At 32.2% G+C, this 72,089-nt stretch overlaps 4 protein-coding genes and 1 long non-coding RNA gene across 52 annotated transcripts in view; 3 read left to right on the forward strand and 2 right to left on the reverse strand.

The window, feature by feature from the left end:
• Positions 1 to 13,478: 13,478 nt before the first annotated feature.
• On the forward strand, positions 13,479 to 17,765 carry LOC102613407 (serine/arginine-rich splicing factor SC35). 5 transcript variants are annotated; one of them, XM_025102044.2, is made up of 11 exons: positions 13,479 to 13,670; positions 13,791 to 13,869; positions 14,119 to 14,198; positions 14,309 to 14,375; positions 14,975 to 15,046; positions 15,851 to 16,057; positions 16,156 to 16,342; positions 16,430 to 16,551; positions 16,781 to 16,941; positions 17,044 to 17,303; positions 17,406 to 17,765. In XM_025102044.2, exons 1-8 carry the CDS (start codon positions 13,595 to 13,597, stop codon positions 16,433 to 16,435), a joined length of 774 nt encoding a protein of 257 aa, XP_024957812.2. In that variant the 5' UTR covers positions 13,479 to 13,594; the 3' UTR covers positions 16,436 to 16,551; positions 16,781 to 16,941; positions 17,044 to 17,303; positions 17,406 to 17,765. The 5 variants fall into 5 exon arrangements, with proteins under 5 accessions (XP_024957812.2, XP_024957813.2, XP_006487650.2 ...); XM_025102045.2 differs by having other exon boundaries at positions 16,430 to 16,518; XM_006487587.4 differs by having other exon boundaries at positions 16,430 to 16,941.
• A 4,980-nt stretch (positions 17,766 to 22,745) lies between these two features.
• LOC127899199 (uncharacterized) lies at positions 22,746 to 25,247 on the forward strand. Its single transcript, XM_052432490.1, has 3 exons — positions 22,746 to 23,099; positions 24,043 to 24,518; positions 24,597 to 25,247. Exons 2-3 carry the CDS (start codon positions 24,210 to 24,212, stop codon positions 25,131 to 25,133), a joined length of 846 nt encoding a protein of 281 aa, XP_052288450.1. The 5' UTR covers positions 22,746 to 23,099; positions 24,043 to 24,209; the 3' UTR covers positions 25,134 to 25,247.
• Positions 25,248 to 39,649: 14,402 nt separating this feature from the next.
• Positions 39,650 to 43,357, forward strand: LOC102611274 (uncharacterized). Of its 3 annotated transcripts, none has more exons than XR_008051315.1 (3): positions 39,650 to 39,965; positions 40,545 to 41,879; positions 42,293 to 43,357. It is a non-coding gene; the product is annotated as an uncharacterized LOC102611274 (long non-coding RNA). The 3 variants fall into 3 exon arrangements; XR_008051313.1 differs by having other exon boundaries at positions 40,545 to 42,826; positions 43,202 to 43,350; XR_008051314.1 differs by having other exon boundaries at positions 40,545 to 42,740; positions 43,202 to 43,350.
• A 4,670-nt stretch (positions 43,358 to 48,027) lies between these two features.
• LOC102614097 (uncharacterized) lies at positions 48,028 to 52,202 on the reverse strand. 40 transcript variants are annotated; one of them, XR_008051077.1, is made up of 5 exons: positions 51,884 to 52,202; positions 50,813 to 50,875; positions 49,736 to 49,811; positions 49,009 to 49,055; positions 48,028 to 48,259 (listed from the first exon to the last, which is right to left on the reverse strand). XR_008051077.1 is itself a non-coding variant. In XM_052432244.1 (4 exons), the coding sequence occupies exons 1-4, from the start codon at positions 51,694 to 51,696 to the stop codon at positions 48,242 to 48,244; spliced, it is 234 nt and encodes a 77-aa protein (XP_052288204.1). In that variant the 5' UTR covers positions 51,697 to 51,877; the 3' UTR covers positions 48,028 to 48,241. The 40 variants fall into 40 exon arrangements, 4 of the variants coding, with proteins under 4 accessions (XP_052288204.1, XP_052288202.1, XP_052288203.1 ...); XR_008051073.1 differs by having other exon boundaries at positions 48,028 to 48,277; XR_008051071.1 differs by having other exon boundaries at positions 48,028 to 48,277; positions 49,720 to 49,811.
• An 18,595-nt stretch (positions 52,203 to 70,797) lies between these two features.
• Positions 70,798 to 72,089, reverse strand: part of LOC102616235 (uncharacterized) — a 4,318-nt gene continuing 3,026 nt past the window's right edge. Inside the window, exon 3 of one of the 3 annotated variants that reach the window (XM_015533110.3) lies at positions 70,798 to 71,201. In XM_015533110.3, the coding sequence (XP_015388596.2) occupies positions 71,071 to 71,201 (131 nt within the window). In that variant the 3' untranslated portion in view covers positions 70,798 to 71,070. The other 2 variants (XM_006487591.4, XM_025102253.2) reach the window with 2 other exon arrangements.

Raw genomic sequence — 72,089 nt, forward strand, 5'->3', positions numbered from 1 at the left:
CATTTCGTTATCATCTCTCTCACGCGTGAATAGTGCCTCTCCATTTTCTTTCTCAAATCTCTTCATCTTTCACTCATTTTCTTGTTAAAATCAATCACTCAAATCATTATTCATCCATTACTCCTTCAATTTTCACTCTCAAAACAGCATTTCATCAACTCTCAACATAAAACCCAAAATCAAAAATCTCACTCTACCCGTTTCTCTCTCTTCATTTTCAAGCTTCCTTTAGCCCATTTTTGATTCAATCACCATCATAAATTAGCTTCATTCATCTCTAGGATTGATTTTCTTGCCTCAAACAAATCCATTTCAATCAAATTTTTTAAAACCCGAAATTGCATTTTTAAGCTTGTTTTTCTTCCAACAATGGCAGGTGGTGACAAGTCCAAGGGAAAATAAGTGACCAAGAAGTGTAAGGAAGATCATGGCGACTATTCAGAGTTTATATTGACTCATTTTCAACGACCCCTGCTTCGAAAACATTTTCTCGATAATTTCATGCCAAAGTCGGTCATTACTCCTTTTTTTGTCAATCTTAGTAATATGGAGAATTTAGAAATTTGTGATAAATCTCTCAGAGATTTCCTTATTACTATGGGATGGAAGAATGTATTAGATGTTAAGAAGCATTATTATGAAAATTTAGTCAAGGTTTTTTATTCGAATATGGATACGGAAGTTTCGGATAAAATTGTTACTAATGTGGCGGGAGTTCATATTGAATTTGATGTTGCTTTGTTAAATTGTATCCTTGGAACTCCAAATGAGGGATTGGAATTATATAGTGCTAGAGCCAAAATAAATTATCCTTGGTTTTCACTTGAGAATGTTGTTCGTTAAATTTGTCGACGACGTGATTTTTCCTCTGCGTTTTGTCGATCACCTTTGAAATCTCAAGCCTTACCTCTTCAAACTAGAATCCTTCATTATGTTCTTCATCATGTTATAACTCCTAGGTCTAGACATGCGAATGAAGTTAACCGCTTAGATGTAGCCATATTGGACTGCATTCTTGAGGGGAGAGTGCTCAATATTGGTTATATTATCCTTCATCATATGCTTAGCACTCCAAGTTTAGCCAAAAGATCCATTCCTTATGCTAGTATTATTACTCGCATTCTCCAGTATTTTCAAGTACCTATAACCGAGCCAACCTTCTTGAATTCGAGGGAATTAGGCGATGAAGCAATAGCTAATTTGGGGTTTTATTGGAGGGACAATCGATGGTATAAAGATCAAAGAAATAAAAAGGTTACTGAAATTGCTCCTACAAATCATTGTTTCTTTAACGATGTCCTTCCACCACACTTGCTCCCTGATCTTAGTGCTCCACATCGCTCACATCCTTCACCTTCCAAGGGCCCTTCCCACTCTACTTCACCTGACTCTGAGGATCTGATGCAGCAGCTGTTAACTAAAGTGGATTCACTTTCTGAGCAGCAAGGCAAACTTCAATCCCAGCTTGAAGCTTTTCAACTTCAATTTATTTCCGAGCAAGAGCGCCTCTTTGAGCAGCGGCAGCGCTTATTTAATCAATAGCAACGCCTCTTTGCTCAACAGCAGCAACTCTATTTTATTACAACAGCAACTTTTTGCCGCTCCTGGATTTCCACCACCATCCTCTTCATTACATCCACCATCTCCTTAGCACTCTATTTTATTTTCAGTCATTTGTCACTCTGCACTACATCTCTACATGCATTATTGTTTTTAATTTGAGGATGATATATTGTTATTTGATATGTGAATATGTTATGTTTGGTGGTTGTTGTTTGTTCTAAATTCTTGGCTTGCTATAATATTTTAGTTACTACATGCTTAATTTATATATGTTTCTTTGCTAATTATTGAGATGTTCCTTTTTATATAAGCATGGATTTATGGTAATTTTGATGATGAAGGGGGAGAAATCATGTATTTTTGAATTCGGAGATAGGTAATACGTATTTTGGTCTTGAAGTTTTTGTACATATTTTTTAAATATTCAGGGGGAGTTTTTGTTTTGAATTTGATTTATATGTTGAATTATTTATGCCATGTCTTAAGGGGGAGTATAATTGTAAAAATACATGAGATGTTTGTCATCATCAAAAAGGGAGAAATTGTTAGCCTCAAGGGTTATACATAATGTAATTTTGATGATAACAAACATGTGTATTAAGTGATTTAATAAATATTGTATTTCACATTTTCACTAGTTTTTGAAGGGTAATATTTATGTAAGTGAATCAAGTGAAATCAAGCTCAAGACACTCAACGGACAACGGCGAAATTAAGAACAAAGTTTAGAGCTCAACGGATAAATTATTGCAATAAATTCTTGTAAAGCCGGTATGATTTAATTGATGCATGATTTAGCATTTGAGAAGCTCAAGAGATTAATTCAAATAATTACTTTTTATAAATTAAAAGGTTTTATTTTTATAAGGTAAAGTATTTTGTGGATTTGAGTAATTTGGACTTAAATGAAAAGTATTGCAATCTTTGATAAGTATTATGTTGAATTTTCGAGTTGGACCTTTTTGCAAACATTTGAAATATTTTGGGCAATACTATAATTTATGAATATTTTAGACTAAAGTGAAAGGTTTTGAGAACTTTGAAAAATATGGGTATTATGTTAACATTTTGAAAAAAGGATCTCTTTGAAAAATAATAATATATTTGGGGTCATATCATAATTTCAAAAAGTTTTGAAATGACAATCATTATTTAGAAATTCTGAAATTGGACCTATTTGTAATATTTTATAACGTTTTAGGCCAAAGTGTAATTTTAGTTAACAATGTTACTGTAGCAAAATTCAAAAATAACGGTAATATCCTTGTTACAAGCAGCTAGTCGGATAAATCAAACGGCTAACCGCTTGGTTGCCGGAATTTACCTATAACGGCTAATTTTCGGGCTTTAACTATAAAAACTCAACTCCAACTTCATTTTAAGAACTAATGCAAGCTCATATAACATATATTGAGCTTCCAAAACGCAAATCATCATAGATTGAATCATTGTTGAGCTATTATTTGCATATTCACTCTTAAAGAGAGTTTTTGTTGTAATTTTCATTTCTTATCAAATTGTGAGTGTACAAGTGTGAGAAACACTTGGGGTGAAGAGATTGGGGAGATAATCTCTTGATTGTAAAGGTTCATTGACACCTTAGAAGTCAATTGTAATAACTTGAAGCCTTGGGAGGCTTAGATAGTGATATCCTCGAGCTTGGTTAGCTTGGAGGCGTGGACGTAGGCGGGGATTGCCGAACCACGTAAAAATCCGTGTGTTTGTTTTTCTCTTTCCTTACTCTTTTATTTTTATGCTTGTTTGAATTTATTGTTTTCTATTCCATTAAGGCGTTAGATTGATTTGTTGTGTGAATTGTATTGCATATTTTTTAAAAACCCAATTCACTCCCCTCTTGTGTTGCGTAACTTGCATTTCATTTGGTATCAGAGCTTGATTCTCTTGTTAGAACTTAACCGTCTAGAGTAAAAGATCCATGGCAACCCAAAATGATTCAACCTTTAGGGAAGGACAATCCACAACTATGTGCAAAAATGCGGCCCAAATTGTAAACAGTTATGTTTGGTAATGTGTAGAGAGCAGAGAGATCATTTTTTTTTTGATCTGATAATGTTAATGTTTACAAGAAAGTTAGGATTCTATAACAACTTAGCATCCGTTTAGGGCAGCTGCGCTGCCATAGCACAGCTGCTCCCCACCCTAAATTCAAGGGGAATATCCCCTTTAATATAGGGTGGGGAGCCACAGCGCAACTGCCCCAAACGCACCCTTAATTACATCATGATTTTGGATGAGCATGTAAATAGACAATTCTCGTGTTTAAAGAAAAGAAAGAGCTTCTGGGAACCTTCACTATCCCAATGTTCCCTTTTTTTTCTAAATTATTAGTATTTTTAACTCTCTCTAGGCTAGGCATCATTTTTTAGTAATATGAGTCAAATGTATACATAATTATTATGATTAATTAAAGTATAAGTAAAAGTGGAGGATTTGATTCAACATTTAATAAATCTAACTCCATGTCTATCAAACCAACTCAATTAGCTCTAAATATATATATATATGCTAAATATGTTAGTTTGGTTAAAAGTTTCTTATTGTTAACACAACAAATAATATTTTCTTTTAAAATAAAATTAGAAATAATTGATTCTACATTTCTAATTAACCATTCCCCATGGTTAGGAAAGTGGAAAAGTAAATGCTTCGGACCACTCACTCTGACATAAAATATAACCAATTAGAGGAGGAAACCAAAAAGAACGAAAGGAAAGAAATCAAAAGCGCGAGGAAAAAAAAACTATATAAGTAGTCCATGTGTTGGCCCTAATAAAAGATTAAAGATTGATGTACTACCAATTTATCTCTATTTTCCTCTCATAAATAGTTACACTTATTGGGAATTTTAAAAAGTTTATGAGCAATTTATTATCCATGGTAGGAAATTGTCATTATCAATGCTAAAGTGTTTGATGCTAATTGTCTAATTGGATTCCTTCATTAACCACACACGTTGTTTCTATTTCAAGATCATATGCGATGTTTTTTAAATAATAATAATAATAATAATAACCACCGACTAAACAAAATACAAAATTTCATTGAATGATTACTTATTTCAAATTATCAAATAGATGTTTTTATAAATGAAAATTTTGAAGTCTACAGTTTAATTTGAAAAATAAAGTGTCTTTATCAGTTCCTTAATGGATTTATTTACAGGACAAAATAAAAATTTGCTTCTTCGCTTTATTAAGGCAGTATTAGATTTGCAAATGGTTTTTGTTTACGTGTGGATAAAGTAATTCTTAGCACTATTGCTTCAGTTTTGTTTTATTTTTCTTATTTATGTTTTATATGATTCATGACTAAAATCATAAGACTTGTTTACAGGATAAATGGGAATTTTTTTTTTTTTTTTTTTGGTAGAAAATTTTTCAAGAAATTTGGCACAGAGATAACCTTGAATTTGTAGCAAATCAATGGTTGGTGAATTATTGTATCCAATAGAATTATCCTAGTTTAAGACTTTCAAGACTTTTAAGAAATTATTTTGGATGATGAGCATATAAGTAATACCTTGAAAATTAATTTATTGTATCAAATATCTATTAAGTGTTGTGTATTAGTTTTAAGAACGATGGATTATTCCATGAATATTCTAGTAAAACATTTTGTTATATGTGAAATACTAACTAGGCAACCCAAGAGGGGGGGTGAATTGGGATTTTAAAAATTAAGCTAAGCAAACCACACAACAAACCAATCTAATGCCTTAATAAATTCGAAAAAAATAAATTCAATGAAAGCACAATAATAAATGAGCAAGGGAAGAGAAAGCAAACTCAATGATTTTTACGTGGTTCGACAATCCTCGCTTACGTCCACGCCTCCAAGCACACCGGGCTTGAGGATTTCACTATCCGAGCCTTTCCAAGGCTTCAAACGTTTACAATTGACTTCAAGGTGTCAATGAACCTTTACAACAAGAGATTATCTCTCCAATCCCTTCACCCCAAGTGTTTCTCACACTTGTACACTCACAATTTGATGAGAAATGAAAAATACAACAATGAATCTCTCTTTAAGAGTGGATATACAAATTGAAGAACAAATATGATTTAATAAATGATGAGTTACGAAATTGAAGCTCAATATATGTTGTGTGCACTTGTTTATGCTTGCTTGGATTACCAAAAATGAATTGGTTTTGAGTTTATATAGTTTGAGCTCAAAAACTAGCCATTATGCACATTTTGGTCATAACCGGCTTACCGTTTATGGACATTCGGTTAGCCGCTTAATATTACCGTTACAGCCACAATTTTGAATTTCTGAACATCCAGTATGCCGCTTTGTGAAATCCGGATAGCCGTTTATGCTCCAGAAGCTTACTACCCAACAACCGGATTACTGTTTGTTAGGATCCGGTTAGCCGCTTTCAATTTGGATAGATTCTGCCCAAAATTTGGCTTGCCGATTTTTCACATCCGGTTAGCCGCTTGCTACAGTGACTGCTACCGTGAACTATTTTCCAAAATTATAGTTTGACCCCAAAACTTTATAAAACTATATTATGGCCCAAAACGTTATAAAACTTTACAAATAGGTCCAATTTCAGAATTTTTAAATAATTCTTTGTCAATCCCAAAACTTTCTGAAATTATGATTTCACCCAAATTATGTGAATTTATAGAATGACCCAAAATATTTAAATAGTTTCAAATAGGTCCAAATCTGAAATTTAAAACAATATCAAAGGTTTTTAAATACTTTCATTTTAGTCCAAAACACTTTAATTCCTTAACATCATTTTCTTATTATCTATGAAACCTTTATAATGTGAAAATAATGATTTATTTAAAAAGAAAATAATTTGAGCTTAAAAGATTAATCATTCTTAATCTTGTTTGTTATCATCAAAATCAACATTATAGAAACAAATATGTTAACAATATGTGCTTATCTTCAGATATATATATATATATATATGGATTCACCTACGGTACCACAGTGGTACCGTATCACTGCTTTTGTCGTTTGTGCCAGCATTGCTGTAAATTTTCATAGAACCCCTTTTACTCATTTTTATTCACAAATATTAAGTTAATCCTTCAACGGTCTATCAACAGCAAATCGGCTCCCCCGGTGGCTGTGGTTGGTCTGAAAAGACAAAGGGAATTGTGGGGAACAAAATCTAAGTGGTGGCATCATCGGAAACTGGCGAAATCGTGGCAAATTGAAGCGGTGATTTCGTGACTTTTCACGGCTTCGATCAGTAGCTTTCCAAACGCTTTCTGATGACAAAGATGGCATGGAAATGACCGGCGTCGCACAAGCTTCCAATAGGTACCAACCTTGGCCGGTGGAGTGGTCAGAAATGGAAATGAAATCCCGGTCAGGTTAGAGGGTTCAGGTTGACCCGGTTATTTTTGCGACAAGGACGGCATGAAAATGACCAGCGTCGCACGATCTTCTGATCAGTACCAACCTTGGACGGTAAAGTGGCCAGAAACGGAAACGAAATCCGGGTCGGGTTCGCGGGTATTGTGACAAAGAGGGGTATTGTGATACAGGTGCAATATAAAAAAAAAATTGTAAATAGTGAATAGTATAAGGTGCTAACTAAAATGTTCATATGGATGCAGTATAAATTAATTTAATATTTGTAAAGCAAAGTTTAAATAAAAATAAGGGAAAGGGGTGATATGAAAATGTACAGCAGTGCTGGCACAAAAGACAAAAGCTGCGGTACAGTACCACTATGGTACCGTAGCTGGATCCTATATATATACATACATATATATATAATGATTATATTTTAAAGTTTTTTTCTAGGTTTAGGAAAAATGTTGAAAGAGATTTTGGGTGATGATGTCAATCAAGTTAAAGCAACATCATTTGTGAGTGGAAATATATAATGAGTATATTTTTTTCTTTTTTCTTTTTTCTTTTTTTTTTAATCTTCTTAAAGTTTAGTATTCAAACAAAACTAATGAATGCTTAATTACAATATACGGTGATATAGGGTGATATTCTTTAAATGATTCATGTGATTAGATTTAAGTGGTATAATAAATCTCATATTACTTTATAAAGGCTTAACTAAGTTTGTAAATATTATTTCTTTTAGTAGTAATGATTTTGGAACGAACTCTCAAATTATTAAAATATTTTATGTCCAAACTTCATTATGCTTAATATAAATATGAAGATTCACAATCATTCAAATACAAAAGAGTAGGCTTAGTTTAAGGAAACTGGAGTTGACGAGCTTATTTTTTCCCTCGTTACACAACCTTTTGGAATGAAAAAATTAAGGAAATGAGTGGTGATTTATTTATAATAGTGCATTTGTGATAGCTGCTAACTATGCAGTAAAATCATTTGATATATGCAGATAAAGTAACATGCTTGTGCTGAGACTAGATATTACATTAAAAGCTTCTCGTTTGCTATAATTTACTATACATATAACCCTTACCAGAAGAGAATAAATTCATTGACTCCATTTTTTTTTTATATCTATATTTGGATGAATTGTATATCTTAAGCATTTTTAATGAAATAAGTTGTGACTTTCTTTTTCACTAATTTTCCTTTAAGTTTATTTGTAAATAGCTTATGAATATTTTTCATTTGGAACAAAATGGGTTTATTTTCATTAACCGTTGTTTCTCTAATGATTGGGCGTTGGTAGCTAATTTTATTTATTTTTACGTTTTCCTTATATTTGTATGCTAATTTGATCAATGCGTTTGAAGTGTTTTGTCCTCAACTTCACTTGTATCCTAACCCATCCAGTTGCTAGTGTGATAACGCAATTGCCTACTTATGTTTAAACAGTGAAAAGCAGTCATCGTTCTCAATTTAGCTATAATTAGTAGGCATTCAAGAAGATGTTAGAATTTTTTATATATTTAATTTAGATTATCTAGTTATGAGAGTAGGATATCTCCTATCTTTTTTTATTGAAGTATTTGGAATTTATTATATATACTATAATATTTAAATACAAAATGAAAGATTTTGTAATATAAATTGAGTTTTTCTTTTTGTTATTTTGTTGTGTTTTTTTTTTATTTTACCAATAAATCAATAAGTAATGAGCCGATTCAAATTTTTATTTTTAAATAAATCAATTAGTGGTACCATAATAATAGTAATAATGTAATATCAACAATTACTAACACAATGGTGCCATAATATTAGTAGTACTATAATAATAATAATCATTGACACTATAATCGTGACATTATAAATAAGTGTCACTGTGTTCTAAATGTCAGATTACTGACACAATTAATAAGGGTCACTTAAAGTAATTATTGATCCTATTATAATGTCAATAAAGACCATTTTTCTATTAGTGTATTTCTCTTAACATAACATATAGAATATATAAGGGTGTCAAGTCAAAATTAATTTCAAGAAGCGATCAACTTTAGAAACTTATTTTTCATAAGTCTCATAGACATGTTATATGTATGCAGTTTCAAATTAGTTAATTATTAATTTATGTATTAATTCAATCCCATAAAAAATATTTTATTTATTTTTTATTTAATAAATTTATCGAATTATTAATTTAATAATGTTGAGGCTCTATCGTAGTTCTATTGCAACAATCGTATTTGTTGTTCTTGAAATTTGCCAATAAAATTAATTAAGAATAAAATTAAACTATAGTTATTTTTGCTTTTTTTTTTTTTGCTAAAATATTGATGCAGTTTATTTGCTTATATAATGGATGGCTTTAGAATATTAGTAATGTTCACAGTTGACGCCTACCCATCCTAAATTGTATCCCAGAAGAAAAAAGGAAAAAGTTGGTGCCAAATCCAATAGTAAGGAGTGGTTTTTCCAAAACTCAAGTATTGAGTTTGAACTTCAATGGGAGCATGAGTTATTAATTTTTTTAAAAAAATTATATTGTATCCTACGATATCATCTTAAATTGTGTAACTTATGATATGAGAAAAAGAACACTTGAACTCAAAACACTTAGTTGGGTTGGTCAATACCTCCTCACTTTATATTTAAACCCAACCACTTGGTTGGGTAGGGAAGTGAACGGGGTTGGTTAGAAACTCTTCCCCTTAAGTACAAAGTGGAGGGTTTGAGTCATCTTATGTTATATGGGAAGAAGGATACTTAGACCCCAACCACTTGGCTTGGTTGCTCAGCACCTCCTCCACTTAAGTATGAAGCGGAGGTTTCGAATCTCTCTAATTGTTGTGGAAGTTAATTTTCAATAATGGGCTTTATGGGCTTATCTATGGTTAGATATCTAGCGTTTTTATATAAATTGCATGAGTGATGATGTTTAAACACATTAAATTATCTCACTTGCGCTTACTTTTCAATTTATCTTACTACTTTTCAAAATTATCCTCATTGAAAACTAAAAAAAAAATTATTTTTTTTATTTTATTCTCTGTATCCTCCCTCTCTCTAGTATGATTATCACAACATCACCTATTTTCGTCAATAACAAGTTCATCATGACCATCAGTACCACTATTTATCTTCTTCACCATGAATCTATAACTTTTACCAATATATGATGAGTTTTAATATTAAGTTTTGTAAAAGTTTTTGAAAAAATTGTGGGTTTCATTGTTATTAATGATGTTGGTTGATTTTTGTGTGATAATTAAAGATTTTATTTAATTTCAATCGGAATTTGATTAAGAGTTAATATTTGATTCAAATTGTCAACCACATAATAAAAATAATAGAGATGTAAGAGATGAGAAGTTAATTTATTAAACTCGGGAGAAGAAAATTTATTATTTTTTAATTATTCATTTATTTTCAACAAGGACAATTTTGGAATAAAAGATATTAATTAAAAATCGTGGGCAAGTGAGATAAATTGACAAGGTTAAGTATTACCACTCAAATTGCTTTGTAATATTAAAGTTTCAAATCTGACATTTATAAACCCTTGTATGTTAGCAAATTCTAATAGTTTGGATGAAAAAATAGGGTAATTTAATATATCTATCTCAAAAGTTGCAAGTCACAATTTGATTAACTTTTCATATAATTTTATTTTGGATTTTTTTTAGGATGCTATATTATTTTTTACGGTATTGAATGGGGTTGTTCTAGACATTTAGATTTAAATATTTTAATCTCTACCATTGGTTTGATTATGTGGATAAATAATTAATTAAGTAATAAGCAATACTTAGGTGGCGTTTATTTTTTAACTTAATGACTTAAAGTGACTTAACTTAATTAATTAAGTTAATTAGAAGTGTTTGTTTTTATAATTTAATGGGACTTTTTAGATAATTTTGACTTAATAAAATAAGCTAATTTTTTTAGCTTTTTACTTAATGGAGAAATTTGAATTAAGTCAATTACTTACTAATGTAAAAAATATCCATGTTTTATAATTTATTTTTTATGTCTATCCCAAAACTCACCCATAGACATTTACCCCACATAAAAATATCCATGTTTTTTCTTTCTTGTATTATATACGATAAAATTTAAAATTTATGATATTTTATATATTAAAATTCTAAAATAATTATGTATTCACTTGAATATAATTTTACTTATAAATGTTAAAATATTGTGGTATTTAATATATTATTTATTTGATATTCAAATTTAATAAGAATACAAATGTAAAAGTACATATTTTCAGCTTTTTCAGTTAAAAAAAAAACAACTTAATACTTATTTTTCGAGATTCAGACGAAAAAACAAACATATTATTCAGATTCAGACATTCAGATCTATTCAGAATTCAGAATAATTCAAGTCTATTCAGATTTCAAACATAAATACACTTGAATTAGTCTGAATTCTGAATAAAGTTGAAGTTTGAATCTAAATGATATATTTGTTTTTTTCTTTGAATCACTAAAAATAAATATTAAGTTATTTTTTAACTTAAAAAAAATTAAAAACTAATAATTTTACATTTATGCCCTTACAAATTATAAATGTTAAACAAATAATAAGCATCTGAAAGAATATAAATAAGATAATAAATTATCATAACATAAATCATATTCAATTGAATACATCTCTTTAAAATTCTATATTATATATGTTAATCAATTTTATTATAGTTTATGATTTTTTATATGAAAAATATCCATAAAAAATTATGAAGATAAATGATGCTAATTTGAAGAAAATAAAATTAATAATAATTTACCACTATATTATCATAATTTATATAGAGATGGGTAATAATGCTAATTATTAAATTTTATTTGGGTAAAGATGAAAATTAATTAATTAGATAGGGATATTTTAGAAAGGGAAATTTTTAACCTACCCCCAAATAAATTGACATTTTGCACCGCGCACCCAAAAAAATTGACGTGTTGCACCTCGCCCCCAATTCCGTTAATTTTTCAGTTATTTCTAACAGCTCCATCTAACTTTTGATTGAATGACAAAAATGCCCCTTTATATGAAAAAAAAACAAAATATTTAGCTCATTTAATTTTTTAAAGGCTTTTTTTTCAAATGCAATAAAAAAAATTTCTTGTTACATGTGCATTATCACCACTATTATTTTTCCTTTAATTTTTTAAAGATTTTTATTTCAATTGCAATAAAAAAAATTTCTTTTTACATGTACATTTGTCACCACTATTATTTTTCCTTTAATTTTTTAAAGATTTTTATTTTAATTGCAATAAAAAAATTTCTTATTACTTGTAAATTGTCACCACTATTAATTTTCCTTTAATTTTTTAAAGATTTTTATTTCAATTGCAATAAAGAGAATTCCCATTAAAATTAATTTAAGGAATGAAATTTCAATTTTACCCCTCCACCGTTAAACTTAACTGAGAAAATAACGGAATTGGGGGTGTGGTGCAACAAGTCAAATTTGTTGGGGAAGCGGTGCAAAATATCAATTTATTTGCGGGTAGGTTAAAAATTTCCCTTTTAGAAAATATATTTTAATGATATCATTCAAACTTATGAGGTTAAGAAAAAAGCTAAAAAAATTAGCTTAATAACTTAATGACTGAAAATTTTTATTAAATTAAAAAAAAGATTTAATGACTTAACTAATTAAAATTAAGTCAAAAAAATAAACGGCCCCTTAATCTTTAAAATTAAGTTGATCAATTCAAATTGAGAGATTGTGATCCATCTCTTTTTTTCTTCTTCTTTTAATTTATATCTTTTTATATATATAAATATTTTACATTGTCGGTTAAAATTCAAAGATGTAAGATGTGTTTGGGATTGAGGTTGGGCAATTGTAGTTTAAAAACTACAATACTAAAGTATTTGGTAAACAATAGCTGCTGTAACTTGTAAGTTATATTTATATGATTTTTCACTTGTATAATGAAAAATCTATTATATATTTAATAATTTTATGAAAATTATTATTTAAAATTTATATTTACTACATATTATTAATTTTTATTTAATAGTTACATCTTTTTTTCTACATCAGTTGTAGCTTAAAACTACAGCACCTCAATTCCAAACGGGACCGTACATTTGTTACATAATTGGTGCTGTAAAAAAAATGGCATCATAGAGAGACTATTTTTTATTTTTTTAATTCAAATATAAATATAATTATTTGACTTTTAATTAATTAAAGTTAAATACGATGGATAATCAAAAGAGAGACATGTCACTTATTGATTGGTTTTTAATTTTTAATATTAAAAATTTTGAAATAAATAATTATTTTAAGAAATATATTATATCTTAATTATTCTTTTTTATATTTATATAAATTTTACACATCTATTACCATATAATTTTTTAAAATTAATTACCATATTAAAACTAGTAATCATGCTTCAAGCTAACTGTTCCAATGGTCTCGTCTCGTGGGTGGACTGGGTCGCGCATCCAATTCAAATGAAGCCCATAACGATGGAGGGTCTCATAGTAATTAAGCGATGACAAAGGAGCAGTTACATAATCTAATTGATGTCCATAAATTGGCAGGAAAGTGCCTGGAACCTCAAAGGACCTTCGAGAGAGCTGCAATTACTTTACAGCCACACAGCCAAAGGCAAGCCCTAGCTCAGAGCTCTAATCGAAGAACGAAAGAAAGATGTCTCACTTCGGGAGGTCAGGACCTCCAGATATCACCGACACTTACTCTCTTCTCGTCCTCAACATAACCTTCCGTGAGTACTGTGATGAGATGATACCTCTTTCTTCGCTCTTTTGATTTTCTTATTAATAAACAGAAGTTTCTGTGTGAATTGTTTAATTAATTTTTAAATTTTTGTTTATCTCAATGTCAGGTACTACTGCTGATGATCTGTTTCCGCTTTTTGACAAGTACGGCAAGGTCGTCGATATTTTCATACCTAGAGATCGAAGGTATTGAAATTGTAGAGGGAAATTATTATTATTGTTGTTATTATTATTATTGTTGTTGTTGTTGTTGTTGTTGTTATCATCATCATCTCCTCATGAAACTGTTTTTGGAAACTCTCGTGGGCAAATGAAAACTAGATTTTTTAGATAACAAATTTTGGGCGTTGAAGTTAGTTATAAGTTTTACTCAGAATTGTTCTGGGAAACAATATCGAATTTGGCCTTCATTTATTTTTTATTTGTATGATGTAGGACGGGGGACTCCCGTGGTTTTGCTTTTGTGCGGTACAAATATGCTGATGAGGCGCAAAAGGCTGTTGATAGACTGGATGGTATACTCTTTCCTTTCCTTTATAGAAGCTTACTAATAATATGTGCATAATATGGGATCCATTGACAATGTTTTTATTTCTTTTTTGTCTTCTTATTTCAATTTTTTTAGGACGAGTTGTTGATGGTCGTGAAATAACAGTTCAGTTTGCAAAATATGGTCCAAATGCCGAGAGGATGTAAGTCCTGTGCTATTGCTTTTTTCGAACTTTTGTATTTAAATTATCACTGTGGATTTTTGTCTGACAGACTAAGGTTCCTACTTGGGTTTACACTGCATTTTATTTAAGGAGCTGGGAGACTCTTTTTCTTTTCTTTTTTTCCTTTTTTTGTGGGGGCGGGGGGGGGGGGGGGGGGGGTGTGAATCTTTTTATTTGGTTGAGTGGCAGCAGATTGTTTCTCGGTTTCTGCCACCATTGTTTTGATATCTGTATTCCCTGAGGATATACGCATCTTTATTAAATGGCATTTTAGCTTGATGGTATTGTTGCCGTAGCTTGTGATGATTGTACCATATCATCTGGACATTGATGAAAGTTTAAACGCAAGTTTAGATGTGATTGTTCCCTCCTCTTATATAAAGTATGAGTGCCCAAGTTATGTTTGAGCTTCAATCAATATTTTACTTTTGATTGTATGATGACTGATTTATTTGAGTTTTTTCATTCACTTCTCCTATATTGAAACTGAAGAAAATCACATTTTGAATTGAGTTGCTTATAAGAAAATCTCATTTTGATTTGAGTTGCTTATCAAGCTGCTGGTGTTTATGTTTTAGTCAGAAAGGAAGGATTATTGAATCATTCCCAAGATCGAAGCACAGGTCAAGGAGTCGCAGTCCTCGGAGAAGGTAAGTAATATTCCTTTTCCATTTTTTTATGTCAATTGTTGGCTGTTTCAGGTGTTCAATAATTTGAACTCGTTTTGTTTGCATATTTGTTGACTGTGCTTCTGGCTATTTGTCAATCTTTGAGACTTTTGGTTGTGTATCTTCTGAATTTCTGAGTAAAAATGCGACTAGCTTTTAATAGACATTTTGACTTTAGTGACTCATGTAATTAGAAAAAAATTACAATTGATTAATCAGTGCTTTGATTTATGTTTGTTGATTTTTATTTTTTGGGTGGGTGGGTTTTGAGCGTTAATGATCTGATGGTTCCTCATCCCACACTTTTTTTTTTATTAATCTTGGAAGCTTTTGTAGTTAATTATGCCAGAGCTTTCTGAAGCATCTTTTGCTTTATATTTTATGCTCCATTATTATGATTCACCTTGGCTTTCAACCTAGAGGTCAGCGTCCAAACCTTGTTGGATGAACATGCTTGGGATAAGTTCCTATCTATGCAGGTTTCCCTGCTCTTGTAATGATCCTTGGTTCCAAATAGGGAAGTTGTAGTTGGGACCCAATTTATGTGTGACATTGATATTTCTTGTTTAGAGAGTTTTGTTTAAATTGTGATCCGTCATTTTTTTTTAAACCTTTTTTCAGGGGCTTGTAGTTTTGATGACGCTAAGACATTTATTTGAGATGTTTGGATAAAATATTGTCGATTGCTTTCTTCTGAATTTAATTTGTTGTGTTGTTAGGTCATTGCACAATTGAGTTGGATTTTTGTCTTCTTTTATGTGATACCCATTAGTTCTGCACTTTCAGATACAGAGATGATTACAGAGATAGAGATTATCGAAGGAGGAGTCACAGTAGAAGCTGGGATAGGTACGAACGTGACAGATACCGTGGGAGGGATAGAGATTACCGTCGACGAAGTAGAAGCAGAAGTGCCAGTCCTGATTACTCCAGAGGCCGTGGCAGAGGCAGATATGATGATTATCGCCGGAGTCCTAGTCGATCGGTTGGCAGGTTTTCACACAATGTCTATTGAATTTCTAGGGCTAAATTTACTCGCTTCGAGTCATAGTGTACACACTTAAATTTGTTCACTTTTGTTTATGTGATAGTGCCTCCCCAGCTCAGCATAGCCCCAGTCCCGGCAGGAGTCTTTCCCCTCGCAAGAATTCTCCTCTTAGGGGTGAGAGTTCTGATGGACGCAGTCGTGGTGAGCGGTCTCCAGCTCCTCGAAGTGCTTCCCCCCGAGGTGGACATGGTGATACCCGCAGCTATTCCCCGGGAAATTCAGATGTTGATGTGAGTGTTGATATCTCCTGCGTTCCTTTTTGCTGCATTAAGAAATTGATTATTGAACGATTTATTTTATGAATCTTTTTTTTGCAGGACTGATTTTTGTGTTCTGCTTGGGAATAGAGGGAGGCATCTCAAGTAGCTGATTGATGATTCCAGTCTTGAGGATATTTGATTACCTTGTATTTTCTGATCTTAAGTTTTCTGTGATATTGGTAGGACTGGATTTTGTTGGTATTTAATATGTGTTGAACTGAATGGCTTTTTACATAATTGTTGTTTGGTATATCTGGACTTTCAAGTTTGTAGGTTGTTAGTTGGTATCTCTAGACTTTCAACTCTGTAGGTTGTTTTTTCATGTCAATCAATTATTTTGTTTGGTAGGTTGATTTTCTAAGAGTGCTAATTCATCATAACCTCTAAACCATTTACTGGGTTTTATAGTTGTGTTCGGGAAGAGTATCTGATGCTGATGGATGGACAGAATGTTGATATTGTGGCTGTTGATGCTGGTTGTAATTGGTAGATGGATGGTCGTTGGTTGTGCTGATTGTAGACTGATTGCAGGAACAAATATGATAACTAAATGTTCTTTGAATTGATTGGTAAGACAGTCAAATCTTGGTTTTGAAGCCTTCTTATGATAAAAAGTTTTCCAAATTTTGACCTGCTTTTACTCTGGTCTGTTGCTGGTTTTAAAATGTTAGCCCTGAAACACTGTAGTTGCTGTGATGATAAAAAGGATGGACACAAGTTGAACGTGTTTTGACCTGTGGCTCATAAATGCTGTGTTGATAAAAAAATGGTGGACAAAGTTGAACCTTGTTTCACCTGTGGCTCACATGCTGTGATGATAATAATGGTGGGCATAAGTTGAACCTGTTTTAATCTTTCAGTGATGCTGCATTTGAGATGGACCTTTGATATGCTGGTCTGAAATTTGCAGCCACAACAATAATTGGACAGGGTAAAACTGTTATTATTTAATTATTTGTTTGGAAATTCCCACCAGTTTTTAGGACCTTTAACTGTAGCCATTAAAGTTCATAATTTATGTTGCTTAATGTAGTGAGATGTAGCTCATCTGTACGTGCCTGTAGCAGTGAAGCGGTAGCTGATGCTTTGAAGTACTAAAGAATAACCACCTGTGGCAGGCGGTTGCTGCCCTTCTTGCAGTGGTCGGGGTGGTAATTGGTACTAGAAATTGTTCATCTCTCTTGCTGGGTTTTTATTTGATTGAAGCCCTCTTTGGGTTTTCCAAAAAAGGGGTGATATTTGGGTTTTCCAAAAAAGGGTTGATATTTGGGTTTTATGTTGCTGTGATTCGATGTGTGAGATGCTATAGGAATTTCATGTGACTAAGTCATATCTACCTCATGGTGATTATGAAATTGATGAGGTTTTGAATGCAAGCTTTTGTTTTTCTTAATTTATTTTTCTTTTTTCAAATTTCTCGGAACTTTGGTGTCATTCTTTTTTTCTCTATAGCAATTACCATGCCTCTTGATGTATTGCTTTATAAATTGTGCAATATATCTATCTATTATATATCTGTGTGTATAGGTGTCCTATTTATCTTCCTCTCATGATTGATTTAAGGAAAAAGAAAATATGTCAACTTTGAGTAGGTGAAATGTTTTTGATGAATTTGCCTTCATTCCTTTAGTGAAGTGGGTTAAATGAAGGATCACCAAGGCGGCTGCAATTCCTTTGGGGAGCTTGTATGGTGTGGTGGAACTTTTTGTTGGTCGCTCACCTTCAAATTATTTGTTAATTGGATTTTCTTTAATATGTTTTGCAATTTATTATGCAATTACCCTTGACGAGGTACTTGAACAATTGTGGGTTCAAGGTCAAATTATAAATTAAATGTTAGGGTCTAGGGAGATTCCCTGCACTCCTAGAGTTTTGGCACAAGGTAGTTGGAGGAGTTCAATTGATGATTTTGCAAGATAGGAAGGATTTGTTTGTAAACCATCCTTAATGTGGGAAACATGCACTCGGATCAAACTGTTTCTCAGGTGGTTGAGTGAATAGGATTTTTTTAGGTATTTAAAATTACAGGGATCATTTTAGAATGTTTCATTTGGACCAAGAAAGTTACTGAAACAGAATGAATACAGGAATAAATGAACTATTTGTTGAATTTTGTCGGCATCGAAACTATGAGCATGCTTTTTCTTTATTTAATTTCAATTATTAATTCTGGCACATTTGCAATTGTGCAATAGTAGTCATTATTGATTTTTTGTATGTATTCGAATATTTGGAATGGTTAGTCTTTTTTCTGTTGTTTTTGTATGAAAATTGTGGTTGATAAAATAGAAAAACCTTGGCAAATTTGACAATAGTTTTGCTAGTACCAAATTTCTCCACTTCTAGTAGGTGATCGTTGAATGACTTAGTCACATGAAAGGAGTTTTGAGAGCTTGTTAGTTGCTCTTATTTATTGCTTGCCGAAAGGTTAAATGCCATACCCTATTCTTAGGGAGGCTAGTCTAATTCTAAAATGTTGTAACCCTAGAGAGTTTTCAAAACTCAGTAAGAGCTCTCATGCCTAGCTATGCTTGGAGTTATCTACAGAAAGTTATGTACAAGCTAAATGCCACAATGCTCTAGCAAAATCTAGAGACTTCATAGTTTATAGTGATAAGAAAGTGCTAGAAATTGATAGTGATGGAACCTTCTAGGATCAAGCCAAGCTAGCGCTTTTTGGGTTGTGCATTTAGCCTCTTTAGTTTGAAAATTTTGGAGGATTCGCAAAATGTTCTTGTGTGGTTATTGTAATTGTCTGTAGGCTTTTATGAGCTTGTTGTAATTGTTCTTATTGATTTAAAAACTATTGAATGATTGACTCTGCTCATTGGAGGAATTATTATTAATTTGTGATCAAAAGTGGGATTGATGTTATGAGTTGTGGGTTATAGCTCAGTTTTCATTATTGTGGTTGCTTCAAAGTTTCCTGTGGATGGTGGTGGTAGTAGGGGTGGGCGTTTCCCGGTTCGGTTTGGTTCAGGGCTAGAGTAGAACAATCGAAACTTATCGGTTCTAAGAAATTCAAACTGAATACAAATCGAATCCCTCAACCAAACTGAACTGAAATTTTTTGGTTTGGTTCGATTCGGTTTGGTTTTAAATTTTAGTTCAGTTTGATTTGGTTCGATTCGTATATTTTCCTGAATTTTGTAATTTTAACTTAATCTTACTGAATTCTGTATCTTTAACTTGATTTTACTGAATTTTGCAGTTTACACCTGTACTATCAAGTATACTCTACACATATAGTAACACTAGATATAAATAAAGAAATACAAAGTCTTCAAGTCAATAGCAAAATAATAAAAGTCTCAATTAGACATCTAAAATGAATAAAATAAAAATAAATAAGCAATCTTAATTTATTTACTAGTTTAATTTTTTCAATGAAAAATTTTGAACGAGGATTTTAATTTACTTGAACAATTATGCCAACCGATTATAAATTTATTTTTGATTTTTTTCTACACGGCAGTATTTGTTTACAATTCCCTGATTATAACAATTTAAATTCAACTAGTTTAAGTGATAACAATGGGATATTTAAGTAACTTCAGTCGCCATATATTTCAAATGTTTGTTTTTCTTCTCATCTATTGTCAAACTAAACAAAACCTAAAAAAATCTCTGTATCCGAATTCTGAAAGCAACCCCTACGTACATGAAGGGTGTTAATGATTTAATATTTACAGATCAATATTATCGCAATATAAGGTTATACACCCATTTTTTATTTCACTTACGGTGACCACAACCATTTATTTACTCACTATATTCACAAGTCCAATTACCAATGTTGGTGCAAATTTTGTCCCAACTTATGATGGTGAGTTCGTTCTTTGGACTGATCTTTATGGGCCTTTGTATATACTCTTCTGAGTTCACTTCCTTAGGCAATCAGAAGGTCCTTGTCTTGTGATACTCTACAAACACAAGAAAATTATCAGAGGGCCGGCTTTGCCGGCGTAAACCCTCCGACGGTCAAGTCAGTCATCGGACTTTTGGAAATATGAATTTAGAAAGAGAAAGATTAGAGGGAGAAAGTTCGCATTTTCCCCTTTTGAGTCTTTTTTTTGTCTTACCTTTTGATGAGAATGAAAGACATATTTATCGACCAAACTGATTTGACTTGGGTCCTAGTTATTTCGATGACAAATGTCATTGTTCTTATGACATTTGGCAATACTTGTCCTCTAGAGCCCATGTGGATTGACACATGGATATACAAACTTGTCTACAAATTAGAGGAAGAAATGTTCTATCCTTAGGTTATTTTTACTAAGACCTTGGGATCATAAGAGCCTTCACACTTAGTAGGTTTGTCCTAGGATAAGAGCCTAGAACCTCAGCACGTTTTGGACTTTAAATCCTTGCCACCTAGTTGATTTATCCTAGGTGATTTGTCTTAGGATAGGAATCTAGGACCTTGGCTCCTTTTGGGCTTTGAAATCTTATTACTTAGAAGGATCATTCTAGGTCATTTGTCCATCACTTCGTGGGCTTGATTGGGAGGAAATTTATTAGATGGGCCTTATTAGACTTATTTTATTTTTGGTCCAACAGTTGCCCCCCCAAGTCTAAAATTTTTAAATAAATAAAAAATTTAAACTTTCTTATTACTATTTTTTAATATCTTTAAGAGGATTTTCTCCAAGAATTTCATCTTTAGGAGGAATTTTCCTTAAATTTTATCATTAGGAGGATTTTATCCTAGGATGATTTTCCTTAAGGAAAGTTTCCTTAGATTTTATCATTAGAAGGATTTTATGCTAAGATGATTTTCTTTAAGGAAAGTTTCCATAGATTTTGTCCTTAGGAGGATTTCATCCTAGGATGACTTTCCTTAAATTTTATCCTTAGGAGGATTTCATCCTAGGATGACTTTCCTTAAATTTTATCCTTAGGATGATTTCATCCTAGGATGATTTTCTTTAAGGAAATTTTCCTTATATTTTATCCTTAGGAGGATTTTTCCTTAAATTTTATCATTAGGAGGATTTCATCCTAGAATGATTTTCTTTAAGGAAAGTTTCCTTAGATTTTATCATTAGAAGGATTTTATCCTAAGATGATTTTCTTTAAGGAAAGTTTCCTTAGATTTTATCTTTAGGAGGATTTCATCCTAGGATGACTTTCCTTAAATTTTATCCTTAGGAGGATTTCATCCTAGGATGACTTTCCTTAAATTTTATCCTTAGGATGATTTCATCATAGGATGATTTTATTTAAGGAAATTTTCCTTAAATTTTATCCTTAGGAGGATTTTTCCTTAAATTTTATCCTTAGGAGGATTTCATCCTAGGATGACTTTCCTTAAATTTTATCCTTATGATGATTTCATCCTAGGATGATTTTCTTTAAGGAAATTTTCCTTATATTTTATCCTTAGGAGGATTTTTCCTTAAATTTTATCCTTAGGAGGATTTCATCCTAGGATGATTTTCTTTAAGGAAAGTTTCCTTAGATTTTATCATTAGAAGGATTTTATCCTAAGATGATTTTCTTTAAGGAAAGTTTCCTTAGATTTTATCCTTAGGAGGATTTCATCCTAGGATGACTTTCCTTAAATTTTATCCTTAGGAGGATTTCATCCTAGGATGACTTTCCTTAAATTTTATCCTTAGGATGATTTCATCCTAGGATGATTTTTTCCATACTTGGATGATTTATTTCCATCTTAGGATGATTCATTGATGATTCAAATTTCCATCCTAGGATGATTCTTTCCATACTTGGATAATTTATTTTCATCCTAGGATGATTTATTGATAATTCAAATTTCCATCCTAGTATGATTCTTTCCATACTTGGATAATTTATTTCCATCCTAGGATGATTCATTGATGATTCAAATTTCCATCCTAGGATGATTCTTTCCATACTTGGATAATTTATTTCCATCCTAGGATGATTCATTGATGATTCAAATTTCCATTCTAGGATGATTCTTTCCATACTTGGATAATTTATTTCCATCCTAGGATGATTCATTGACGATTCAATTTCCATCCTAGGAGGATTCCTTTCATCATTGGAAAATTTTATTTCCATCCTAGGATGATTTATTGATGATTCAAATTTCCATCCTATGATGATTTTTTCCATATTTGGATAATTTATTTCCATCCTAGGATGATTTATTGATAATTCAAATTTCCATCCTAGGATGATTCTTTCCATACTTGGATAATTTATTTCCATCCTAGGATGATTTATTGATAATTCAAATTTCCATCCTAGGATGATTCTTTCCATACTTGGATAATTTATTTCCATCCTAGGATGATTCATTGACGATTCAATTTCCATCCTAGGAGGATTCCTTTCATGATTGGAAAATTTTATTTCCATCCTAGGATGATTTATTGATGATTCAAATTTCCATCCTAGGATGATTTTTTCCATATTTGGATAATTTATTTCCATCCTAGGATGATTTTTGGAGATTCAAGCTATTTTAGGAGGGTTTGATTCCTTCCTAAGAATATTTTATTTCTATCATTAATTGTCTTAATTGAAAATCCTCTTTAATTGGCTAAGATCATCCCTCTCTCCTATATAATGCCTCATTTCTCATTATCTCATGCAATAGTTTACAAGAGAAGAGGTTAGAGAGGAAAATTTCTCAAGGTGCCCGACGGTGGTGTTCATAGTAGCTGGCGACGAATTTTTGGCGGCCTTTTGTCGACTCTGTAGTGATTTTCCTGCGACTTTCCGACGTCTTCTTGTGAGTATTTATTTATTCATTGCTTTTTATTATTTATTGCTATCCTTAGGAGAGTAATCATAGTCATTTTCACTTTGTAGGTTTTTCTTAGTTCAACAAGACCTAGTATCAAAATGACCAAAAATATTGTGGTGGATGCTATTCCTTTGACTACCATTCATGCTACTACGAGTGATGTAGGTAGTTGTGAGTTGAAAGAGGAGATAGATGAGGATAGCAGTGTCTATGTAGATGAAATTATAAAAAGAAGAGAGGTGATTAACTTAGAAAACTCGGAGGATGAGGATGAGCCTGTAATTGAAGATACCTATCTATGGCAGATGAAGACGATTAAATGTGGATTAGGTGAAATGTCCCTTGAGATATTAATGATTAGATATAGCATTCCTAGATCAATAATACTTCGTCGTGCTTCACCTAGAAGAAACATTACCAACCCTCCTAAGGGTTTTGTCGGGATTACTAGGTGCATGTTGAATTCTGGAGTACGACTCCCATTTCATCCTTATGTTCGGAGGATATTACATGCCCTAGGACTTGCTCCAACTCAACTTTCTCCTAAAGCTTGGTGTTGCATTATTAGGATGTGGTCTCTTTGGCGTTACCTAGGATTTAATGATCCTTCTGTGGGTGAATTTCAAAATCTTTTTCATCCACAGAGATGTCCTAAGGCTGAAGGATTTTGGTGTTTATCTGCCTATCCTAATTCAGATAAGATTCTTCTTTATGGTGAACCTAGTCGTCAAGATAAGACTTGGAAACCTTACCATTTTTTTATTAAAGGCAATTGGGAGTTCGGGACAAGTACGGAGCATCCTGAGGCTATAATCCAGACTCGATTTTGTCAACCAAGTAGAATTTCATTTTCTTATAATAATTCATTATTTCTTATTATGAGTTCTTTCTATAATTCAGAAACTAATTTTCTTCCTTGGTTTTGCAGATGAGTGGATTTGCCCTGACCTTTCAGTAGACGAGGAAAGAAATATAGCAGAAGCTTTAAGCCTAAGCTTGGGTAAGCGTAGCATCTCAGCTGCCTGTTCTGAAGAAACCTTAGTTGAGCGCGGTATTATTCCAAGCATCTCATTTTCTGAGAAGGAAGCTTCAGTGATGGCTTCAAACAATTCTCCTAATGCCACTTTCAAAGGTGAGAAACGAAAGAGATTGGTGATTCCAGACGTTGCTCAAAAGAAACAACAGAAGCAAGGTGGATCATCTTCTCAGTCTGTATCCCAAGCTCAACAGATTACACCACTTATTCCTCCTCTTCTTCCTCCTCTCCCATCTGATAAGGGAACTTGTATTATTGCACCACAAAATCCTTTGGTGTATCAGTTATCTTCCTCAACCTTGATGAAGGACATTGAGAGTCTTGATCCTGTTGAATCCCTCAAGCTTGCCTCAAGCCTCCTTTCTAAGGTAAAGTTTTTTAACTCTCCTCAGTATATTTATTTTTTTAAGGTCATTCTCTTGCCAACTTAGGTTTATCTTATGCAGAATTTGGTCTCTTTATCCACATCTGAGGAGAGGGCTAAGACAACTGAGAAAAAAGTCCAAGAGCTGAGTCTCCAACTTTCGAAGACTATAGAGTATAACTCTGAGATGCAACGTTCATTAGATGATGCTAAGGCTAAGGAAAGAGCAGCTTTGGATAAAGCAAATGCTGAGATGGAAAAAGTCAAGGGGCTCGAGAAGGATCTTTCTGCAGCTAAGGGGCAAATTGAAAGTATACTTGACCAAGGCTACGAGGAATACCTGAAGGGACTAAAGGATTGTCGTATGTTCTTTGCTTGCTACAATGCTGATGCTGACATAGAAGTGGTTGACCAACACTTGAAGGAGCTTGGTGTGAAATTTGATGAACACAAGCCGAATGAGGATAATGGCTCCAAGACATGCATTGACGGGGGAGGTACGGATGGAACAAGAGATACTCATTTGATCGAGGAGATATCCACAGTTATACCAGAAGGGTTTGAGGATCTCTTCGGGACGCATCCTGAGCAACAGAATGATGATACTAGGAATTTCTGAGGGTTTTCCTTAATTTAGGAGTTTTGAAAATTTTGTGTAAGCTGAGTGCTTAGGAGATGAACTTTGATATTTGTTTCTTTAAGTTTTTATCCTTGAAATAAAATGCTCCTTTGTTTTGTTGAACTTGAATGAAGATACAAAATTTTCAGATGTTAAGTTTATGAAAATTTGGAATCGATCCAAGGACATTCATCATTGTCACTACTTTTTTATTTTTTAACATCTCATGGAGAATTTATTTGACTGGGAGAAGTAGTCTTTTATTCATCCGCATTTTGTCTTTACAAAACTTGTCTGACCATTGAGGAAAGATCAGACTTATATAAGTACAAGATCATGCTATTGATGGTAAATCCTGAGATGCTCAGCATTCCAAGCATGCCTCAAGATCTTTCCACCTAAGGTAGACAAAATATAAGTTCCTGGCCTAACTACTTCTCTGATTATGTAAGGTCCATCCCAGTTAGGACCCAAGGTGCCAACACCTGGTTCTCGAGCATTAGGCAAAACCTTCTTTAGAACAAGATCTCCAATTCTGAATTTTCGAATTTTAACTCGAGCATTGTAGTAACGAGCTACTTTGCCCTGATAGGCAGCGACCTTGATCATAGCATGATCCCTCTTTTCTTCCAAGAGGTCTAAACTTTGGCGTTGTAGCTCATCATTGATGACAGGATCAAAGTGTTGTACTCGATAAGTCGGTGTTCCTATTTCAGCAGGGATGACAGCTTCTGCACCAAATGCCAATGAGAAGGGAGATTCTCCTGTAGGAGTCCTTGGTGTAGTTCGATAAGACCATAGGACAAATGATAATTCGTCTGGCCATGCTCCTTTGGCTTTCTCTAACTTAGCCTTGAGAATTTGCTTAATCACTCGATTGGCAGCTTCAACTTGTCCATTAGCCTGAGGATGGGCAGGAGAAGAGTAACAATTTTTTATCTTAAGCTTTCTACAAAACTCACGAAATTTGTCATTGTCAAATTGCCTCCCATTGTCAGTGATTATAGTATGAGGTACGCCATACCGACATATGATGTTCTTCTGAATAAAGTCGGTAGTTCTCTTCTCAGTAATAGTTGCTAAAGGCTCAGCTTCCACCCACTTTGTGAAGTAATCAATGGCAACTATAGCAAACCTTACTTGCCCCTTTTATTTTGGCAGAGGACCAATTAGATCAACCCCCCATTGGGCAAATGGCCAAGGAGTGAGGAGAGGAGTTAACTTCTCTGGAGGTTGCTTGGGTATAATAGCAAACCTTTGGCACTTATCACACTTTTTTGCTAACTCCAAGGCATCTCGTTGCATCGTCGGCCAAAAGTATCCTTGTCTCATAGCTTTGTAGGCAAGTGTTCGTCCTCCAGAATGATTTCCACATATTCCCTCATGGATTTCACGTAAGACATTATCTCCATCTTCGGGTGTCAAACACTTGAGAAGAGGAAGTGAATATCCACGTTTGTAAAGTTGATTATCCATGATCACATACCTTGTAGCTCGGTATCTCACCTTCTTTGATTCATTCTTGTCCTCAGGTAAAGTTCCATTCATAAGATAACCCATAATTGGGTCCATCCAGGAACTCCGATGGTCAATGGTTGCCACTTCCTTTTCTTCATATTTAATTATGCTTGGCTCGGGAATGATGACTACTGGAACTGATCTCAGTAAGTCTTTTTCTGGTGAGAAAGCCAGTTGAGCTAATGCATCCGCTCGTGTGTTTTGCTCCCGAGGAATTTGCTTCACCTCACAATTGAAGTCCCTTAACAACTCATTAACTCGATCAAGATATGCAATCATGTTGAAATCCCGAGCTGTATAGTTGCAATTTACTTGATTAACTACCAACTGAAAGTCGCTAAAGACAAGTAAATCCTTTGCACCTAAGGCTCGAACTAGCCTAAGGCCAGCCAGAAGAGCTTCATATTCTGCTTCATTGTTGGTAGCGTTGAAGCCATACCGAAGAGCGCATCCAATCTCAACATTGTCTAGAGTGATTGCTATAAAACCTCCACCACATCCTCGTTTACTAGAGGATCCACTCAACATTGTCTGGAGTGATTGCTATAAAACCTCCACCACATCCTCGTTTACTAGAGGATCCATCGACATAGAGAGACCATCTATCTTGATGCTCCTCTTTAGGATCAAGTGATATAATATCTCCTTCAGTGAACTCAGCAATGAAGTTTGCCACTGCTTGCCTTTTCAATGATGTCCTAGGATGATATAAGATGTCAAACTCTCCAAGCTCAATAGCCCACTTTGTCATCCTTCCTGAAATGTCAGGCTTAGCTAAAACTTGTCTAATTGGTTGATCAGTGAGGACGATTATGGTATGAGCTTGGAAATAGGGCCTTAACCTTCTTGCTGAAACAATCAAGGCTAGAACAATCTTTTCAAGACTTAGATACCTTGTTTCTGCATCAACCAATGCTCTACTTGTATAGTAGATAGGCCTTTGCACTCCATCATCTTCTCGGACAAGGATAGAGCTGGTGGCATGTTCAGACACTGCAAGATAAAGGAAGAGAGGCTCGCCCTGGATTGGCTTAACAAGCAAATGAGGGCTTCCTAAATATTCCTTAAGCTTTTGAAATGCTTCTTCACATTCCTCAGTCCACTTCATTTCTTTTCCTTTTCTAAGAGCCTTAAAGAAAGGAAGGCACTTATCTGTGGCTCGAGAGACAAAGCGATTCAGGGCTGCTACTTGACCCGTCAACCTTTGAATTTCTTTAACATTCTTTGGAGACTTCATATTAACCAATGCTTGGATCTTCTCAGGATTGATCTTAGTACCTCTTTGATTTACCATAAAGCCAAGGAATTTTCCTGACGACACACCAAATGCACATTTAGCTGGATTTAACCGCATCTTGTACTTCCTAAGGATATCAAAGATTTCCCGTAAGTCTTTTATATGATCTTCAGGGTTAAGGCTCTTGGTGATCATATCATCTACATAAACTTCCATGGTATGCCCAATTTGTTGAACGAACATACTGTTTACCAACCTTTGATAGGTGGCTCCGGCGTTCTTGAGTCCAAAGGGCATAACCTTATAGCAATAAAGACCTCGATCTGTGATAAAGGCGGTCTTTTCTTGGTCAGGTTCATGCATCCTTATTTGATTATATCCTGAGTATGCATCCATGAAACTTAGCAGTCCATGCCCAGCTGTAGCATCCACCAGTTGATCAATCCTCGGTAAAGGAAAACTATCCTTAGGGCAAGCTTTGTTAAGATCAGTAAAGTCTACACACATCCTCCACTTCCCATTAGCTTTCTTTACCATCACAACATTAGCTAGCCAATCGGGATACCTTGCCTCCTTGATAAAGCCGGCTTTGAGAAGTTTATCTACTTCTTGCTTCACAGCCAAAGATCTTTCGGCGTTCAGACTTCTTCTTTTCTGTCGAACTGGTTTCATCTTTGGGTTAGTATTTAAACGATGTACCACTACCCAAAGATCAATGCCTGGCATATCATTATGCGTCCAAGCAAACACATCATGATATTCTTTCAGAAAGCTAACAAGCTGCTTCTTCAGCGGATCAGGCAATCGACCCCCAATCTTCACGACTTTACTCAAATCTTCACCAAGTGGAAAGTCTTCCAAGTCATCAACTGGGCTCGCCCTTTGATCATCTTTTACTGTCCTAGGATCAAGGCTTGTGATTTGAAGAGTTTCTTTGCCCATCCTGAACGCTATCTCATAACACTCCCTTGCTTCTTTTTGTTCTCCTCGCACGACTCCAACCCCAGCTTCAGTTGGAAACTTCAACGCATAATGATAAATTGAAGTTATTGCTTTTAAAGCATAAAGAGTCGGCCTTCCTAAGACAGCATTATAAGAACTTGGTTGATCAACCACAATAAAGTTAACCATAGTGGTCACCTTAGTTGGGCTTTTTCCGAAAGACACTATGAGCTCTATAACCCCTTCAGGAACTACACTTCCTCCTGCGAAACCATGAAGTGGAGTAGTGTAAGGTTTCAGCTGTGATCTTTCTAACCCCATTCGAGCGAAGGTTGATAAGAATAAAATATCAGCTGAACTCCCATTATCAATAAGAATCCGATGAAGACGTTTATTTGCCACTGGGAGGGTGACGACTAAAGCATCACAATGAGGATGATGAACTCCCCTAGCGTCATCCTCGGAGAAGATTATTGGTATACCACGAACTATTGATCCTTGAGATTGATTAGTCAAATTAACCTCAGGACCATTGGGTTCATGTCTTGCTTGGCGAGCTAGATTTTTCCTTGACTTCCTGGAGTCTCCTGCAGCCGGCCCTCCCCAAATGTGATTGACATCAGACATGCTTTCATCACTATCTTCCTTCTTTTTTCCTTTTCTCTTCTTTGAAGATTCTGGTTGCTCACTCTTCACTCGATCCTCGGGATTTCTTATATACTCCTGTAGTTGCCCTTGTCGAACGAGGCTTTCTATTTGTTCCTTAAGCTCAAAACACTCGGAGGTGTCATGCCCGTGATCTTTATGGAAATGACAATACTTGTTTGGATTTCTTCGGGATGGATTTGTCTTCATAGGAGGTGGGGTTCTAAACAAAGTTGGATTTCTTACCTGCATGAGAATTTACTCCCGAGGAGTATTAAGCTCTGTAAAGTTAGTGAATTGAGAGGCTAACCGAGGACGAGTGTCTCGGACTTCAGAGCGTTCCCCAGGATGAAATTGGTTTCTTCTTAGAGATTGATCGGGTCTGACCACTCTTCTTTCTCTCTGATCATCTTTCTTTTTCTTTCCTTTGGTTGATTCTCCTTTCTCTTGATTTCTGTTCTTGAATCTTTCTTCCGCATTGGCATATTTCTCGGCTCTCGCAAGCATCTCGGAGTAAGAAGTGGGTGGTCTTTTTTAAACTGACCACCATAGCTTTCCCATCCTGAGCCCTTCCATAATACTAGAAAGTGCTATGCCATCATCATAACCATCTACTTGGGTGATCTCATTATTATACCTTCTGATGTAGTCTCTTAAGGTCTCCCCTTCCTGTTGTTTGACGGTCAATAGGTAAGTCACTGGTTTTCCTCTTTGTCGGGCACTTCGGAAGTGAGAGGTGAATTCTCTACTCAAATCTCCAAAGGATGAGATGGAGTGTGGCTGCAACCTTCGGAACCATCTTCGTGCTGCTCCTACTAAGGTAAGAGGAAAAGCCCGACAAAGAATTGCTTGTGATGCTCCTTGCATTTCTATAAGGGTGCGATACAATTCTAAATGCTCAGTTGGATCCCTCTGCCCATCATAAGGCTCCATTTGGGGTAAATGAAACCTAGGTGGATACTTTGCTACCATTATATCAGAAGTAAATGGTGGCTCATGTTCTGCTGTTACATCATCAAGTGGGCCCATTTCTCGAACCATTTGCTCAAGTCTCTGCATCCTTTCTTGTAATCCTCTATCGACTTCCTCTCCTTGGTCTAAACCTTCTCTGGTCATTCTCCTCCTAGATCACTTTGGTCAAGGGAATGCCTGAGATCATCTTCATTTAACTCTTCTCTAGACCTTGTTCTAGAGGAGCCAGAATCAACCACATTACCTCCATTTGAGTTCTCACCTTCCTCAGCTCGAGCTGAAAATTGGCCGAACATTCTATTGAAGTTACGAGCCAACTGATCCACTTGTTGTTGAAGTCAAACAACACGAGGCTGTCCTCGACGTCTAGCGTGGCGAGGTGGATTCAAATGAGGATCTGGAGGAGGATGGATAGGCACCACGTCATCATCATCTAGGTCTCGTTGTCGTCTCCTTCGTCGGAAGTGAACATCTTCATCCACTCTGGAACTTTCATCATCAGCCTCAAGGTTATAGTACTCATTGTTAGAATCCATGCTCATGGTAGGGCTTCCAAGACTTTTATCGGAAGATCCCCACAGACGGCGCCAAACTGTTGGTGCAAACTTTGTCCCAACTTATGATGGTGAGTTCGTTCTTTGGGCTGATCTTTATGGGCCTTTGTATATACTCTTCTGAGTCCACTTCCTTAGGCAATCAGAAGGTCCTTGTCTTGTGATACTCTACAAACACAAGAAAATTATCAGAGGGCCGGCTTTGCCGGCGTAAACCCTCCGACGGTCAAGTCAGTCATCGGACTTTTGGAAATATGAATTTAGAAAGAGAAAGATTAGAGGGAGAAAGTTCGCATTTTCCCCTTTTGAGTCTCTTTTTTGTCTTACCTTTTGATGAGAATGAAAGACATATTTATCGACCAAACTGATTTGACTTGGGTCCTAGTTATTTCGATGACAAATGTCATTGTTCTTGTGACATTTGGCAATACTTGTCCTCTAGAGCCCATGTGGATTGACACATGGATATACAAACTTGTCTACAAATTAGAGGAAGAAATGTTCTATCCTTAGGTTATTTTTACTAAGACCTTGGGATCATAAGAGCCTTCACACTTAGTAGGTTTGTCCTAGGATAAGAGCCTAGAACCTCAGCACGTTTTGGACTTTAAATCCTTGCCACCTAGTTGATTTATCCTAGGTGATTTGTCTTAGGATAGGAATCTAGGACCTTGGCTCCTTTTGGGCTTTGAAATCTTATTACTTAGAAGGATCATTCTAGGTCATTTGTCCATCACTTCGTGGGCTTGATTGGGAGGAAATTTATTAGATGGGCCTTATTAGACTTATTTTATTTTTGGTCCAACAACCAATATACACCAGCACAAAATCAACCCCTCATACGGTTCCATTCAAACAGAAAATAAAACAAACACAATGGCCACAACATAAATTAAAATAAAAGAAAAAACAAACGCCTACAGCAATGAAGACTGAAAATGACAGGTTGACGGCAGGAGGTTTGGACTAGCAAGAGGGAGACCGTAAGGTGTGAGTGATGAGAGACGACAAGCATGGTTAACCGTGAGGTGAGGAGATTAAAGATATGATGGTTGATGGGTTGAGGAGCGGCGATCATGAGGCATGACCGTGAAAGACTGAGTTCGTTATAGTGTCACCACGCTTGAGGGGCTGTGCTACCGCTGATTGTGAGGTGAGGGAGAGAAAGCAAGAGATAGATGAGGCAACGGAAACACCGAGAGTCGAGAGAGATGATAACGTGATTTAGATTTTAGGGTTGCTAAATTAGGATTTGAAGAATGAAATTTAGAATTTAAGTTGTTATATTTTAAATTAAGAATAATTTTTAAATAATTAGACCGAACCGATTGGAACCGTTCGGTTCTTATGTTTTTAAAATCATTCGGTTTTTATCCTCAAAACCAAACCGAACCGAACTAATTTTTTTTGTTTGGTTCAGTTCAGTAAAAACCGAACCATTTGCCTACCCTAGGGGTTACTTAGATTCAATTATTGATTTGATTAAAAATGTGTTACTACCTAAAAATTAATATTAGGCCCAATAACCCAATTCAGTACATAAAGCTCAAGCACAGGATGTGTTACATGTTTCTCAGAGTTTGCGGTAGGCATTGCTTGATGAAAATGTGTGAAAAAAATGTGGAGTTTAGTTAAACTAGTTGTTGAGGACATTTAGCGGCAGTGCCTATTCGTACAGCCTAAATACAATAAAGTGGTAGCAATAAAAATTGTCAACCAATTTTGAAAAAGCAAATTATATTATTAAAATAATAATTTGATTTTAATAAAATAAATTATTATTTTAAAACCCACGAATTTTCATAAAACAATAATAAATAATTTTAAGGGCAAACCAAATTTGATATTTTGGACTTGGCTTGCCCATAAATAGATTAGTTAGGGGCATGGAGAATGCATCAATTGGAAGAATAAGAAAATCATAAATTAAGAGAGTATTTTTAGAACTTTAAGTTCTTAATTTAGTAGTTTGAGAGTTTGAGTGTATTAAGGTATTGAGTTGTGAGATAAAATACTGTAATACTTGTAATTATATTTCACTAGTGAAATATCTTCTCTTATCTTTACCCATGAATTTAGGTTAAAAGTTAAACCATATAAATTCTTGTGTTCTCTTTATGTGCTTCGCTTGTCTCCAAATTCATTTTAGCTATAACCCTACTTTACCCATCATTTTAGTTGTCGGAGCACTATTCACAGTATTGTCCACATATACAATATTGTTCACATATGTAGAGTCAGTTTGGTATTGCGGTTGTTAATTAAATAAACTACTTCTGCTGTACGGATGCAATAAGCAGCTGATTGAAAAAACAGTTTGGTATTTGATAAATTTTGTTATTACGGTTGCTATAAGTTTGAAAAGCAGTGTACATGCATTTTGTAAATTTTATTACAAATGTATTGTTTTTTTTAAATTACCTTTTAAATTTTAAATTTTATTACAAATGCATTTGGTAAAATTTATTACAAATGTATAGACATAAGTTTAAATTACCTTTTTTTTGGAGTATATTTAATGAAGTTTAGACATGCATTTTTCTTTTTAAAACACGTAAAATTACATAAAGTGAAAAAAGAACTTGATAAATTTTTTATTTGTAATATGATAAAAATTCATACTAAAACATACTTAAGATAAAATAAAAAATAATATGCATTACATTCGTATTAAACTTGATGCAATAAACACCATAACTATAGAAAAAAAATATAAATAGATTGAATATTAAAAACCATGATTATGAAATTAATTTTAAAAGTTAGGGTTAATTTTCATGTGAAATTGTTCAAAGTTAAAAAAAATTTACATAATTATATGCAAACCTATTTTAATCCTCTAATAGAAAATAAAAGTAAAATATAAAAAAAATGAAGTTACTAGATCAAAACTTTGATATTAGAGAGAATATACAATAGTTGTGGTGGTAATTTGATTGTGGTGATAATATGATATCTAATGGCTTAATATTATGGTGTATGAGAAAATAAGACATAATTATTTTTTCAAATATTAAGGTTATAATAAGAACTTTAAAAAGGTATGACAGCTTGTCAAAATGGAGAAAATTATAAAATAAACAAATTTTACAAATTTTATCAAACACTATTTTTGTCACATATTATAAAATAAGCAGCTTATTGAGTTTCAAGATCAATCCCAAACGGTGCCATAGTGCTGTTCATATTTAGTAATTATTCACAATATTCAGCATTCAAAGCTACTATTAAGCAATATCAAAGTCAAAGTTGCAACAAGAGCTTATTTGGGCTATATCAAAGCCTGAATACGTTTTTGGACCTTACTCCATGAACCACACAACAGATCAGGTAGATTGTAGACCAATTAGAGCATTTCCAAAAGGTTCTTCAAATAAAATTTTGTTACTTATTTGAAGAGTCACATCAGCATTTAAAACTTCAATGACACTCTAATTAAGATTCTTTAAATAAGAAATGATTCTCTCTCTTTAATTTTGTAGAGTTGTTTTCTCTCTCTTCAATTATATTTTATTACTTTTTATTGGGGAAAAAGAGAGAAGTGCTTTAATTACCATTTATTTTTCCTTTGAAAAATATATTAATTTGATTAAAGTAATATTAATTTATTTCTATTTGAATAGCTTTTTGGAAAATAACATATTTTTTCGCTCTTGTTTTTGCTACATAAGTAAGCAAATTGATATTTGAAGAGTAAAATTAATACAGCTTTTTAGAGATGCTCTTAGTTCAAGTTTCCATTCAAGCCCAACTCTATTTCAATTAAGGAGCACATTCTTGTGACACATGGCTTGGTGAAACTTCCGCCCCAAACAAAATGTTGTCAGGATTGCTACCATGTGTATATCAAAATTTGTAATGTAGAAATGGTGTAGGAAATATTAAAATTATACTTGATATAGTAGGGAAAATACACGAAATACACAATATAGGAGGAATAGATTCTGAAACAACAGATTACCAATTAGATTTTACATATAACGAACAATGGAAATATTAATTAGAGCAATGAAATGACAATATAAATAAGATAAAAGAATATAATGCAAACTGAGGCATGTGCGATACCACAGTTTATTTAAATCAAATTCTCCTTGAACTCTCAGATGCTTTAGGATTTGAATGGCATTTATTTTCTAGGACAGAACAACACTGAATAACTCTGGCGCATTACCAAATTGTTTCACAGTGAACTTCCATTGTGTTTGAATTCTATCAAAATGGGTATAAAATGAGAAACTAAAGTCTATCTAATTCTATTTTTCTGTCTATCACTTGTTTTTGTACATTTTGTATGTCTCTTGCCTCTTCTTATTGCTTCCTTGAAATGAAGAAGAATTTCAATTTATAAACTTCTGTTTGGGGTATTTTCGTCCATATATTTGATTACTATAAATTCTGTAATCGGCGCATTTAATTTCTTATTTACTGCTTTTATAATATCTAATTGAAAGTGTAATAGCTACCTTTTAAACCTTTGATTTAATTTTTTAATTAAATTCAAATTGTAACCGCAACTTCATTAACCATGTATTAAATTTTGGATTTAATTAATCATTAAAATCTGAGAATAAATTTTAAATTTAATTAGTAGTTACAAATAACAAATTCTAAAATTGATTGCATTAATTAATTCCAAATCTAATTAGCCGTTACAATCTCTATAACTCGTGCTTTTATCCAATGCCATCAATGGATATACAATGAGCGTGAATTTCTCATTCACCATTTTGAGTATATAAGTACATCATTTCGAAATACTTAGAAAGAAGATTTTCAATTATTCTTGACCTTCCACTTACATTAATTAAGTCCCACTCAAAATTATATTTTCAATCAGCTACTCATTATACTATTTTTGCAATGGATGCAATTGTAGTAGAAATGGTGTCTTGTACTTCGTTTTTAGTAGCCATCTAGCAAAAGAATTACAGATTAGGAGAAACAGTCACCTGATGAATTCATTAACAGTCCTGTTATACATTACTTGAAATTGTTGATGTAAAGAAGTAAGTATCACTGGCCCTGTTATTTATCGGACAATAAAATTTCTCATTTGGCTGATGATCAGCTGGATCACAATCATAAAGCAAGGTGGTATAGTTAGTTACGTATGTGTATGCTTAATTGGATTCTGGCACTACCTGTTAAGAGAAACCGAAACTGAGTGATTTTTGTTCCAAGCTTCTGTCTTTTCTCAATGTGTCCGAAAGATATCAAATGGACCTTTCAAACTCGTGTTTGATGACTTCTAGTAGATTGTAAAAAATTAAAAATTGTTGTCCACTTGTAGAATGTCCTACTAGCCAGTTGCCAGCTTCAATTCTTCCATTTACAGCACCACCAAATATTCTAAACATTTTACCCTTCATGATCTTGTAAAGTTTAAGGTCAAATATCACTGATAAAATCATTCATCAAAATAATGTGTATGGTGTTCTTTCTTTGTCTACAGATAAAATTTTTGTAGGTCTGATTGCTAGTTTTGCAACATTTGATGATTTTGAAATATGTTTCTGTTGCTTTACCTTGCTGCCAAGTTCCTAATTTAGATAGTGATCTGAATTCATGTTGAGCATTTGTTTTGATGAATGTTTTAAGGAGTTGACCTCATTAGATCATTTTAATTTCTTGGCTGGATATATAATAAGTCTTCAAATTTGCGTCCTTACTGTCTCACTTCAGCTTCGCAAGTCCATCTTTTGACTTTGTCTATGATCAATAGTTTGATGAGCAATGGCTACTCTAAAAATCATTGATAAGTGCATATTTTTTCTATATTTTATTATTAATTTTTTTTATATTTTTTTTTATTTTGGTCTTAAATATTTTAATTATTTTATTTAACTTTTAATTTAGTATTTTATTTTTATTTAATTAAAATTTTACATTTTTAGTTTAAATTATAGTTCATTTTACACAGTTGATAATAATTCCTCTTTTCAAATATTTAATTATTCTTAATTTGATTTTTAAAGTATATGAAAAAAAAAAAAGAGGGAAAGTTGGAATTTGATTGGAATTTAGTTAATAATTCAAGATTGTTTTTGGAAGTGAAAAAGGAAGCTAAGCCCAATTAACAAGTTAAGCCATCACAAAGAAGAAATTGCCGTAATTAATTAAGCATGCATGTGAATTGCCTAAGCTAAAGTCGGTGGGTGCGCGGGTTGCAATTTGAATCCAATTAACACAAGGCCACAAGGGTTTGGGCATTATATAAAGGTCATCAATTGAAGACAGCAGGCAGAGGACGAATTGAGTAGAGGAGGCAGCCGCTTGAAGAAAAAAAGAAGAAGAAGCCGGAAGGAATTAAATTAGAGCAGAACCAGTTGTTTGGATTAATTTTTATGATTGGGTTTATCAATTCTTTTATTTTCAATTTAATTATGTTAAAATAGATTTTTTATTTGGTTGAGGGTAAATTCAAAACCCTAAATATGTCATATGATTAATATTCAATTTATTTAATTGAAATTGTTTATGTTCTTTTATCATTAATGTTTATGATTTTATTCTTATCTTATTTGAGTGACTAATTAGATAGGATTTCAATAAATTCTATTGCTAGACTAAAATTCTCGATTCGAAATTTTCTTAATATTTTAATTATTAGTAGCAAATTGAAATCAGTGATTTAATTCGAGACTCCAAACAAATGAATGGATGTCAAATTTGAATTCCAGATGTCCGAGAAGTTAGTTCATTGTTGAGGAGGATCCGTGACTTTTGTTGTGAAATTATAAGTTTTTACTATATTAAGTATGGCAATTGTGAAATTATAAGTTTTTATTATGTTGGGTATGTGTGAGTAAATTAAGTTAGGTTTATGTTTTATTAGTAGGACAAATGTATGACCATGATATAATTAGCCTTATTTATGTGTGTGGTGTAGATTAATATAAATAGAGGGGGAGAGGACACATCTCTCTACACCTTTTCTTCACTTCTTTCCCCTCAAATTCTTATCCTCATCTATTTTTGTAATATATTTTCAATAAATAAAATTATTTTTATTTCCAATTTTCAAATACCATTTTTTTAAATCATGTATAGTTTAATTTTAATAATTAGTTTTATTTCAATTATGCTTAGCTAAATACTAATATTTAGGGTAAGGTGGAACTCTTAGTAAAAAAAATATGATTTAATCAAATTCTATTTTTAATTATATAAATTAAATTATTTTCTATCTAATTTTATCCATATTTTATAGTTTGAAATTTTGATTTATTGTAGACAAACATGAGAGTTTGGCACAATAAATTTTTAATATCTTAGTATAAAGTATTGTAAAATGGTATTTTGACTTATTGTAGACAAGTTAAATTTTGGCACACAAAGTACTTAATCCATAATGAAATTAATGGAAAAATAATTGTAATTTATACAATTAATCTTTTGGGTAATAAAATAAAAATAAAAAGAATTTATTAAATTATATTTACTATTAACAGTGGATCCATAATCCTAACTAATTTAATTTCATAGTTTCACATAAATTAAGTTGCATATTTAAATTTTATTTTTATTTTTTAGATATACTAAAATAAACAAATTAACTCTTTTATTTGTGGATTGACATCAGACTCACCGAGCTATATCATACCTAGACACTATTATACTTGGGAATAAATTAAACACTTTTGAGTCATGTTACAAAGTGACTGGTTTATTTTGCTCAAGATGTTGTGTATGATAATTTGATGTGTGTGCTACATACAATACATAAATTTCAAGAGGTGGGTAAACGTAATTCTTGGATATCCATCAGCTGATGATGATAATTGTGCCTCAGAAAATACCTATGGGATAAAACCACAAGCAAAAGAGGTATAGGTTAACGAATTATAAAGTGGCACTAGACTTGCTTCAAAACTACCTCATTTAAAATCTTTGCCAATAAAATCCATTGGGATAAAAACTTGGTCAGTGAAAAAGTAGTATAATGTACATGTGTCTAGTTTATTTGTTAAAATTCTTTCTAATAAATATTACGCTCACCTTTATGGGTGCTCTCTCTAATGAATGCTCACTCTACTGGTAATGTGTATCAATTTGATTGTCCATTGTAGTTGACCCAAGCCTATCCCATATACTATATTCTCAAATGCCGATACAGGTAGTTTAATTAATGTATCAACAAAATTATCTATGAGTGTATTTAATATCAATTTTCTTGCTCTATTAGAGCTCACAAGTGTAGAAGAACTTCAGTGTTCTATGCTTTGTCCTATCGCCTTTAATATATTCTCCTTGGAGTTATGCTAAGCAAGCAGCATTATCTTTATAGATTATTATCGTGACATCTACACATGAAGATATGATGGATGATGGGCTGAGACAATAACCATATACATTCTCAACTTACTTTTATCCAGTGAAAGGATTTCAAAGTAGTTGGAGAAAGTAGCAACGAGAGTTTGCTTTTTAGATTTCTAAGAAATCGTGATAATATTAAAAGTAAGGACACGGCTACCATGCAGGGCATAAAATCCCTGTATAGTGCAGGGGCTGCCTTTGAGCCGTTGGATTCAGCTTGTTTGAATCCAACGGTTGTGGTTTTAATTTGAAAAAAACAAGAGAAAAAATGAATAAAAATAGAAAAAAAAAATAAGGCAACCGGTTAAAGGGGTAGCTACAGTACATAAAAAACCCAAGCCTTATCTCCTCATCCCGATCGAAATTCACAACTCTCTCTCTCCATGTCAGTCTTCAACCAAAATGGACTGCTGTTGTGGCTCTGCTTCTCTCGACTAGTGATGTTGCTACTGCTGCGTTTGTGCTCCGTCTTGATTGGTGGTGGTGCTGCTGCTGTTGTTGCTGCTGCTCTCGCTCTCTCTCTCTCTCTCTCTCTCTCTCTCTCTCTCTCTCTCTCTCTCTCTCAGGTTGCTCCTATAACGAGATCTGAGCATATATGTTGACGAGATCTAAACATTTATGTTGAGGATCGACATTGGCTCACTAGTATTATTCTTCTATTTGGGTAAATTTTGAGTAATTATTATTTATCTTGTGCATATGATTTCATTATTCTTATATTTCCAAGCTTTACTTGTCCTTGCGTTTTAAAGAATAAGAAAAGAAAAGCAGTGTAAGAGAAATAATAAGAGTAGAAATGGCAATGTTGTCAATGAAGAAAAAACCTCATCCAAAATTTTCCCTCTTATCTCTTAAATCCCTGACTATAATCTCTCATTCACCCAAACTCGTTTCCTCTCCCAAATCCCTTAAGCCGAAAAATTGTATCCTAAAGCATTTTAAAGTTATGGCTTGAATCTCAAAGAACTGTTCGAAGTGGAGTTTGATTAATTTTTAACTCCTCCGTCAAAGACAAGCAAACCCAAGTATTGGAGAATCGACAAATTCATGGCTATATCATATTCTATGGGAAGCTTTTAATTTGCTTTTATTTTGGTGAACAATTTTTCTTTCTTAATTTCTTTAAATCTTTTCTGGGTTTACTTATGTTTGGTGAAATTGGATGTGGGTTTTACTTTTTCATTTTGTGAGGAATTGTCACCAGCTTTTATTTTTGCTAAGTAGGTGGTGGTAATCGAACTAGGGATTTTCGAGTTGCTGCTGCCGATGTTATTCAAGTTTGAGCTGCTGCTACTTGTTAGCCTATATGGCTATAAATATTGATTTTGATGATAACAAACCACATGTATTTATTGAGTAAAGATTTATGAATTGTACTTTTATAATAAGAAAATGATGTTATGGAATTAAAGCATTTTGGACTAAAATGAAAGTAATTTCAAAATCTTTAATAGTGTTTTAAATTTCAGATTTGGACCTATTTGAAACTATTTAAATATTTTTAGGCTATTCTATAATTTCATAAAGTTTGGGCGAAGTCATAATTTCAGAAAAATTGTGGGATTGAGAAAGTATTATTTAAAATTCTGAAATTGGACCTATTTGCAAATTTTTATAACGTTTTGGGTCATACTATAGTTTTATAAAGTTTTGGGGTTAAATTGTAAATTTTGGGAAATATTTTACTGTAGCAGGTTAGTGTAGCAAGCGGCTTACCGGTTACTGATAAACGGCAAGCCGAATTCGGGGCAGTAAGCACCAGAACGAAAACGGCTTACCGGATTCCGAATCCGGCAAGCCGGTTAGGCAAAATTTTGAATTTTGCCTTAACGGTAACATAAATCCGGCTTACCGGATTCCATAAAACGGCAAACCGGATATCTCAGAATGTGAGTAACGGCTAGTTTTCGAGTTCAAGCTATAAGAACTCAAATCCAACTCATTTTGGATCTCTCCAACAAGCAAAATCAAAAAGCACACGTGATATCTTGAGTGTTCAAACTTGCGAAATACAAACATTGAATCTTTTCTTGTTCTTCATCATTGTATATCTACTCATTGAGTGAGTTTCATTGTAATCATCATTTGTTCATCTCATTTGTAAGAATTTGAGTGTGTGAGACACTTGAGTGAAGAGATTGGGAGATAATCTCTGTGTTGTAAAGGTTTATTGACACCTCGAAGTCAATTGTAATTGTTGAAGCCTTGGAAAGGCTTGGATAGTGAAATCCTCGAGCTTGGATCGCTTGGAGGCGTGGACGTAGGCGGGGATTGCCGAACCACATAAAAATTCATGTGTTTGTTTCTCTTCTCCCTTACTCTTTAATTATTGTGTTGTTATTGAACTTATTGTTTTCAATTATTGTTAAGATATTAGATTACTTGTTGTGTGGATTTGTTAGGATAGATTTAAAAAAAAAAAAATCCAATTCACCCCCCCTCTTAGGTTGCACACTTGTATTTCACTATTGTCTTCAAGTTCGAGTGCGGAGACTGTACTATAAGGAGTCGACGACGCGAGAAAGACGGCGAATTAGCTGCCTCATCTTCAACTTAAAGGTAAATTTTGGTGGAATTTGAGTTGAAATTGAGTGAGTTTGAGTGGGAAGATGAGGTTTTGAGAGAAAGAAAAAGGGTGTTTGGTTGGCAAGAAAGTGAGAGAAAATTTTTGGATTTGGAAAGGGATGGGTTCTTTGTTTTTACTTCTTTATTGTTCTTTATTGAGTAGATGTTGACGGTACAAGCATTATAATTAAGATTTTCAACGGCAAATATAGAGAAATAGAAGCAAACTTTGATTTAGAGTATGCAACAGCATTTTTTGGTACTTTTCTTAGTTTTTTGTGGGGAAGCATTAGATACTAATTAAGGTTTGTGGTCTGAACAGTAGCTAAAACCTTAACCATAGTTTGAGGTTTCTTTTCTGGAACCATTCATGGTAATTTCAGGCAGAGATTGTGCATCATATGCAGCATGTCCGTGTCTCTTCAATAGAAAGCTTTCAAGTTTGCAGTCTTACAATGTAATGATTTGGTAAAGCATTACAATTTGTAGATGTTCTGTCATTTTTTGCACTCCTATATTTTCCTTAATTAATTAATGGAAAAACTTGAGGTTCGCACTGCTCTAACATTTGCTCTATTTGCTCATAAGCATGTTGATATTGCAATATCCAGGTGATATGTAATTTTCACCTTATTTTTTTATTTCAGCATTTTTCTGGGTACTATTTCATACACACAAGGGCTTGCACTCATGCTTTTTTATCCTTCGATAAACTTTGTATCCAAATATCCTTTTCTTACCCAATTAAAGAAGAGAGCATGCTAATGATAAGTTTGCTTGCTTTTGATGTAACAGGCCATGCTGGTAGTGCCCAGGATGCAGTAAATATTATTTCTAGTTGATATAATGGATTGAGTATGCATTCATTTCAGTTGTTTCATGAAGATAGAGTGAATTCTATTAAATTGGCTCTTCCCTTGTTTTTTTATATTTATTTTAAGGTATTATTATGAAGATTCTATTAAACTTTATTTTCATTCGTTTTCTTTTACGAAATTAAAAATTATACCCAATTGGAATTATACACTACTCGTCCTTGAGAGAATTATGTAGACAGACAAAAGAATAAAAGAAATTTAGAGAAACTCATGTGTTAGGAAGAGCTAGCCTAGGGATGAAAGAATTATGCACATGACCTTCCGAATGCAAGTATGAATTTGGTGAAAATTGAGAAACTTTTTTTTATATTATTATTATTCAACTTTTTCAACGTGATTTCCAATAGTTCGCACGTTTGCTTTTGATCTTTTTTTTTCTTTTTATAGATCTTTAACATTTTATTTTTACTTTTTATTTTATTTATTTTATTTTTGCAGCATACTTCTTTATGTTATTATGAGGACACTACACAATAGAGCTTGAACTTCTGAAGAGTTTAAATCAAGTTGTTGACATTTTGTTTATTTTGTATTGTCAATATATATGTCAATATATATATATATATAATACTATAATGTTATTCAATTAATAAAGTGGAATTTTTTTTAATTATATGTTTCATGTTTTTTAGTTTGTATTTTATGCATTTGTTTGAGAGCTTCCAAATTAATTTAAAAATATATTATGTTAAAAATATTAAATTACTTAAGAAAACTGATTCACAACATGCATCTGCATGTTATAGAAGACAACATTTACAGCATGTGGTTAAAAACTTTTAAGCAACAGGCAAATAACTTTCAACAATGCGTTTTATATGTTGTTAAAATAGACAGCCTTAAAGACAACATCTTGATCAACAACAAGCGATTGCTTGTTGTTGAAAGTGTTTAACTACGTACATTACATGTTAAATCTCATTTTTCTTGTAGTGAGTTGGAATAGCTGGAATTTTTTTGCCTGCAATATCCGTGAAGCCATCATTAAAGAAATTGGTATTTGTTTGTTAGCTCATATGATTCGTTAGTTTTATTATATCATATTGAGAAGCAATTAATATATTGGCAATGACAATTTGGAAAGTCTCGTTATCAAGAATAAGAGATAAGTGCATTAATTCACTTGGGTTGCAAAGAATTTGGATGAATGACGGTTGATGATTATAAAAAATAGTGCAATGGCAGATAAATATCAACCATCCTCGCTTCATAGGTAGTTTTTACATTCAACAAAGCACCTGAATCCCAAATGTAGTTTCAGTGGTTCTATGATCGATCATTGATTAATGTAAATTAAACTATTATTCTATTTTAATTCTTTTCTATGAATGATTTGGTATGAAATCTAAATTGTAGAGATGAATGGTATAAGAGATAAAATTTTAATTTCTGTGCAACATGATTACACGCTTAATGTATGATGCCCATCATGTAATTTTTATAATTATTTTGTTTAAATCATAGATATTGTAATATTTTAATTATAGTATAAAAATAAAGATAATATGAAACTTTTTTCAATTAATGCTAATGATTAAATTTTATTATCATTTAGTTTTTTATAATTATTTTGTTTAAATTATTTATGGTATGGTTGTGTATGTATTAGTTAAATAATTACTCTTTAATTATAAATATGACTTAAATATTTAGTAAAAATTATTTTTGAAAATAGTATTACCAAACACATACTTAGATTCAAAATACAACTACTGCAAAACATCATTTTCATTTTTGTTTTTAAAAAATACTAATTCAAAAACAATACCAAACGAACCCTAATGTTTTTCGTTTTTAGGGTTTATATTGGTTTTGATGATGAGTACAAGTTTGTTTGGTTGCTGAGAAAGCGGATGGGAAAATAAGCCTATCAATTTGTATGCAAATTAATAGAATTAAAAATGGTTGCAAGGTTATTTATAGTGGAGATTTTGGCTATAAAAAGCGCTGGCAGAATATAAGAGCTCTTCCAAATTTATTTGCGAGGCCACTTACTGCAATCATTAGTATTTTACTCATTTTTGGCTTTTTTTTTTAAAATTTAATAGTTAAGTCATATATTGCTTTAGCCCACTCATTTCTTCAAGTTAATGGTTCACTTTCACAAATTTCACTCAAATGCGAAAAATTTCAATTTCCACTACAACTTAGTTGAAAGCCATTCATTGTGTTTAGAACTTTTTGAAGCCTTAATCAACAAATTGAAAGCATACATTGCTTAACTAGAATTTCAATAATAATTAAAAAAATTAAAACAATTAGGATTATTGATATAATAATTAACCGAAAACCAAATATTTATATATTCAATCATACTTTTCTTTAATAAATAGAAAATTTTTGAGGTATTTAAAAATAATTACATGAAACATTGAACAACGAATATGAAACATATCACTTAAAATATGCAACAACGAACATAAAATATAAGTACCGCCATAACAGTGAACATGAAACACACAACATCAAACATGAAACGTAGAACAACAAACATGAAACGTGGAACGTAAACATGAAATAGGGGCAAAAAAGAAAAATTTTGGGATATTTGAAAAATTATTACATGGACCATCAAACAACAAACATGAAACATCTTACTTGAAATATGAAACAGCGAACATTAAATATGAGTACCTCGGTAATAGTGAACACACAACATCAAACATGAAACATAGAACAGCAAACATGAAACGTGGAACGTAAACATGAAACAGGGGCAAAATAAAAAAATTTCGGGATATTTAAAGAATTATTACATGGAACATCAAACAACAAACATCAAACATCTTATTTGAAATATGCAACAACGAACATTAAATATGAGTATCTCGGTAACAGTGAACACACAACATCAAACATGAAACGTAGAACAACAAACATGAAACGTGGAACGTAAACATGAAACGGGGGCAAAAAAGAAAAATTTCGGAATATTTGAAAAATTATTACATGGAGCATTAAACAACAAACATGAAACATCTTACTTAAAATATACAACAGCGAACATAAAATATAAGTACCACCATAACAGTGAACATGAAACATAAAACATAAAACATAAAACACACAATATCAAACATGAAACGTAGAACAGCAAATGTGAAACGTGGAACGTAAACATGAAACGGGGCAAAAAAGAAATATTTCAGGGTATTTAAAAAATTATTACATGGAGCATTAAACAACAAACATGAAATATCTTACTTAAAATATACAACAGCGAACATAAAATATGAGTACCTCGGTAACAGTGAACACACAACATCAAACATGAAACATAGAACAGCAAATATGAAATGTGGAACGTAAACATGAAACGGGGACAAAAAAGAAAAATTTTGGGATATTTAAAAAATTATTACATGAAGCATTAAACAACAAACATGAAACATCTTACTTAAAATATGCAACAGCGAACATAAAATATTAGTACCTCGGTAACAGTGAACACACAACATCAAACATGAAACGTAGAACAACAAACATGAAACGTGGAACGTAAACATGAAATAGGGGCAAAAAAGAAAAATTTTGGGGTATTTGAAAAATTATTACATGGACCATCAAACAACAAACATGAAACATCTTACTTGAAATATGAAACAACGAACATTAAATATGAGTACCTCGGTAACAGTGAACACACAACATCAAACATGAAACATAGAACAGCAAACATGAAACGGGGGCAAAATAGAAAAATTTCAGGGTATTTAAAGAATTATTACATGGAACATCAAACAACAAACATCAAACATCTTATTTGAAATATGCAACAACGAACATTAAATATGAGTATCTCGATAACAGTGAACACACAACATCAAACATGAAACATGGAACGTAAACATGAAATGGGGGCAAAACAGAAAAATTTCGGGATATTTGAAAAATTATTACATGGAACATCAAATAACAAACATCAAGCATCTTACTTGAAATATGCAACAACGAACATTAAATATGAGTACCTCGGTAATAGTGAACATTAAACATCAAACATGAAATTTTGAACTTGCAACATGAAACATGAACATAAACATGGAACGGGGGCCAAAAAAAAAAATTTTGGGGTATTTGAAAAATAATTACATAAAACATATAATAATAGACATGAAACACGTTACTTAAAATATGCAACAATGAACATAAATATGAGTACTGCTATAACAGTGAATATAAAATATCAAACATGAAACTTTGAGCTTACAACATGAAACATAAACGTAAACATGAAACGAGGGCAAACAAAAATTCGGAATATTTAGAAAATAATTATATGAAACATTGAACATTAAACATGAAACTTAAAATGTTAAATATGAGACAAGTTTAATAAAAAATAAATTAAATTTTTGTCTTTTTGTTAACACTCATTTTATTTTATTTTTCAAAATATTTATAATAAAAAAATATTTTTCTATTTTTACTTTACTTGTTTTTTTCTTATTATTATTATTGTTATTTTTAAAATATTATTTATTTAATAAATATTTTTATTTTTATTCATTTAAATTAAAAATACATATTAATGGCAGCAACTGGTTTTCCAACCGGTTGCTGCCAGTTATAAAAGTTATTTGGCTACCAGATGGCAGCCAAACAACTTTGTTGCCCCCTCTATGATACAGGGATTCAAAGTAAAACGGGGGCAAAGTCCCTGTATCATAGCCGTGTCCTAAAAGTAAAAATATTTCCTGTTTGCGAAGAGACTCAATGGGGATCAAACAAATAATCTGCATCAACATAACTAATAAGATCTGAATTTTCATTAGTCACTACAAGAAAACTGACAATAGATGATGGGAAAAAACTATCATAAAAAAGGGTGAATGACAGTGAATTTATCCGTCATCTATCTACCTGTCACTCTTTTATGATAGAGAAAAAATTTATCGTTAACTTATGATAGTGTTTAGATGTCATATGTTTATCACCCTAAAAAATGAATATTTTAATTAATTGTTTGGTGGGAAAATTTAATTTTATTTTAAATTTGAAATTTTGGTGGGAAATTAATTATCGTGCGTGAATTATTATTTGGTTAATTTTAACAGGTAACTAATTTTGTTCGTGACGGAATTTATGATTGAAATTTTCTGTCATAAATTATTTTGTTTGTGACATAAGTTATGACTAATATTTTATTTCACAAGATCTAAATTTATATTAAAAGAAATTATGAATTATTGCATTTAAAGTTATGCATTCATGTATCTGAAATTTAATCACAAATTCAACTAAAAATTAAATTATACATACTATTAAGTCCAAAAACATTTTATATTAGTAACATCATCCAAAAACACTTGCAGTTAACACATCCAAAGTAATTAAAAAGTTAATTCCAACAAATTTTCAATATTTTACAAGCTAAGAAGCCATCCAATCTTGTAGTGTGAACTCTTCTCATACTCTCAGTAAAATTCCAATAGATAAAATCCCATTCTTAGCAAATACCCTGCAAATCTCCCAAGTCTAGCAATTTCTCCCACGCTGGATGTGCAATACCAACTAAATATAGCCAACACTATCATTATAAAGATATAATGTCCAAAACTAGGGGTCTTGCACATGACAACCAACAGAATAATTATTGTGGTAGCACATGCTGCAGACTAGTCAAATCTTTATTTTTTTAGTAATTCTACACAATTGTCTTAGCATCAGAAATTGCAAGTTGTTTGGCAAACATAAAATATAATGTCCAGTATTGGCATTGATTTTCATGAAAATTATTAGTCTGCATTTTTAAGTTTTTAGCTTAAAGTTTGATAGGTCATGGTGCTTTGCCTAAGCATCTAGAATGGTAAGTGCAAAGTGTCAGCACTGATTTTCATGAACATTATTAGTCCGATTTGTTTCAAGGTTTTAGGTCTAAATCTTGTAGAACAACATGGTCCTTTATACAGTAACTTTAAACATAATTGTCTAAGCATCTAGAATGGTGAGTACATGGGCCAAGTGTCAACACTGATTATAATTAACATTATCAGTGTACTTTGTTTTACATTTTGAGGTTTGAGTCTAAAATCTTGCAAATTATTGTAAAAGAGAACATATTGATATCCTTTCTAACTAGAAGCCATTTACTACATTGTGAAATCTATCACACAATCTTCCAAGCAACACAATTTGGCTACCCAAGAAGCCACATCCCAAACAATTTGATAGAATAAAATCAAGGCAACAAGAATACTTTTTAATTCCATGATGAACAATACAAAAATTTGAACTACACTAACCTGCCTAAGGAGTACACAAACCTCTTCCTTCTCTTGATAAGATATACCTACATTTAAATAAAAGCAACACATTTCAGCAACTTAATAATTAATGCAAAAATTTCAGGAGTGACTTGGGGACAACCATTGACATTAAAGAATGGCCAACAAATCATGTTTGATCATGAATTTGAAGAGTCTAGCAATACTCGCAAGCAGTATCAGAGAGTGATAAAATATGAATAATAAATAAAGTCTAGAACAAAAAGATGCTCTTAAATCTATCAAGTCACAAAACCACAACTTAATCTTGAGCAGAAAGGCAAGCCAAAGCCTTTTACTTATCAAATCTCTACAAAAATAGGGCACACAAATCAAATAAAGAACTAAAAAGTATAGAGTGCCACTTTACAGCAGAGAAAGGAAACCAGATGAATAGAAGATGATAATTAAAACATTTGGCAAGCATCTTCTTTGCTTCTTATTTATTTTCTTGTCTTGGTTGGCTTAATTGGGCATGGGGAAAAGTAAATTGTCTGCAAATCCTGAGTTCTAAATAGGAATACACAACTAGCTTAACAAAAGAAAGGCGCCAGGGTAACTATTGAGAATAAAATATTGGAAGCAATTTACAAAAGGACTTTGCTAACTAAACACTTGATCTAACAAACAAACATTGAGGCAAACAAAAAGGTTCAATGACACAAAACAAATATTTACTTAAATAGATACCACGTCATATAAATACCACAATAGCGTGGATCTGTGAGGAGACCAACAAATGATATGTAGTCATCTGGTGATCTTTTCCAACCTTCCTGCTCCTTTATTAGAGAATAAGCAATATGCAATCCACCAGGAAGAAAAGGCATTCTTAGAAATATATTCACTTATTATGTCAATAATAAATTGATGGCTCCAAACTCAACAAGAATTTTGCTTTTATAAGTCATTTCAAATCTAAATTACTATTCCAATAACATAAGTGTAAAAGTTGAAATAGATACTTAAATTTACAAATGATAGCAAAAAGTAAAAGTCCATGTCAAGTAAAAGTAAGTAAATTTAAAAATCAAACCAGTGCTAGCGAAAGAGAATTTTGTCCTATTATTAATTACTAAAAACAAATATCATAACTCATCAACCTCATCTAAGGACCAATCCTCTCTACCTTCATTACATTATGATCTCGAAGCACTACATCGGTCTAATTATGGTTTAACAGGTTTCCAAAATAACTCCATAACCATTTCCAAAAGGAAATTGCAGACTGACAATGCAAAATTTCTTTATACAAATGGGAAATGTTTTTGGTTTTTCCTTCTACATTTACAAGATCTCTCCAGCTAATAACTGATACAGCAATGATGGTTTAATAGACATAGCCAATAATATGTACAAGAGGTTCAATCAAGACTTGTCCATAATTGTAGGTAAGTAAAGCATTTAGGTAAAAAACAAAACAGAAACTTTGACGTGCTCAAAACTTCACTTGTTTTCCATTCCTAATATCTCCAAACAAAATCAAAATAAGACACCTTTTATTTATCTTAAAAAAGTACCAAAAGCCACAATCCTGCAATAGTTTTCAGTAGGTTATAAAGGATATTTACATGGGTATCCAACAACATTGTGCAACTTAATGTGAAATTGAAAATATAATGCCTACAAAAAAAAAATAAATGTAAAAACAGAAATAACATACTTTCAAACATATCATACATGCCATGATGCAGAAGTAAACAAATTCAATGGGAGACCTCACTATCTCGTTTGCAATCGTGAATAACTTTTGTTATGTAACAAGACTCAAGTACAGGCTTACAGGCTTTTATAACCGTCTCCCCACTCTGAATGGCGTCAACTAGATATATAGCATCTGGAAACACTAGCCGCCAAAAAGCACAAAGCTTAAGTTTATAAATTTTCTCATAAATCAAATTCACATACATATAGTAGATGGGGTTTGACTCATTCCTATTAAAACACAAAAAAAAACATAAAGATGCATTTCATTTGGCACAAATAGTAGATGGATCAAAAGGACAACAAAACACATTATACTTGCATAATACAAAGAATTCCATGGTGTCAAAGGTCAACTCCCTCACAGTCAAAACCAATGACCAATTGCCTTTCAGACGACGGTTCTAGGAATTCAGCAGGAATATGAGAAGCATTGGTCACAATGTGGATTAGAACCATTGAATCTATGGGCTTTCCATATGAAATGTAAGAAAAACGATGGAGGAAAAAAATGCCGCAACTCTATAAAGCTTCAACCAATAACTCAAAAAGAATATATCAGTTGCTTATAACAAATTAAGAAAACAAATTGTAAATATGATTCTAACAAATTAGTGCATGAATTTGAAATTTCTTCGAAAAAAACTCCTTGGCTACTTAGATTCAAGATTCGTAAAGAATAAAATTTTTCATCTTCACATAATTTCTAAGTAACCAAACAGAAAACAAGTTCAAAATACAAAAAGCTAAATGAAAAACAAATCTAATCACATGAGCAAGCAATCCCCAATTAACGATTCGGAAATACTCAATTACAACCTAAATTTTAAAACTAAAAATTCCTGATCAATATTAAAAAATTAAATGTAAATTAAATTAATTAATTACCAAGGTCTGAAGAGAGGGGAATACGACTGTGATGAGAAGGAGACGAAGCCACGTCAACGGGGACCATCCAATCATATTAATTTTTTTTTCGTTGTAGTGTACCCTATTAAGGTTTTTATTCTGGCTTTTCTTTTTTTATCTTTTTTGGAAATGAATTTAAATATAGAAAAAGTTAAAAAAAAAATCGGTTGTTCTCACATACAAACAAATTTCTCCCCTAAACCATGCATGCTAGAATCAAATACAAAAACTAAGCATTTACCTTGTAGATGCTTCACTGAAAGGACTAAAATCTTCAATGGCGAGAGACCAGATACAATAGTGACGAATCTTCGTTTCTAAGATTTAGTTCGTAGTTCAAACATTGGCTTCAATGGCAGGTTGGATGCAAGCGATTTGAACAACTATTTTGCTTGATCAACGATTCGCGTCGCATCGCGCCATCGCCATTCATAGTCATGGTGGTCAGCTCGAATTCGATCAATGGGTCTGAGATTTGGGTGTTGCTTTGTCGTTCGATCTGTGTTGGTAGCGGCTGGTTGTGTTTGGAAAAAGGGAACGGTCTGTTAGCCAATATCGATTTTGACAGATAACAAATTAGATTAAATAAATATTTATAAATTGTGCTTTTATAATAAAAAAATAATGTTATGAAATTAAAGTATTTTGGATTAAAATGAAAGTATTTTAAAATTTTTGATAGTGTTTTAAATTTTGAATTTGAATATATTTAAAATTATTTAAATATTTTAGGTCATTTTATAATTTCACATAATTTGGGTGAAATTATAATTTTAAAAAGTTTTGAGATTGATAAAATATTATTTAAAAATTCAGAAATTAGACTTATTTAAAAATTTTTATAACGTTTTGAGTTATAATATAGTTTTATAAAGTTTTAAGGTCAAATTATAAATTTAAAAAATATTTCACTGTAGCAATTACTGTAGCAAGCGGCTAGCCGGATATGGTAAACGGCAATCCGGATTTTGGGCAGTAAGCTTCTGGAGCATAAACGGCTATCCGAATTTCAAAAGCGGCTAACCGGATATGAAAAGCAGCATGCCGGATATTCTGAAATTTAAATTTTTGCCTTAACGGTAACATAAAAGCGGCTTACCGGATTCCTAAACGGCAAGCCGGTTATGACCAAAATGTACATAACGGTTAGTTTTTTAGCTCAAACTATAAAAACTCAAATCCAATTCATTTTCAAGACCTCCAGCAAGCATAAACAAAAAGCACACGAGATATCTTGAGCTTTAAATTTGCAAATCACAAAACACATTGAATCATCTCTTGATCTTCATTTTTGAATATCTAATCTTTGAGTGAGTTTTATTGTAATTTTCATTTCTTTATCTTAATTGTAAGTGTTTGAGTGTGTGAGACACTTGAGTGAAGAGATTGAGAGATAATCTCTTTGTTGTAAAGGTCCATTGACACCTTGAAGTCAATTGTAAACGATTGAAGCCTTGGAAAGGCTCGGATAGTGAAATCCTCAAGCATGGATCGCTTGGAGGCGTGGACGTAGGCAGGGATTGTCGAACCACGTAAAAATTTGTGTGTTTGTTTCTCTTCTCCCTTACTCATTTGTTATTGTGCTTTAATTGAACTTATTGCTTTCAATTTTATTAAGAAGTTAGATTGTTTGTTGTGTGGATTTGTTAGGATAATTTTTAAAATACCAATTCGCCCCCCTCTTGGGTTACACACTTATATTTCACGGTCTGCCAACTTAGGGTTTGGGTAGTGTACGTAGTGGCTGATTGATTGAGAGTCACGATGAGTATTTAGGCTAGGGTTTGAGTGTTGTGTGTGAGAGTGAAAGCGACAATGTCAATGAGTATGGAGTGTTGAGAGACTTAGAAAATTTTGTCTTTGTTTTCACTTACATTAATCGCAACGTTTCATTTTATTTATTTAAAAAAATCATTTCAATAATCTAAATGGTGCGTTTTGGACTTTTAAAAAATAAAATATTATTTTTAAATTTGGTCAAACACGGTCAATATCAAAATTCTATCACTATGTTTGTGATAGAGTTTATTTCTATCACATGCATATCATAAACTATTGATAGATAAATATTTTATTACAAGTACATCATTAATAGTTTGATAGACCAAGATTCCATCACGAATCTATCATACTTCCATGATAAAATGATTTTTGTCATAAAGTGATTGTCATCTATTACTAGCTTTTTTGTAGTGAGTTCATTACAATAAAATAGTATGAAATCAATTGTTACTCGAAGATAATAAAAAATATGTTCAACTCTATTCTAATGTCTTATGGTTGATTTAGAACTAAGTCTAGCTAATAGAATAATAAAAAATGTTGTATCCAGTATAATGCACTATGATAAATACATCAAGCACCAATTGCATTTAGATACGACCTCAAGATCAAGTATCTATTCACCATCTTGTTTAGGATGGAATGGATTTTTTTTATGATCAAGTGACTGGACTATCATTGGGGTACTCAATGGGTAAGATTTTCCATATAGAAACAAAAATTTCTCTATATAAAGTGATTAAAGGATAAAAATCTCTTTAAGTTTATGCTCGGTCTGTAGCCTAAGACAATATCTAGTTTTCTCTAAATATTTTATTTCAAATTCTCTTTGAAGTAGTCAACAGCTTTTTGGTCCCATCAAATTCATGTAATTGATATAAATTGTGATTATAGCAAAGCCAAATTCCAACTACTATCTAAAAATAATTGAGCAACTAAGGTCATTAATATATTCCTCTTTTATCAAGTATTTACTGAGATGATTATACCATATGCGTTTGGATTGTTTTAACCTGTATAATGATCTTTATAGCTTTATCAAATATAAATTACAATACATTGATTGACTATCTTTCATCATTTTAAATCCATTTAGGATTTTCGTACGAATATCAGTGTCAAGTGACTTATATAAATAAGTTATCACCACATCCACGAGATGCATGTCAAGTCCATTAAATACAGCCAAACCGACTAAAAATCAAAATGTAATTGTATAAATAACTATAGCATATGTCTTCTGATAATCAATATCAGGTCTCTACAAGAACCTTTCTACAACAATCATGCTTTATAACTTTGTTCTTCTCATTATGTTTTCGTACAAATACTTATTTGTACCGAACAGACTTAATATCCTCTAGTTTTTGGAATATAGGTGCAAATACATTAATTTTGGCTAAAGAAGTCAACTCTATTTCAATTGCTTCTTTCCACTTAAACCAATCATATCTCAATCTACATTCATCGATGGATTGCGGATCTTTATCTTTTATAATATCAATAGCTACTGTAAACATAAACACATCATCGATGAATTTTATCACTTTACAGTTCTACACCTTTGTTGTGTGTGTAAAGTTTATAAAATTTCTTTTCTTTTAAATTTTGACCTACTTTTTAGGCTATACCTCTTTAGAAGGTTTCTCAGGATTTATGGTCTTATCAAACTAGGAGCCTTTTCTTAATAATACCTTGAGTCAAATCAACATAAACCTCATTATTTCTAGATTCATCTATCTCTTTAAAGTCTTGTACCTCATCTCAAGGTCATACATCATCAAGGTCCTCGATCTCTTCATCGACCATTTGTTTTCTATAGCGATTTGCTTATTTTCATTTTGAGCATCATTTGCAGCAAGACCTTGATATTTTATTTTTCTTTTTCGAGGGACAATATCTTTTGAACCAAGTAATCTACTACTCTTCAGGCATGCCATAGACAATTCCTCAATTGTTTTTTCATAACTTATTCTTTAGGAAAATGACATTACCAGGAATGTTAGTAGCTGATATATTTGATTTGGTTACTTTTGTCACATCTATAAATGTATATGGCAATTTATTTGCCATCTGCTGCAAATGAATATCCCTCACACTTTATTTCCCTTCAAGAAGTTCGTGGTCTAGATGAGATATATGGGTCACTTTCCATAGATGATCATGCCTAATTTATAGAGTATTTTTCTCTCTCTCGATAGAGGAAAATTTGTCTCATTAAAATAACAATCCACAAAATGTACAATAAATAAATCACTGCTTACAAGGTCAAGATATCTAATAACAAATGCTGAGTCAAAACTTACATAAATTTTCAAACGACGTTGGGTTCTCATGCTAGCACGTTGCGATGGCTGAAACTTGTATACCATAATATATCAAGTTGATGCCCTAGAACTAATTATAATGAGGAATACTGATGATAGCCAGTAGGCCTCATGTAGAGTAATATAACAGCATGCAGAATTGCATTACTGATGCAAAAATAGTAATTGACTGCATAACAATAAAGTTCTAGCAATTACCTAAAGACAATTGGTGACTGACTTTGATAATCTATTTGGAGTATCTACTTGTGGTATTGGACACTCTATCTCAATCCTAACTGACATGATATAGTAGCAGTCAAAGTTTTTAAAGTAAATTCACTAGCATTATCAAGTCATATGCTCTTGATTGGATAATTTAGAAATTGTGCACGTAACTTGATAATCTCTGCAAGCAATCTAGTAAATACAAATTTATGTGTAGATAATTAAAAAAATGAGAGCATTGTGTAAATGCAACAATCAATATAATAAAATAATGAAATGAATCACTTGATGAGTGAATGGGTCCAGAAATATCTCCTTGAATTCTTTGGAAGAACGACAGTGATTTAAAACTAATTTTACAAGGTGATGGGGTAAACACCAATTTATCTTGTGAATAGGTAGGTAGTGCAACTATTCTTATTAGATAATGGAATTTTTAAATTCTTCAATGGTATCCATAAGAATTTTCAACATCCTATGCAACATTTTTTGTATACGATGACCAAAACAGTCATCTCCAAGTATAAAAACTTTTTGGATCACATAAGTTCTATTTTATGATTGTGTCACTTTCCATTGATTTTATCGTTGTATATTACAAGCTAGATGAGAGCGTTGGGAGCTTTTCTAATATTCATTTCAGTTAAGAGATATTAGAGGTAATGCAAAGGTATTCCACATTATTCTTATTTATTGTCTCAATATGAAAACTATTACAATGAAAATCTTTAAAGCTAAGTAGATTTCTTCTACTCTTTGGTAAATATAGAGTGCATGCATATAGAATTCTATACCATTTGCTAATATTAATATAGCTCTTCTAGAGCTTTCAATAAGTCTATAGGATTTACTACCGAATTTACTGTAGCTTCAATTAATGTTAAATTCCATAAATATTTCTTATCTTGAAAGATTATATAGGTAGTTGCATTATCAGGAAAACAAATATCGTCACTAAGTGATTTACCTTCGAAATTCAAATCTTTGCAACAAATACACTGAACAGATAAATATTGTAAGTATTCCTTATTTTCTGATGTAGAAGATCCAATTTTAACGGCAACCATGAAGCATACTTATCAAGATAGTTTTTTATTAAATAAATAGATGATAAAAAGAGTATAAGGGAATACCGGAATAGGATACTTCCTATATAAGAGAAAAGTTGTGATGATAATGTGTTGTAGATCTATTCAATTGCTTTAATTATGAATTATTTATTACAAATGGTAATGCTATTTTTCGGGAATTTGAGGAGCCCTGAGTGGTGGAAGGATTTGCCATTAGTATTACACTTTTTCATTTATGGAGCGTAAATGAAATACGCAGCTCCAGTAATCCATAAACGTTAGGGATGGCAAAAATCCCCACGGGGACGGGTACCCTCGGGGATTTTCCCCATTCGGGGAGGGTACGGGAATAATTTTATACCCAAATTTTTATTCGGAGAGGGGACGGGGAAAATTTTTTACCCAATTTTTTATTCGGGGAGGGGATGGGGATGAGGTGGAATCCCCATCCCCTACCCATTTCCCCATTTTAATTTTTAATTTTATTTTTATTTTTAAAATTACTAATAAATAAATAACAAAATTATAAATATTGTTAAAAATAATAAATATCAAAATATTTATATTATTAAATGCTAATAGGTATCCTACATTAGCTCGAATTGCTAGAGATATTTTGGCAATTCCAATTACAACAGTTGCTTCTGAATCAACTTTTAGCACCGGTGGTAGAGTAATCTTTTTAGTAAACGTGCGCTGGAAAAATTCATTAGCACCACTGGGTTTTTCTAATTTTTCTATAATAATAATTTTATTTTATTTTCATGTATGTCCCTAATGTAATCTTTTTTTTTTTAAATTAGAGTTAGAAACTTATTTTATAAAATAATTAAATTATATATGCACTAAATAATTGAAATCGTTAAGAGGTTAAAATTTATTACTGTTTGAAAGAGAAGTATGTCAATGTATAAAAATTTATCACTAGGATTTGAAAATTACAAAATAGCAGAGTATCAATTAAGAATATTTTCATAATTTCATGGTTTATTTCTTTCACAATCATACTTTCTCTTTTTCTTTTTAATACATCAAATATGTCACCATCTATGTCAATAAAAAAAACAATGAATTTCATAAATATTTTTAATGATACAATTTAATAATTTATAATATAAACTTACTTGTTACATTGTTGTCGTTTATTTTATCAAGTATGTGTTTTTTGTTAAAAGCTTTAATGTTGTGTTGCTCGATATATGTACTTTTTTTTTTAACTCTTCTATATGTCCCGCATTTGCACAAATACTTATAATAGATTTATAAATTAGCACTAGATCAGCCCCAACATAGCTCGAATTAATTGTTATTTTATAGGATAAATTTCACTGAACCCCATTTATTAGATAGATATACTTCAATTTACCTCCAAAAGTGTGAAAACTTCATTTTACTCCCAAATACTTAGGGATGGCAATGGGGAGGGGAGGGGAGGGGACCGATCTCCCCGTACCCATCCCCGATATTTTGCGTATGTCTCCGTCCCCTCCCCGTCCCCGTCAGAATTACTTGAGAGAATCCTCATCTCCTCCCCGAATAATAACAGGGGATCCCCGAGGGTCCCCGATCCCCGAATAATTAATACATTTTTTTTTGATTTTGAGTTAATCATATTAAAATAAAAAAATTCAAATAAAAGTAAAGTTTGAAATATTTCTTACATTAATATCTATTACAAAAGTCACATACATTAAATTAGTAAGTAACGCAACATGCAAGGGATACAAACTTCTTTTGCAAACTATCATGAACAAATTAATAGTCTAATACAAAATTGTTACAAATAAAATCGAATTTAGATTCAAAATTAACTTTTTCAATGGTGGCATGGGCACTTTATAAATGTGGACTATTCTCTTTACAACACAATAGTTAAATCGGAGCAAATCAAAAGTAAATATTAGATTAGATTAGATTAGATATTAAAATTGTGATTCGTTGTGGGCAATTATAACATCTATAAATAAATAAAAAATAGATTTAAGTTTAAAATATTTAAAGAATATTAAAATTAAAAAAAATGTTTGGCTATTAGAATCTACTCGGTCTTTTTAATGTCCTAAATAAAAACTTAGGACTTTAATTAGTTAATTAGGCCTAAAAGTTTAATAATATAAATATTTTGATATTTTTTATTTTTACCAATATTTATAATTTTATAATTTAAATTTTATAATTTATTTACTAGTAATTTTAAAAAATTAAAATGGGGAAATGGGTAGGGGATGGGGATTCCACCTCATCCCCATCCCCTCCCCGAATAAGAAATTGGGTAAAAAAATTTCCCCATCCCCTCCCCGAATAAGAAATTGGGTATGAAATTATCCCCATACCCTCCCCGAATAGGAAAAATCTCCGAGGGTACCCGTCCCCGTGGGAATTTTTGCCATCCCTACAAATACTGCTATTTTTAACAGGTGAGTAACGTTAACCAATTAAATTACGAGAACGCCCCTAAACCAATAACTAACAGTTTTGTGGAGTTAATAGGGATAATTCTATTTCGCCCATTAAGGTCTGATATATTTTAAGTTAGATGACAAAAAATAAATTTATCAATGAAAACCCCCGAATAGTAAAAAAGCGTTTAAAAAGTTTAATTAATTTTTACTGTTATTTTAATGTTTACTTATAATAACAAATTTTGTTTACAATATCACACAATGAAAATAAAAAAAAATAATTTTTACCCTTATCTTGAATTTAAATATTTTATGAACATAAATCATTAATCAACTAGTTCACTTTTACCATTGAAATTACCATTTTACCCTTCAAAGTATCTAAATACAAATTAACCCATAAAACTTATTTACATTCCATTACTAATATAATTCAATGGATTAAAAATTAGAAAATATATAAAATTTAGTGAAATTCAATAACTGAACTCTTAATCCTAATCCCAAATTTTGTCGGTTTCTTTTTTATTAATATTATTTGTTATAAAGTTTAATCTTACAATTCTTAATAATAATTCTTTTTTATTGAAACCCATTTTTCTTCACAAACATAAAGCTAAGGGGTAAAAATAATAAAATAATTAATAATTTATAAATATTTAAATATACCAATATCTATCATTTTTCTTAAAATAATATTTATCATTTTTTATTCATTAATCTTAGGAATCTTGAACAGTAACCCCTTTTTAATTTATGATTACAATGTTAAAAATGCACAGTTCTAATCTTTTAGAATAAAATTTAAAATGAGTTATTAAAAAGAAAATAATTTTATTCCCGATTTGGCTTTGAAATCTAATAAATTACCATCCATGCCAGCCACCACAATTTATCCTTAATTAAAATTAAAAATTGCACTGCATTTTTTTTTCAAATTCGTTTTCTTTTAATCTTTATCTTCTTTTCCTTTTTTCTCTTCCTTATCTTCTTTTTCCTTTTCATCTTATTTCTTTGTCTTCTATTCTTTTTTTTTTTCCATTTCGTCTTTGTTTCTTTATCTTATTCTTTGTTCTTTTGCTTCTCTCTTCTCCTTCTTTGCTCCAAATCAACCATCTCATAATCAAAATTAAAGATTATAACAAAGTCAAAAAATCAAAATCTCAAAAGCTATAAAAAAAGTGGAAAATTTTTTTCCTCTCTTCTTCTTTCTTCATCTTCTTCTTTCCCTGCCCTGTTCAGCTTCTTCTTCATTTCTTATTTTTTTCCCCCTTTTTTCACACACTTAACAACTCCACAACCACTTCCAAATCTAATTTCTACAATCCCACTTTGAATCCATTATTTAAAAATGAAAATTAGTTTCTACAAATCAAAGTATAATAATCACAATCTTCATTTCCTTCTTAGAAAAAGACTTGGCCTTCATCATAATACACGAATCGAAACACTAATAAGCAAAACTCACTGAAATTAGCAACACATATAATTCAAACTATGCCCATTGCCCAACAAAACCTATGGTTGCATGCCAAGCAAGTCCATGGCCGCGCGTGGCCATTCCAAGCAAACCCATAGTAGTGCGTGGCCATGCCAAGCAAGCCATGGCCACGCGCAGCCATTCCAAGCAAGCCCATGGCTGCGCTCGGCCATGCCAAGCAAGTCCATGGCCGCACACAGCCATTCCAAACAAAGCCATGGCCGCACGCGGCCATGTCAAGCATACGATGATTCAAGCAATGGGTCTTGATGATTTCAATGATTAGTTTGGTTTTAGGTTTATTGGCAAATTTGGAAAGAAAGTATGGTTTGTTTAAAGGATAAGATGGGCCAAGTTTTGGAACAGCGGTGTTGGCACCCATCGCCCGATTCCAAATCTTCGTCGCGAGTTACTGCCGTGGCTTCCATGGCTCTATGATGCTTGAAGAAGATGAAGCATGGGGCAAATAAAGAAAAATGCAGTGAATGGGAAAAAAAAAGGAACTAAAGAAGGTGAAAAAATTTTAGAGAATAAAAAATAAGGAAAAAAGTGAGAGAATTTTGTTTTTCTTATTTAAAAAAGAAGTAATTTTTAATGCTTCTATAGTTAAAAAATTAACTAATTAAAAAAAATTATCAACTTGGGTAATTTTTATTGAAATGTTTGAGTGTTTGTTGAAATTTGTCAAATATTTGGGTTGGTGAAAATTAGCTGATTTGTTTTTACTTCTTGACAGTGAGTTGGTTGTCAAAGGAATACAATAATATAATATTACACCTTTTGATCATTAAAATTAACAGAGAGAAAATAATATTAAGAAATTATAATAAATGATATTAATATAAAAGAAACCGACAAAAATTTAGGATTAGGGGTTAAGGCTTTAGTTTTTGAATTTCATTAAATTTTATATGTTTTCTAATTCTTAATCCATTGAATTATAATAGTAATGGAATTTAAATAAATTTTACCGGTTAATTTGTCTTTTAGATACTTTGAAGGGTAAAATAGTAATTTGGATGGCAAAAATCAACTAATTGATTAATGATTTATATTCATAAAATATTTAAATTCAAGATAAGGGTAAAAATTAATATTTTTTATTTTCATTGTGCTAAAAAGTGAATACAAGACTTGATGGATGAAGGACTCGATGATCAATACACTACTAGAGAGTCCCTTCCACAAAAATGACGAAACTAATTCAATGTGGCATGGATGTCTTAGTGCCAGGAGAGCATTAGCAGAAGTATATGAAACCGAGCAATTAAAGATTTTATTATTCAACAAACCTATTACAAGAGAAGTGAATACAAGACTCGATAGATGAAGGACTCGATGATCGACACACTACTAAGGAGTTTCTTTTATAAGGGCTGAGGGAATGTCCTTTTACTATAGTCTTGATTAATAGCCATAGATTCTCTTATTCTCATTGGATTCCTCAATTAGTATGCACCCCAATCTTAGTCACTGGCATCTGCTTGGAGATAAGATTCCCTTATCTGAAATCTTTAAAGGCGGAAGTAATTGACAACTTACTTTTAACTCCTCTACTGCTTTTGTCGCTTCTTCCGATCACAGTGAAGATATTTTCTTTAGGTGCTTTGAGGCTTGACTTATCAGCTTTGAGAGATTTTGAATATGATCTACTGCATAATTGATAATACCCACAAACTGTTGAATCTGCTTTCTACTAGACAACTCATCAGGGAACTAAGATATTTTTTCTGTAATGTATGGTTGTGGGATGATATGTCCATTTTTAATGTGCAGTCTCAAGAAATCAATTTCTTTAAGCCCAATATGCATTTTGGATTTAGATAATGCCAGAACATGTTTGTATGTTAGTTTTTTTAATCTCAAAAGATGTTCAGCATACTCTTTTTATTGTTACTGAAGATCAAGGCATCATCAATATTATACCAGACAAAATCCTTATATAAGCTTGTAAACCTTATCCATTATGTGCTGAAATTCTGATGAAAAGGGTATGACATTCTAATCATAATATCCATATGGCACTACAAATGTTGTTTTATGCATATCCTCATCTTTTATCCCAATCGGCTAAAATCCTAACTTCATATCAAACTTGGAGTAAACTTTAGCAGATCTTGTCTTTTAAAAAAGATGAGTTCTTAAAGTACAAAATAACTAATATCTTATAGGTAATCATTTCCTTTAGTCAATGACCAATCTCTTTTTCCCACGGACTTGTTCTGAATACTTGTTTACATAGAATGTTGGGCTCGCCTAATAAGACTTGGATGGCCTGATAACCTTAAGGTCTAGGAGTGATTAGATCTTGTGTTTACACAACTCTTCATCATGGGGCATCCCTAGATGAGAGGCCATCTGATGCGGCATAACCCATCCTTCTTTGTGTGGGAGTGAAACAAAATATTTTCTCTAGACCAGAACTTGTTTGAAATATCTGCACAATACTGCAAAAGTTATATGTGTTGGATTTCAAATTTCTAAATCGGAGTCTTTTGAATTTTCCTTTTGTCACCCTCCCAAAGATGGACTGTTGCTCAACCTATGGTATCTTGAAAGAATGAGGTGATCAACATGATTGAGAAGTGTGTAACCAAAACCTTTAAAATGGAACGTAAATAGTGCGATGAGGCTGAGGAAGTCTGTACTAAGTGACAAATCTTCTCCTGATGAGTCATAAGCAAATAAACTATGTCGTTTGCCAAATGACAAAATCTGAATGGGTTTGGTGTACTTATGACTGTAAAATTAATCTCCACTTGCAGCTGCAAAACTGACTTGTGTGGGTACATAGTAACTTCTGGGTAGGCAATCTCCATGGATAATTGATAAGACTGCTCCAGTGTCAATTAAGGTAGTGAGAGCAATTTTCTTGTCATCTAAGAGCTTGAGAATGACTTTCGCATATGGCCTGAATGCTGGTCCTGATGTGATTATAAGATCAACAGGTTATTCTTCAGAAACCATAAAACTTGTTCATCTTCTAAAGATTCTTCTAAATCATCTGATTCAATGGATACATTAGACTCTTGAGATTGCACGTCAATTGCCAGCAATGTCTGTTTAGAGATTATCAAACCATGTGTAATATTCATCCTGGAAGTCTGGATCTTCAATCATTTGTAAGAGTTTCGTAAGAACTCTTTTCTTTAATTTACACTACTTTGCATAATGTCATTTCTTGCCACAAATGAAACACTTTTATGATTTTTTTGGAAACTTTTGTTTTTTCATAAAACAGATTTTTCTACCGTTGTATGGTTTCTAGGATTTTTTTTCTTTTTGCTGTGGAATTTCTTGTGCCTGAGTCATGACATCCAAACTTATCAGGTTTTTCACTGCATTATTTAGATAGATAAATTTTCTCTATCAACTTCATGTGCTTCTTAAGTTCTTGATTTTTGTAATGGTTCTGGATCACATGAAGCTGATAGAGAAAATTTATCTATCTAAATGCAGCAATGAAAAACCTGATAAGTTTGGATGTCATGACCCAGGTACCTCATGCTCGTGCCAGAAGAAATTCCACAGCAAAAAGAAAAAATCCCGGAAACAATACAAGGGCAGAAAACACCGTTTTGTGAAAAAATAAAAGTTTCCAAAGAAATCAGGAAGGTGTTTTATTTGTGGCAAAAAAAGACATTATGCAAAGCAGTACAAATAAAATAAAAGAGTTACTGTGAAACTCTTACAAATGATTGAAGATCCAGACTTCCAAGATGAATATTACATATGGTTTGATAATCTTGGACATGCATTATTGGCAATTGATGTGCAATCTCAAGAGTCCGATGTATCTTCAGAAGATGAACGAGTTTTTATGCTTTTTGAAGAACAACCTATTGACCTTATGATGACTTCAGGACCAACATTCAGGCCACATGTGAAAGTCATTCTCCAACTCTTAAATGCTAAGAAAATTGCTCTCACTGCCTTGATTAACATAGGAGCAGTCTTATCAATTATCCATGGAAATTACCTACCCAGAAGTTACCGTTTACCTACACAAATTAGTTTTGCAGCTACAAGTGGAGATCAATTTTACAGTCATATGTACGCCAAACACATTGAGATTTTGTTATTTGGAAAATGACATAGTTTTTTTTTCTTATAACTCATCAGAAGAAGATTTGCTACTTGGTACAGGCTTCCTTATCCTCATCAAACCATTTACGTTCCATTCTAAAGGTTTTGGTTACACACTTCTTAATTATGTTGATAAAAAATTTCATTCTTTCATGATACAATGGCTTGAGCAACAATCCATCTTTGGGAGCGATGACAAAAGAAAAATTCAAAAAACTCTGGTCTAGAAATTTGAAATCCAGCACAAAGAACTTTTACAATGCTGTGCAGATATTTCAAACAAGTTCTGGTTTGGAGAAAAATATTTTGTTTCATTCTCATACAAAGAAGGATGAGTCATGCCGCATCAGACGGCCTCTCATCCAGGGATGCCCCACGATGAAGATTTGTGTAAATAGAAGATCTAATCACCCTTAGACCTATGGGTGTTCGCAGATTGAATTTTGCGGATTGGACATCAATCTATATCTAATCCACGATTTTGCGGATTATAAATTTTCAATCTAATCCACTTCACGGATTGGTAAAACCCAATTCAAATCCAATCTATACGTCTACGGATCGGATGTGGATTTGACACAATCCATATCTAATCCACCATTTTGCAGATTGATTTGTGAATTTAAAATTTTCAATTTTGCCCAATCTATGAAGTAATTAAATTAAAAAAAATTACTATAAAAATAATTTTACTATTGATTAAATTCAAAATTGAATAAATTTAAAGAAATAAATTGTTTAAATAAAGCTAGAATAACACATTCAAAATTTCAAAATATAACTGATGAGCATATAATACATACATATTTTACCATTAATTAAATAATTGTTAGTTATATTTATTTGTTATTTTTAATTAATTGAATTATTTTATTGAATAGGAAATTAATTGGAGATTATGGATAAAAATAGCATAAAGGAGTTTAATTTGTAAGCATTAAAGATTAATTGATTTTTGGAAGGAATTAGACATACATGCATGTGGAAATCAAGCCAAGGAACCGAATTCAACAAGTAAATTCATCATGCACATGCGGACAAAAGAGATAAATTGATTTTAGCTTTAAGAAGGGACCCCACGTGGCTTTCATAAATGGAAAAAGGAAACCTATTACAATGCAAAGTGCCCACGTGAGTGAAGCAAAACAAATAAAAGGCCAAACCCTTTTGGCTTTAGGATTGACAAGGAGGGGCCCATTTTAAAAGCTATATAAGAAAGCTAAGCTCTTGGCTTTTGGGGAAGAGGGGGAGCCGCCAGGAAGGGAGAGCTGCAGACGCAAGACGCAAGGTTGGGCAGTAGCAGATCGGCTTCCATGAGTGATTTTATTTTTTTTGTTACTCCCAATTCAAGTATGTCTAACTAATTTTCTTATACTGAGGTTAAGAATGAAACCCTATTCAATGAAATAATTATCTTTTTATTTATTTAATTTCCTATATATGTACTTTAATGTTTATAGTTTTTATTTCACATGATTAATTGGATGTTATTAAAATCTTTTCATTAATTTTGTCATGCATTATTGATTGTTAGGATTAATATTCGATTAATTCTATGCTTGGATCCATAAAGTTTATACGTGATTATCTTTGATTTTATGTCTTTCATTAAATTGTTTACATGGAGTGCTTAGGAAACTTTGACTCTTTATTATTCAATATGTTTACATGAGATTCTTAGATGTCATATTATTAAGCAGAAAAAGAACTTACATTAGATTTAATTATTTGGGCTTAATTGTTATATCCATGGGATGACATAGATTGATTTCGAGTTGTCACTCTAAAATTGGGGATTAATTAATAATTAGATAATTACTAGTTGAATAGTGGTGGATTCTGAAACCTTGGTAATTCTTGTCTTATTGAATTCTCCTTTATTTTAATTGCTTCCTTAGTTTAATTGGTTTAATTTTCTTAAAAACTCAATTTACTCAACTAGGTTAGAATTAATATCAATTTTAGATTTAAATTAGACTTTTTAATTTATAATAATCCCTGTGGGATCGACCTCGTTACCACTATTCTATTTCTAGATTCGTGCGCTTGCGAGTATATTAAAATTTTCACAACAATAACACACCAAAAAGAAAAAAAAAACTCATTTGTTTAAATCAATACATGAAAATTAACTAAAATTATGAATTTAAATATATACAAAAGTTGAAACTTGAGACCTTAGATGTAACAGGAAAAAAATTAAGAAACTTCAGAAGCTTAAAAAGAAAGAAAGAAATTATAAGTATCTCAAGTAGTGAAGTGAAATAGTGATGGCTTGTGCATGCGGCAGGGTAGAGGTTTGATGTTATATACTAAAATGTTTTGTTTGGCTTAGGTTTTTTGTTCTACTTTAGAATTTTTAATGTTGAGGAAACTATATTTGCTTATTTAATTATTCAAATATTTAATTACTTTTTATTTTATATTATTATCGAATAAGATATAACATGGTGTTAATTATTTTAAATTATTTATTTCTTAGTAAGTAGAAATGCTACATTTATAAATTCTATTTTTTAATTAAATAATTTTTTTTGGCAGATTCACAGATTTTTATGGATTTATAGAAGTAAATCCATATCTAATCCATCGACTGTGGATTTTTAAATTTTCAATTCAATCCAATCAAATCCACCAATCAATAGATCAGATTGATTGAGCGTATCAGATTGGATTTTGAACACCCCTACCTAAACCTCAAGCTTATCAGACTATCCAAGTCTCAATGGCCCAACCCAGCATTATATGTAAACAAGCATTCATAACAAGTTCATTGGAAAAATAGATTAGTCATTGACTGCAGGAAGTTGAAGGATTGCCTACAAGATATTAGGTTTTGAAAAAGATAGCATCTGCTGAAGTTTACTTCAAGTTCAATATAAAGTCAGGATTACGACACATTGGGATAAAAGATGAGGATAGGCGCAAAACAACATTTGTAGTACCACATGAACATTATGAATGGAATGCCATGCCTTTTGGACTAAAGAATGTTTCGTCAGAATTTGAGCACAGAATGGATGAGGTTTACAAGCCTATATAAGACTTTTGTCTTATATATATTGATAATGCATTGATCTTCAGTAACATTAAAAAAGAGCATGCTGAGCATCTTTTGAGATTCAAATAACTGACACACAAACATGGCCTAACATTATCTTAATCCAAGATGCAAATTAGGCTTGAAGAAATTGATTTCTTGGGACTACACGTTAAAGATAACATATCATCCTACAGTCACACATTGCAGAAAAAATATCTTAGTTCCTTGATGAGTTGTTAAGCAGAAAATAGATTCAGTAATTTTTGGGTATCATCAATTATGTAACATATCATATCCAAAATCTCTCAAAATTGACAAGTCATGTCTCAAAACACCTAAAGAAAAGATCTTCACTATGGTTGGCAGAAGCGACAAAAGCAATAAAAAAAGTTAAAGGCAAAATGTCAATCACTTCCACCTTTAAAGATTCTAGATAAGAATCCTCCAAGCATATGCTAGTGACCGGTATTGGGGTCCAATACTGATTGAGGAATCCAATGCGAACAAGGAAATCTGTGGTTATAAATCGGGACACTTCATCACTTCCGCCTTTAAAGATTCTAGATAAGAATCCTCCAAGCATATGCCAGTGACCAGTATTGGGGTCCAATACTGATTAAGAAATCTAATGTGAATAAGGAAATCTGCAGTTATAAATCGGGACACTTCAGTGAAGCTCAACTATACTACCCATCATCTAAGAAAGAAGTTTTAACAGTTATTAAAGGCATTAAGAAATTTCAATTCTTTCTCTCTCTCACTCCATTTGTATTCGAAACAAATTATAAATATCTTCAAGTTCTACGCATACAGAAAGAATGAGAAATCATAGATCCACAATTAGCATAGTGGTATGCATCTTTATCACGATTTAAATTCGAAGATCGACACATCAAAGGAGAATCAAATACTATTGCATATTTTCTTTTCGGATCGTTGACAACATTTTCAATGGCCTCAACCAGCAGAAAGTTACTAAAGGGATGGCATATGGAGAGAATTCCCTTCATATACAATCTTTCAACTTTTATCTCTTGCTTACTACAATAAATCAAAGATTTAATCTTTGAAAATGTCATTGATCATCGTGATGACCCAACAATCCAAAAAGAGATGCTCTTTATTCGAGAGCGTGGATGCTGATAAAGATGTAAGAATTTAGACAAACTCTCAGAGGACAAGGATGTCATCGCCCATTCAATCCATTTCCATAGTAAGACCGGATGCATGAAACAGTGTTGAGAATCTATCCATCTTTGCACTACGTGATAGATGAAAACACAATTTGGAGACACTATGTCATCTACGACATATCTCGACAGGCATACTGCATATTTTGTTTTTGGCTAAATATGTATCCAGTTGCCATACTGTTCGAGCATCTTATCCATACTTGTCGACAATACAACAAAGGCAAATGATTTGACAAAATGTTTGCTCTAATCTTTGAAGAAGGCTTTATATACAAGACTAGCACGTTGGTCTAAAAGCCAACTTATGTCCTGGGTTTGTTACAACAAAACTAGAAATTTTCCCGTCCTTTTTAACTGCCTTCAACAGCTTCTTCCACATGTGCAACATGTGAGAATCATATGTGTGCTAAATATCATCCAACTTCATCGTTTTAATTTTATAGAATTTTAAGTGAAGCACATGAAACACACGTGCTTTACGAACTATGATCGTACGACGAGAATTAGATGTCACATGCGCAATTAAGACTTGCAACTGACATGTTGTCAAACACTCATTGCCTCAGTCGACAATGTCGTTCGCTCTAGACCTATGATTCTAGTTCATATTTCAACAAGACCAAGGACATTTTCTTTTACAAAGTTCCTAAAAATCAAGTGGGGAACAAACGCAATGATAGGACAGAATTGATAAACAAAAGACGACAAAACAAATTAAAAGGTAAAAACGCTCATTACTCAGGTTGGATTGATTCACAATCTACTACAAAACTAAGGGTGCTTTTGATATTATTTTTTAGATGGTTTTTTTGTATTTGTTTATAATATATCAATAATTAGTTTTTAGTAAATATAAAAATACCTTTGGCAACTTTTTCTTTTGTATTTGATATCTGAAAATAAAAATAACAAAATTATGTTTAGTAGTGTGTCTAAAAATAATATTATTATGCTATTAAAACAATTAAACAAATATATTTGTGAGTTTATATTTGAATAGATAAGTATAATTTTTGTGGGTTCATTTGCTTTAATTGCGGTGGTGCAAATTAAAAATGGTATATTGACTTTACTTTTCAAAGGTATGGGACTGAATTATGCTATAATGAAAAAATATTGTTTTACAAGTTCTTTCAGTTTCTTTATAAAATGAGTATAACTTGTTTTCATCTAAATAAAAAACACATGGTAATTAGAGCCCACCAAACAAGTTTTAGCCTTCTCGTAAAATCAAAAACAATTTGCCCCAAACATCCCCTAATGGACCCGACTCAAAAAGGAACTAAATAAACTAATGCAGAATCGAATATGATATAGAATGCCATGAGATTGGCATCAACCAAGTTCATCAAAAAGAACGAACCTACCAATTGGCCTTTGGCCAGTGGGAGCATACTTCGAACCCTCATGAAATCAATTATGGGGTCTATTTTGAGGTTCAATTTCCTTTCTCAATTATGAAATAATTGAATGGAGACGAACTTCTCCCTTACGAAATATAAGTGCAATAGACATCCCTCTCAAATATTAATAAGAGTTAAAATTGGAGCAATCCTTCATAAGAATAATGTAAACTAGTGCTAATAATAGTCTGATTGTAAATATCAACTGTAGTCTGATGTAATATCAACAATAATCATTGTAATATCAATGTAATTTAAAAAAAAAAAAAATGAACCTATTTCAGTTTATTGAGTTTTCAATTTTGACTCAATCTAAAGCAGAAGAGGAATCCTTGTAGAAATTGAGTGATTAAATGTATTAAAGTCAAAATATTTGAAAGTTCTTATGTACTAAGGAATTGAACAATATGATACAACCAACACATGCATGACGAGTTACCCACTTGTAGAATGCGACTCTTTTGCACCAAGTGTCTGAATTATAGCTTCCAGGAGTTTAATTTCCTTGTCACGCTTGGAGATCTCTTCTTGCTTTGCACGCAACTCTTCCATATGCAGTTCAAAAACTTCTGCAGCCAAAAACAAAATTGTTAGATGAAAATTTGAATTGTTTTGTGAAAGGCTAGAATGCTTCCTTCATTGCTTGTGGACAAGAGACATGATCTGTGGACATCAGCAAGTTGAATGCCAAGTGGCATATATTTTCAAAAATTCACCGACAGAAAGAAGCCTGTTTCCCATAGGTTTTGAATCTCTGAAACCTTGCAATTGGTTCGTAAATGAATTTCTCATTCTCCAATTTCAATTATAGGTTCCTTTCTCATTACCATGTTTATAATGATATATTCATATAAATCTCATTTTGAGTGAATATTCAACGACTAGGAAGAAACCAAACATGGACATGAACGTCAAAAGGACCGATCTTTGCTTTCGATCTCAATGGGATTTAATCAACAGGCAATTTAAATGATGAAGTAGGATGGTTTAAAGTGTGCATTTTGTTAGACAAAAGGTTAATGAATACCAACAGCTTGGCATAGATTTGCACTGTTTTATAAATAAGTTGTCGGGTGGACATTCTGATTTTGGGATCAGCATTTTGATGATAAAAGGAACAGTAATACTTAAGCAGTCATGTGCGCACATGACATCTTCAGGCAATCCACAAGGATTTATGGATTTGTCCCTTTGGGGTTGTTCTTCAATGGGGACTTGTTAGTATTTAAGAATCAGGAGTTTGGAGTTCTAGAAGAGGAAAATCAGATAGGACAGTATGTATAGACGGATCCACAGTGATGGCATATGATCAAGAAGAAGAATAAGCAAAAGTAAAGATAATTTAAAGAATGTGAATAGAAGATAGAGGACAAGAAGGTTGACTGAACAAACAAATTAAACTTCCAAGAAAGAAATTAAGATACTTCTTAAATCTGCTTTCTGCATGAATTATT

Source organism: Citrus sinensis, chromosome 8 (assembly GCF_022201045.2).
Source record: "Citrus sinensis cultivar Valencia sweet orange chromosome 8, DVS_A1.0, whole genome shotgun sequence".
NCBI classification, from domain to species: Eukaryota; Viridiplantae; Streptophyta; class Magnoliopsida; order Sapindales; family Rutaceae; genus Citrus; species Citrus sinensis.

Coding starts and splice junctions, on each gene's coding strand:
- LOC102613407 (XM_006487587.4), top strand. CDS start 13,595: ATGTCTCACTTCGGGAGGTCAGGACCTCCAGATATCACCGACACTTAC. Junction 13,870..14,118: donor TTCATACCTAGAGATCGAAG/GTATTGAAATTG, acceptor TGTATGATGTAG/GACGGGGGACTCCCGTGGTT. Junction 16,058..16,155: donor CCTAGTCGATCGGTTGGCAG/GTTTTCACACAA, acceptor TTTATGTGATAG/TGCCTCCCCAGCTCAGCATA.
- LOC127899199 (XM_052432490.1), top strand. CDS start 24,210: ATGGCTTCAAACAATTCTCCTAATGCCACTTTCAAAGGTGAGAAACGA. Junction 24,519..24,596: donor CCTCAAGCCTCCTTTCTAAG/GTAAAGTTTTTT, acceptor TATCTTATGCAG/AATTTGGTCTCTTTATCCAC.
- LOC102614097 (XM_052432240.1), bottom strand. CDS start 51,688: ATGGTCCCCGTTGACGTGGCTTCGTCTCCTTCTCATCACAGTCGTATT. Junction 50,876..51,621: donor TCCCCTCTCTTCAGACCTTG/GTAATTAATTAA, acceptor TTTGGCGGCTAG/TGTTTCCAGATGCTATATAT. Junction 49,056..50,812: donor GGAGACGGTTATAAAAGCCT/GTAAGCCTGTAC, acceptor ATTTAAATGTAG/GTATATCTTATCAAGAGAAG.